Source organism: Camelus dromedarius, chromosome 10 (genome assembly GCF_036321535.1).
Source record: "Camelus dromedarius isolate mCamDro1 chromosome 10, mCamDro1.pat, whole genome shotgun sequence".
Lineage (NCBI taxonomy): Eukaryota > Metazoa > Chordata > Mammalia > Artiodactyla > Camelidae > Camelus > Camelus dromedarius.
This window is the reverse complement of record NC_087445.1, coordinates 48,032,702-48,093,649: the sequence shown is the minus strand read 5'-3', so window position 1 is coordinate 48,093,649 and position 60,948 is coordinate 48,032,702. Positions and strand designations below refer to the sequence as shown.

Genomic DNA, 60,948 nt, shown 5'->3' with positions numbered 1-60,948 from the left:
CATTTGATTAATTATACATCTATTTACTAAAAGCTTTGATTTATCTTTCTGACAGCTCAAACAGATTAGGAATTGTGCTGGTGTACTGACATTTTATTGAAATATAGGTAGATTACTGTCTTAGTATCTAAGATTATTTTATCTGTAGATAATTTTCCATGTGATATTCTGACTTATTTGAATGGTACGTTTAAGGTTCCAGTATTTCCCTAAACCACATTTTAATCTTGAAGACAGGATGCCATAAGTAAGCATTATGTGGAGCTTAATTGGCAGCTTTTTTCCCACTAATGTTAAATGAAATGTTGCATTTTATAATCACTGGCATCTTAAGATTTGATGAAACTTGGTACAGTTAAAAGAATTTTGTACCCAATCAATTCATTGTTAATTGTAACCAGTTAATTTTCCAAATCTGCCTTTGTACTCTGGAGAAAGAATCCTATTGGAAGTAATACTTTTTCTCATATATACATGGAAATTAATGTATTGTTTTGTTTCTTTGACAAATTTTAAAGGATGATTGTATATTGGATCTGCTCTGTGGAAACTATACTTGGTGTTATTTTGTGTACTTGATAGCAAGCTTACATATGCTTTATTTCCAACTTCTTAAGTTTCAAGTGGTTAGGGTGAATTGCTCCCCCTTTTCTTGTGTGCTTGATAACAAGCTTACACATGCTTTATTTTCAACTTCTTAAGTTTCAAACGATTAGGGTGAATTGCTCCCCCTTTTCTTCTGTATATGATATTGTTAACTTGCTGTAATTGATTTTTCAATACATCTTAATCAATGAATTATAATTTAAAATTTGCTTAGCTGTCTTCTAAAAATGCAAGACCTTCAATTTTGTAGTCCTTCTGTTTTAAGAGTCTACTGCAGAGAGGATTTGAGGAAGGACAGGAAGAAGAAAACCCACTGTTTTGGGGTTCAGTTTTGAGAGGAATCCACAGATGGTACAAAAATCTAAGCACACTTAGTAATGTACGTCATATTTTATTTTGAGTAGAACGTCAATAGCAACTTAGCAGGTGAGGTATCAGTCACTTGCTGAACACTATTGATTTGATAAGTGATTCAGAAGTGAAGAAATTATACTGCTTTGAAAGTAAACTAGTTATAATAAATGAATTAAATCCATTTTTCATCTTCTCTCCTGGAAAGTCACTATCAGTAATAGTGTCTGCAGTGCTCTGGCATGGCTTTCTTCTTGATAAAAGTTTAGTTTTTTCCTTAAGAAATACCTATCTTGATCTGTCAGGGGTAAAAGGCAATAAAAGCTATTTAAAAAAATTGCTGAAAAGGTTGTGTGTGGTGGGGGCAATTGGGATGAGTGTCAGGCAACATTTTTTAAATAACAGGAAGGAAAATTTATTTAGACTTACTAAATAGATGTTAAGATAGATTTAGTCTGAAATTTATAAGCAGTTAAAAGATGCCATTGATAGATGGTTTCTATAGTTTTTTGCATACCTTTGTGAAGTTTGTGTGATCTTTAAAGCGTTTACTGGCTACAGATGTTTTTTTATCTAGATAATCAGCTAGCTGGCTATTTATTTTAAGTTTCAGAAAAATATAGTACCCAAGAAAGGGAAATTTCTAGGACAGTTAAAGTGCAGGTGTAAAATTCTAAGCAGGATAAAGCAGTGAAGTTTGTCGTAAATTGTTTTGACGTTGAAGTGCAGTGCTGTCAGAGTGTCTTGTAACTGACTGTCTTGGGCGTGCCTGTCTCTCAGACAGCATTCTGCTGCTGGGCCTCCACCCTGACTGACGCAGTCTTGGGCAGCCTGACCTACCTGACAGGCTTGGGCAGACCAGGATCTTCCCTCATAACAGGTGACCCTGCCAGCAGGAATGCGTTCTGTCTCCCAGCCCCTCTTCTACCCAAAGCTCTGCTGTCTAATTCTTGTTTGGCACCAGCCTCATGGAAGGCAGGGTTGGGAGGAGCCAGTGGCAAGGACCAGCAGGAGGAAAAGGCAAAGATTATCTCGCATCCTCCTGACCTTCCAAACTGGGGTCTGTTGGCAGTGGTGAAGGCTTGGCAGTGTGGTCTATGGCGGTGGTGTGTGGCATCAGTGACAAGGAAGGATTTGAGGAAGAGAAGAGAAGGCCTTCCTGCCAGCTCTTTGAAAACCCTTGCTCTAATTGCATTCCCTTAGCTGTCATTTTACACACTTGTCTTTTCACTCACTTTCAACCCTTGACCTGACCCTGCTTTTCAGCTTCATCCCTTTACTCCCTCCAGTCTCCTACTCCTTATTCCTCACCTGTGCTCACACTAGTATCTGCATACTGTCTCTCCTCTGAACATCCTGTTATCCGCCACTGGGCTCATGTCTCCCTGGGGGCTGCTCCCATACTGCAAAGTGAAGTTTTGTGGTTGGACCTAGGTTCACGTCTCTTCTCCTTCACTTACTGTACTAGTTGGGTGATGTTGGCCCCAGACACGGGGATGACAGTCACTGCTTGAGCATCATCTATAAGAAATACTACATGTCAAGTACCTACAGGACCTGGCTCTTAGGAGGCATTCAACCCTTTCATCAACTAACAGAAGTATAGTGGTGAGTGTGGTACAGTGCTACTGACAGTTTGCTACTGTAGTGACAAGTTAAAGGCATACTTTGTGAGTGATTTTGGAAGGTACTATTACTGAGAAAATGCTGAGGGATTTCATTTCTTTCACAAACTTGAGTAGCACAATATATGTATAAATCAAAGGCCGCCTTTACACTAAAGTCTCATTGATCCAGTATCTTTGAAGAATGAGATCCCACGTACATGCATTTTCCATATATGTGAAATTTACCTACTTCAGAGGTTTTCAGACTTTTTGACCTCAGAATTCCTGTACACATTTAACAATTATTGATGACTCCAAAGGGCTTTTGTGAGTTAGCACAATCAGTATCTAACATATTAGAAAATAAAATGGAGGGAGAAATTTAAGTATTTATTAAAAGTAATAACCCATTACATGTTAGCATAAATAACATATTTTTATGAAAATTAAGTATTTTCCAAAACAAATATTTAGTGAAAATCGTGGCATTTAAAAAAAATAAACTTTACTTTTTAAGAGTTCTCATATGCCCACACCCAGGTTTCCCTATTATTAACATCTTGTGTTAGTACGATACATTTGTTATAATTAATTAATGATTATTGATACTTCATTATTAACTATAGTCAATTCTTTATTCAGGTTTCCTCAGTTTTTTACCTCTTGCCATTTTTTTGTTCCAAGATCTCATCCAGGATACTACATTACATTTAGTCATTTTGTCCGCTTAGGCTCCTCTTGACTATGACAGTTTCTCATACTTTTCTGGTTTTCAGTGACTTTGATAGTTTTGAGGAGTACTTGTCAGGTATTTTGTAGAATGTCCCTCAATTAGGATTTGTCTGATTTCTTTTTCATTAGACTAAGGTTACGGTTTTTTTAGGGGAAGATACAGAAGTAAAGTACTATTCTCGTCATATCATCGTGTGATGCAGACCAAGGTGCATGCTGTCAGCATGACTTACTCCCGGCCATGTTGCCTTGGTCACCTGTCTGAGATAGTGTTGTCAGATTTTTCCATGGTGAAGTTACTCCTCTCCCCTCCTTTTCATCCTGTGCTCCGGAAGGAAGTCACTATGCACAGCTCACCCTAAGGAGTGGAGAGTTACACTCCTCCTTAAGGGCAGAGTATCTACATAAATTATGTGGAATCTGTCTGCACAGGAGGTTTGTCTCTTCTCTCCCATTTATTTATTTTTCTAATCATTTATATCAGTATGGACTTATGGATATTTATTGTATATTTTAGGTTATAATCCAGTACTATTTGTCTTTGCTCAATTGTCCCGCTTTGGCCTTTGGGAGCTCTGGCTCCTATTGGGTCCTGTGCCCCTTTCACATACTGCCATTATGATGTCTGTTTGTTGTTTTAAGCACTTTCTTACTGTCTGGCTCTATAAGATGCTGCAGGCTGATCTTGTGTATTTCCTGCCCCAGTTCTAGACTGGGTTCCTTTTTTAGAGAATAGTATTTGAAATCAGGATCTGGGCACCAAGAATGCTCACAGTGGCATTGTTCTTAGTATTTTTTGCAAATCTCTTTACTGTCTGGTTTAATAGAAGGTAGGTGGAGTCTCATACCTGCTTCTATATTCAATGTGTTGTGATATACTTTGTTTGTTCTCTGGGTTTTGTTTGTTTGTTTTCTTTCTTTCCAGCTTTATTGAAGTATGATTGATAGAAATAAAATTTATATATTTAAGGTGTCCAGCATGAGGTTTTGATGTCTACATATATTGTGACATGATTACTGCAATCAAGCTAATTAACATATCTGTCACCTCACATAGTTATCTTTTTTGTTTGCTTACTTTTTTAAACAGCTTTTTAATAATTTTTAAATTTAATTTTTTGTATTTTGGGGGGAGGATTAGGTTTATTTATTTATTTACTTACTTACATGTTTGAATGGAGGTACTGGGGATTTAACCCAGGACCTTGTACATGCTAAGCATGTGCTCTACCACTGAGCTATTACCTTCCCTGTTTAAAGCTCAAATTTTATCATAGACAAGTACTGTAAATTGTCTTCATTGAAATGACAAGCTCTTTTCATTCATTTTCAAGAAAATATCTGGCAAATAGTCAAGACTGAATAACCATAGTTTGTCATTTGTTCCAAATAAAAATGGTGCTTGATTAAAACAATTAGTTCAGTTTACAACTGAAAAGTTACACAAGTATTTTCCCTCGAGACAGCGTTGTATTTCGTACACAGCACAGTTAACTTCAGGTGTATTTCACATTTCATCTCACATTAAATTAAAAAAGATTTTCAAGAATCAAAACTAAATAACAGTTGTGAAGGGAAGGGGGAGACTAGATCCCCTGTAGAGTCAGCGTTCTTGCCTTAGTGGCTGTGTCCAGCACGGACAGAGACAGCTTTCTGGCCGGATTATTCCTGTTGCCCAGTTCAAGCTTAGGTGCCCAATCTTCCCATCAGTTCTGGGAGCAAACCAGTGACCTTTCAGCAACTTATTTTTATCCTTAAGTTAGTTAGAATCAGTTTCTGTTGCTGCAACCCGAGACCATATTGTGACTGGTACTTTAAAAAATACAATTAAAATATATTTTACAAAAGTTATGTGAAAAGTGATGGTAGTCTTTAGTTCAGAAATATGTGCCTCATGGGTAACTTCTGCTGACTTGCGGTAATCATTAACATCAGTTATGAGCATTCACTGTCCAGTACCTCCTACTTCCAGCCGGAATGGATACATTGCTTTCCCCACCTCAAACCTTCCCTGCCTTTACCTCTGTCTAGAATGTACCGTACATCTCAGTTTATCCAAATCCAAACCGGTATGTAGCTCTGTTGTCAGTGCCACCATGAAGCTCGAAATACCCTTTGCCTTCTCTGAGCCACTGGGTACTGTCATCTCCTATGTGGCACTTAACGCTTTCTACTTGGTAATACGGTTATCTGTGGATGACCTGTTTCCACTAAGCCCCTGTGACGGTTAGAACTGACTGTGCAATAGAAATCTCTTTTCCACAGCACTTAATCTTGAACAAAGTAAGTGCTTCAAAACGTTGGATGGATGAATTTGTATACCAGATACACGAACACCTTCCTGGGCATCTGAGATCTCAAGGGCTGATCGCCCCCCAGTACGTGCTGCTGGGCCCCTTTTCTCCCTTGGTGGGTCAGCTGTCTCTTTTTGCAGCTGTCAACATGCAGCCTCCTCTTGCCCTCCTTCTAGAATTGCTGTTGCTCATCTTCAGCCATTTAGGAAACTAAAAAAACTTAGATTTTGTTCGTTTAAAACAAAAGATTGTGTGAGGCTCGAGGGACTTTCCTATGAGGAAATCTTGCATACCTAGACTTTGATCTTTACTGTGGGTGTTCTAAGATTTTCTTTCTGGCTTTTGGCTGATTTCAGAGACAGTTGGGACTCTCAGAAAAATTAGTGTTGGGTAATATGGTGTCATATTTCATCTACATACAAAGTTCATTCAACAAATAATTTATTAAATTGTATATCAGGCACCTGGGGAGAGAGAGAGAAAACATAGTCCCTGGCCTCAGCAAGCAGTTTTTAGCAGGAACATTTTTACTTGACACTAGAATGTAAGTAGGGCATTAATAACTTTTCTTATTCAAACTGAATTATGAAGTTCTGGGTTAGCTAATCCCTAGGAATTCTGAACTGGAAAACAAGGTGAGAGTGGGGAAAGTTGGAGGGTAGGGTGAGATCATAAGGGCTTCTGGCATTAATAGCGTGACACTCCCAGTCATGCTCACCTTTAGTCATTGATGGATTCCCTTTCTAATAGGCTTAATCTGTCCAGTTTCTGAGCCAGCCCTGACACAGCAGAACCAGAGAGACTATGAAGTTGGTCACGCTGACAGATCTGGTACCTGGAGTTAATCTTGGGTACCTGTGTGCCCACTTAGTCCCACTTAGTTGGTCAGATCAGAAGATGGATGAATGTTCTAGGACTCCAGCACTTGGAACACTGTCCAAAAATCCTAGCCTGCTTGACTGAGACCTTGCCTAGTTTTGTTCTCTTACATTTATTTTCACTTATATCATCTCTACAAGTGGGCAAAAAAGCTCTGTTTATTTTTCTGCTAGGGTTTTATCTAGATTAGGGATGCTGAATATTAAAATTCCTTAGAATGTTAAGATTCTTCTTACAGTGCAACTTTGAGGTCCTGTGTTGGCAGTCAGGCAACAAATCATTTGATATGGTGATAGATGATGAGTATGGGTATACTTTTCTTTATGAACTAATATGTCATTGAGAAACATGTGGGTCTGTCAGTTTATAAATCAGATAGTTTAAAACGTGCTATTAACTAACTGGCTTATTCTCCTAGGAAACAAATGAACCTTTTTTTTTATTAGTCTAAGTAAAGCATTATTAGAAAGGTAAATCTATTGAGAAAACAGTCAGCTCTTGATTATTCATATAAACGTAATGAGCAGTGGTATAAATGTATTTTCTTAACTATATTTAGTTTGGAAATTACTAAAACTCTGTTCCTGCAGATAATAAATATCTAGTGTACACTTGCTTTGAGTCAGACACAGTTACAAATTGGTAGATTGCTTGCTGTATCTCCTCCAGCCATATAGACTCATAGTCACATTTTGAAAGCCTTTAAAGAGATCTGAAGCTTTTTTCCTCAGTTAAGGAAGAAGGCTTCAGACAGGCAGCTTTTGGCAAAACACTCATCTTCTCAGCATGAGCTCTTGTAGAGCTTTTAGACTGGATCTCTTGAGTTTGCTAGAGATGCTTGTGAGTTTTGTGATTCCTGATTCCTTTCCTTCCATCACAGCAGAAAGTAATAAATTTCATATATTCCAAACTAACTGATTTTTAAAAAATACCCTTTTAGATCCAAAAGCGTTGGATAGCCATGTTACTTAGTTTTTTTTGTTTTTTTTGTTTTTGTTTTTGTTTTTTAAGATTTTGAGTTCAACTTTACACTGTGTTTATCCAGCATAAATCAGGTTAGGGTAAGAGCGATTCTTTGGCTCATGGAATAGAAAGTCCTAGGGTCATGCTAACTACGTCATGGCTGGATCCCAGGGTCTTGATGAGATCAGAACACTGTTTTTAGATGGCTTGCTTATATGCCAGCTTCATTCTCAGGTAGGCAAAAATTGCCACCATCAGTACTAGACTTGCATCTCCCTCACAGGTCGCAGTCTGGGTGAAGAGGGTATCTCTGTCTTGATAGTACTAGCAAAAACCTCCAGGGCAGACTCTAACTGGATGGCTTGGGTCACATACCCATCTCTGAAACAATGATTGAATGAAGGGGAGTGGTTACCTAAGTAGCCGGGCCTCCCTGGGTCATCTGGAGGAGCTGAAGATCATCTGGAACTCAGAGGTTTGGGGGCGGTCTGGTCTGTACCATGTGGATGGACTAAGAATGGGTGAACAGTGATTTCCCCTGAAGACATTAGTAGACAGACCCCCCAAAAAATGTCCTTTGGAGACAGTATTTGAATATTGATTTGTGGGGAGATGTTAACAAGTTTCAAATTATTCTAGTTATTACTGTGTAACAAAACACTTGAAAGCTTAATGGCTTAAAACAAAACAAAACATTTTATTATTATCTCTAATAGTTCCAAAGGTTGACTGGGCTCAGATGATTCTCTCTTGGGGTCTGTGATGTGGTTGTAGTCAGATCATGACCTGGGCCGAAGTCACCTCGAAGTCATGGAGGCAGCTGTTGACTGTCAACTAGATTTCAGCTGGGCTTCCTTACAGAGTGGTGGCTGGGTTCTAAGAGCAAGCCAAAAAGACCAGGTGAAAGCTGTGTCACCTTTTATGACTTAGCTCACAAGTCACATAGTGTAACGTTTGCCATAGTCATAGACTTGCCTGGCTTCAAGGGGAGTGAGCAGAGACCCCCGCCTCTTGATGAGAGTGTTAGTGTCATATTGTAAGAAAGCATGTGAGTTGGGAGATCTTAGTGTGGCCTGCCATCTTGGAAAATACAATCTGCTATACACACTACTTTATTTCAAGTGACTAGTTTTTATAAAGAACAGGAAGTATAAATTAGGCTATGCCAGTTCTTGGTTGTCCTTATATTGACCAGATCACTTTGTTGCCTAATGTATCACATAGTATCACTATAAAGCTCTCCAGCATTCTTTCTCCCTTCCTATAACGCTGATTTCCTAGTTGTGAATTATCTCTGTCCCTTTCATGTGTAATCTTTGTTGATAAATTGGCAGCTAGCCTTTTGCTACAGAAGTCAAAATAGAAAGATCCTTCCTCTTTGCTTCTCCAGCACAGTCATGAGAGGTGAGTGGGTCCCTAAGCTCCCCACATAGAAGCCCTCCCTGGAACTTCGAATCTTGAGCATATGGTGTCCATACTGAGGGAGCTGTTGGAGGCCATTTATTGCAGGAGCAGTAGTCCAAGGAGCTCTCAGATAGCTTTCACTCAGGTAAACCTGATTTGGGTTCTGTTGGTTTTAAGTACAAAGCCTTAAGTGACAGACCATCATGACTACAGCTAGCTGTATTTTAATACCCAAATAAATAAGGTTTCTTTAATTATGCCAGAAAGCTCAACTGAGAAAGTATATTTACTCAAGAAAGTTGTTAAAACAGTGATTACTAACTTTTATTACAGTGGGGTCTCTTAATGCTAAGTGGCATCTTAGAATCGAAGAGAAGAATTGGGATTTCTAATTGACTTGATCATAGTTTTGGGACAGCAGTGGGAGATTGGGAATAAAACATATATTAAGTATACTTACAAAAATATCCTTTACTAACAGACAGTATCATCTGTTTTATCCATGTGGTTACACATCACTTTCTTCTTCAGTGTCACCAAGTGTATGTAGCAGATACTGTCTGTGCTCTGACCAGGTCCCCTTGATTGCTTTTACTAGTTCTGTGCACTAGTTATGCAGCTTTGAGTGAAGCTTTTCCTCTGATGGCTGGTGTCCGTGACTCTTGAGAATTGTCCTTGAGTGACTGGCATCACATTATGCCTGGACCCGGAGAGCCTAAGTGCCTGGCAGTTTCCGTCTCCCTGGAGAGGCTCTTAGCTGTTGACTGACAAATGCAGGGCTATGAAAGACCGGTTCCCTTGCCTTGAGGTGGCTCATACTCAGTTATTTATACTCCAGAGTTCCCCTAGTAGACCAGGCTAAAGCTGGGGTTTTGCCCCAGATTGCGCCCTGAGCTTGGCTGCTGCTGCTCCTTCTCTCTACTGCTTCCCATTCCTAGTTGTTTTATTGTTACTGCCACCACCACCTCTGCTACTGTCAGCACTGCAGGCACTGCAACGTTGGTTCCCGTCTCCACGGCAGGAGAAAGAGGCAAGCTCACTGTCTAGTGCACTTGTTTTAACCTAAGGGGGCCCCAGTTGACTTGGTCTCTTAGTTCTCAGAGTGACTCTGAGGTCGGTACAACTTCCTGAGACAACTCCCTGTTTAATTTCGTTTGCTTCTTGAACCAGAATGTTTCTTCCCTGTGACTGCTATAAAATAATCGCCTCCTTGGAACTTGACACTTACTAGGATATGCGGGTTTTTTTCCAATTACTGTGAGCAGTAGTTGCATTTTGTTTAATCTCCCCAAAGCCTTGAGCTCTGCGGTCCCTGATTGAGGCAGGTCGGGGTCAGGGGCGCATGTGCTGTGCTTGCCATGGGTGACCCTTTACTCCTAGTGGGGAAGGTTGAGAAAGCAAGGTGACAGTGGGAAAGTATGTGTTTCAGTGATATATCTTGTTGTTGGAAACTCTTCAAAAGCAGAATAAAAATAGGAGGTAAAAGAATATGGCTAATGTGGCACTGCTTTGAGGCATTTTACTCTGTTACTTTGCAGGTACAGCAAAGACCTATGAGTTGGCACCGTAGACCCTTGGTTTTTAATGGGTTTAGAGTTTGCTCTTTTAGTTATTTCCCAGGGATCCTGAAGGTATGTGTTCTGTGGTCATTTGTCATTTCACTGAATCATAACTTGGTGGGGCCCCGAGAGCAAGTGGGTGAGCCTGGTGTGCTGCGTGGCATCCACGTTGCCCTCTGCTTGCAGGAATCCTTGTGAAGTGCCACAGTGGTGTTCATGAATTTGGAGATGTGCAAAGATCTCAGAGTGTATGCCTTTAGAATGTCAAGGATCTACCATGTTTTTTAAAATTTCATTTTATAAAAGTTAATGTGTATATATATTTATGTTTTAAGAGCCACATAGTTCCATAAGGCTTGCTTAGAGATAAAAAAATAGCGGTTCTCTCTTCCATCCTTTTCCCCTCCAATTTCCCCCTCCTCAGAGGCAACCACTTCCACTCGTTTCAGTTGTTTCTTCCACTGCTGACTTCTGTACTTCCAAGTAACATGCTTATATGACTGTTTCTTGAGGTAGTATTTCAGACAGTATTTCTTGACTACTAGGGAAGGTGAGAATTTAACTTTCTTAACACCACTTCTCCTCCAGTTCCCCCCAACTCCACCCCACACCACCCCTGCCCATGCAAACTGGCCTTCCCCTACCCTTCCAATATCTCAAATTTGTGTTCACATTATTGTGATTCTGTAAACATTGTCTACAAACAAACCACATAGTACACTGCGACTAAACAACCATTTATTTTTCCTGGAGTTAATTTAAAATTTTTCTTGTTTTATGACCTATCTTCACATTTTTATAGAACTGTTAACTTCTTAGAACTCTCAGCCATTCCATGTGATCTATCCATTCTATTTTTTTCCTTTGAGGAGCTCCTTCTTGGAGTCCCCCAGTCCTGCTTCAGTCTGACCTGGCTGCTCCCCAGCCCTGCTGTCTAGCCGTCATCTTGAGCTTCATCACCATCTTTAAAATTCTCTTTGCCTGTTTTCTAGGCTAAGTCTCTACGTCCTATAATCTTTGTCTTCCTTTTGTTGGTTTATTCCCAGCTTCATTAAGCACAACCTTTAGTAGCTGCCTGAGAAAGGGTATGTGGGAGGTAAACATTTGGGTTCTTGTTTGTCTGAAAATGCCTTGGTCTCCCCTCACAATTGATTACTAGTTTGGCTGGATATGATCTAAGTTGGAAATAATTTTCTTGGAGAACTTTAAAGGAATGTCACTTTTTACTTTTCGATATTGCTTTTGAAAAGTCTAATGCCAGTTCTATCCCCGATTCATTGTCTGCCTGCCCCCGGCCCCCAACACACTTTCAGGAGTTTATCCAGGTGTTTCAAAATGTCACTGTAATGAGCCAGGTGTGGGGGTTTGTTCATTCATATTGCTGAGCACTTGGCGGGCCTTTTTAGTCTGAATAAGTAACTTCTTCAGTTCTTGGAATTTTTCTTATGTTGTTTATCACTTTCCCCATTTTCTTTTCTTTTTCTGTAATCAGATCCTGGATTTCATTAATTAATCTTTTTTTTCTTATTCATTCACATTTATTTCTCCTTTGCCTTGTGTGTGAAAATTTCCTCAACCATATTATCTTCCAACCCTTCTAGTAACTTAAAAAAATTTTGCAATTTTAAATTTTTAATAATTTCCTTATTTCCTGAATATTCCATTTTTTAAAAATGTTAAAAACATACTCTCTTCTTGTTCTGTGGATATGGTATCCTATTTCTCTGAGGATGTTACATTATAGGTATTTTTCCCCCTTAGTTCCCCCCTGCCCCTTGCCCCACTGTTTCTGTTTCTTCCAGATGCCTGTTTGTTTAGGGCCTTGTCTTTATGATGATGGAGGTGTTTCCCCCTCCAGTTTGTGGTGCTCCTGACTGCTCAGACTTAGGAGTGAAGCAGTGCGTGATTGGAAACTGAGTGAATGGGCCCTGAGGACTATGGGCTTCACTACAGGCAAATTTGATGGGGACCCAGGTGTTCCATTGGAGGGGCTCCCCAGACCTAGAGCCTGGCTGCCAGCCTTCTGCTGGTGGGCGGGGTGAGGGGAAGCAGCTCACCTTCTGGTGCAGACTTTTAACTTCATGCTCCAGCTGTTGCTGTAGCAGCTCATCCCAGCCTCAGGCGCTCACGTGGTGTCCCGAGTACAGTTTCGCCTTTTCAGCCACCCAAACCCAGCCAGAGACCTCTGCCCGCAGAAGGCCTTCCACACTCCCTCTCCCACCCCTGGCAGAGGCAGGTGCCCCTTCCTTGTCCCCTGTAGCATCTTATACTTCCTATCACAGCATTATAATACCTTCTTGTATTTGAATGTTCATTAGTCTGTTCCCCCTGAGGGCAGGCACTGGATCATTTTATCTCTAGTGCCAGGCACACTAGATCTTCCATCTGCATGCATTTGTATTCTGGGGTTTAACAATTAGATTCTGCCTCACCCCCTCCCAGAACACCAGAGGTTCCTCCTCTGGAGAGGGTGGAACACGGTTTTAAACTCTGTGGCTCTTTCAGCTTCTGCAGAGTTGGTGGGTGGAGGGCACAGAGGAGCGCCTCTTTGGGGCTACCGACCCTGTTTTCCAACCACATAATGAGAATCTGTCATGAGCACAAGTGAAGGATACAGAGACTTTGAGTCAGCAGTCACGTAGTTCTTAGGAAGTGTAGCAGTTTTTTTGGAGAGAGTAAGCAATTCTTGTTTCTGACTAGTCCAGAGGATGAAAATGTGCAGATGATTAATGGTTACAAACTCCACTTTGGAAAGTGATCCACCCATAGGCCATGTGGACTCTTCTTTTTTCCCCTTTTTAAATTTTAACATTTATGAAAAATTTCAAATGTATAAAAAATAAACTTTTGAAGCAAATGTCAGACCTCATGTCATTTCATCTGTAAGCATTTCAGTATGTTCTCTCTTTAAAAAAATACTCTTTTGAAAAAAAAGAAAATCAGAATGCCATTATCACACCTAAGGGGAAAAACACCCAGTGACTCCTTACTGTCATCAGAGAGATGTGCGCTATCCCCAGCAGTCAGTCTCGTTGGCTTCACAGAAGTCCTGCCGTTCAGAATGGACTCTGAGGAGGTGGTTCTGAAATTTGTTCATCTTGTTTCTCTTTCTCTATTATTTTTTTTTGAAGTTTAAATTATTGAGTTTTGTTGAGGTATAATGTACATACTATAAAATACCTTGTTTTAAGTGTACAATTCAAATATTTTCAGAAAATTTGATGTATAATCATCATAATCTAATTTTAGAACATTCCCATCATGCCCCCTAAAGTCCCTCTTCCCATTTGCAGTCCCTCCCTGGGCTCACCGTCAGCCCCAGGTCTTTCTCTCTAAATTTAATCTTTTCTGTGCCACCGGTGTGGAACTTCCATTAGATTATTTTTTTTACTGACTGTACTTCCAGCCAGTCCTCTTGTCTTGGCATCATCTTCACTCCACTTCCCCTGGCACCTTGGCAAGGAGTTCCTGAGCCTTTGAGGGGGTGTTGTATATAAGTCAGTGTTTTATTCACTGCCAGTTTAGGATTCTGCTTTCTGGCTGTGCTGAGTCAGTCAGCACTCATTTGTTCACCTGCTCACCAGCTTCCAAAATGCTGTGGATATTTCTTTCCCATTCTTTTTTTTCCTTGTGAGTTTTTACCTTTAAAACGACAAAACCCCCCCCAAAATTTTTTACTGTCTTGTTAATGGGGTTTCAGGAGTGAGCAGGAGCAGGGTCTGGGGTAAATGTCGTGTGTGCAGTCTGCTACCACCTCTAACTGGAAATTGTCCCCACTAATATTGATTTGCCCTTTTCATTTATTTATTTTAGGTTTCTAAAAGACTCTGGAATTTCCTGGAGTTTCTTTGTTGTCCTGAGGGAATGCAGGACTCTGACTTCTCTGGGGTAGATACTGTTTCACCCCACTTTGGTCTTCTAACACGGGCCCTGGGTGATAAGAGTGGGTCTCTAAGGGAACAGCCAGTAGCTGATCCGCTTGTGTGCGTGCTTCCGGGGCTGTCAGCTGAACCAGCATTTGCTTCTCATTTGACAGGTTTGTAGCCTGTGTGCCCACCATCAGAAACATCACAAGCTTTAAAAGGTTCAGTCCTGGCCACTCACGCCTTTCTTTTCATCACACTTTCTGTGCTCTGACTCTGACTTAAGCTTTTCTAAGTCTTGACACTTTGTTTTGCTCCTAGGATCATGGATTTTCCTGGCCACTTTGAACAGATCTTCCAGCAGCTGAACTACCAGAGGCTTCACAGCCAGCTCTGTGACTGTGTCATTGTAGTGGGGAACAGACATTTCAAAGCCCACCGCTCCGTCCTGGCAGCGTGCAGCACGCACTTCCGAGCCCTGTTCTCAGTGGCAGAGGGAGATCAGACCATGAACATGATCCAGCTGGACAGCGAGGTAGTGACAGCGGAGGCCTTTGCCGCACTGATTGACATGATGTATACCTCCACCCTCATGCTGGGGGAGAGCAACGTTATGGATGTCTTATTGGCAGCCTCTCACCTGCACCTGAACTCTGTTGTTAAGGCATGTAAACATTACTTAACGACAAGGACGCTGCCCATGTCTCCCCCTAGCGAGCGCATTCAGGAGCAGAGCGCCCGCATGCAGCGCTCCTTTATGCTGCAGCAGCTGGGACTGAGCATCGTCAGCTCGGCCCTCAGCTCCAGCCAGGGTGGCGAGGAGCAGCCAGCCCCCATCAGCTCCTCGATGCGCAGTAACCTGGACCCGCGGACACCCTTCCCCATGAGACGCCTGCATAAGCGCAAGCAGTCTGCAGAGGAGCGGGCCAGACAGCGCCTCCGGCCCGCCCTGGATGAGTCGGCCATCTCCGACGTGGCGCCAGAGAATGGGCCGCCAGGGGTTCATTCTCGGGAGGAGTTCTTTTCACCAGATTCTCTGAAAATTGTGGATAACCCTAAGGCTGACGGGATGACCAACAACCAGGAAGATGGCGCCATCATGTTCGACCAGTCCTTCGGTGCTCAAGAAGATGCCCAGGTGCCCAGCCAGTCCGACAACAGCGCTGGCAACATGGCCCAGCTGTCCATGGCCTCCCGCGCCACCCAGGTTGAGACTACTTTTGAGCAGGAAGCCGCAGCTGAGAAAAGTAGTTTTCAGTGTGAAAACCCTGAGGTTGGCCTTGGTGAGAAGGAGCACATGAGAGTGGTGGTTAAATCCGAGCCCCTGAGCTCTCCTGAGCCTCAGGATGAAGTGAGCGACGTGACCTCCCAAGCGGAAGGCAGCGAGTCGGTGGAAGTGGAGGGAGTGGTGGTCAGTGCCGAGAAGATAGACCTCAGCCCCGAGAGCAGCGACCGGAGTTTCTCAGATCCCCAGTCTAGCACTGACCGGGTAGGGGACATCCATATTTTGGAAGTTACAAACAACCTAGAACATAAATCTACTTTTAGCATTTCAAATTTTCTTAACAAGAGCAGAGGAAGTAACTTTAGTGCAAATCAGAGTAATGATGATAATATCCCAAACACCACTAGTGACTGCAGGCTGGAGGGGGAGGCCCCTTATTTGTTGAGTCCAGAGGCTGGGCCTGCGGGCGGGCCCCCCTCGGCCCCTGGCTCTCACGTGGAGAACCCGTTCAGCGAGCCCGCGGACTCGCACTTTGTCAGGCCCATGCAGGAAGTGATGGGCCTGCCGTGTGTGCAGACCTCGGGTTACCAAGGAGGAGAACAGTTTGGGATGGATTTTTCCAGGTCTGGTTTGGGGCTGCATTCCTCCTTCTCCAGGGTAATGATGGGCTCCCCAAGGGGAGGAGCCAGTAACTTTCCATACTATCGCCGCATAGCTCCCAAAATGCCAGTGGTCACCTCTGTCAGGAGCTCCCAGATCCCAGAGAACTCTGCCAGCTCCCAGCTAATGATGAACACGGCCACGTCCTCCTTTGAAAGTGGCCATCCTTCGCAGCCCGGCCCCCCGCAGCTGACGAGGGCATCTGCAGACGTCCTGTCAAAGTGCAAGAAGGCCTTATCAGAGCACAACGTCTTGGTTGTAGAGGGAGCTCGCAAGTACGCCTGTAAAATCTGCTGCAAGACTTTCCTGACCTTGACAGACTGCAAGAAGCACATCCGTGTTCACACAGGTGAAAAGCCCTACGCCTGCCTGAAGTGTGGCAAGAGGTTCAGTCAGTCCAGCCACCTGTACAAACACTCGAAGACCACCTGCCTGCGCTGGCAGAGCAGCAACCTTCCCAGCACTCTGCTCTGACCCGACCCCCGCGAGAACGCCGATGCCAGCTGTGGGACCGAAACTAGTCTCTTTTGGTTCGTGGTCAACACCATTGGGTTTGAGGCTTCACACCGGGAATGGCTCTTGCAAATTCCGATGACGAAGAATGGAGAATTAGTAGGTGTTGTGCTTGTGCGGGGGCGTTTCCGAGTGAAATGTGCGGTTTCAGAGAAGGGATACAATCCCTAAAGCTTAAGTTCTTCCTTAGGGCTGAGTAATGCAGTCAGAAAGTAGTTTGTAATTGATGTTAAAAGTGGCACATTTAAAAATTAAAACTGAAGTGCAAAAAAATTTTTTAGCAATTTTTGTAAAACTGAAGCTTTTAAACTTCCTATATACCTTCTGATGGGAATATTATATACCTGTTCAGTGATGCAAAATGCACTTATGTGTAACCAGTGGCAACTCTGTGCCTGTCTTAAAGGAAGGCGCTTGAGGACACGCCTGTCTGCCACAGATGCTTTAAAATGTATCACGAGCTAGTCCCTAGGCCTCAGAAAGTACTGTATTTTTAAATTTTTGCCTAATTTGCAGTCACAGACACTGCACTTTGATGGTGCTGACACTGGGTTCAGAATGAGCATTCTCTGGACTACTAGGTGTATATAATTTTGAAAACATCACTGTTGCATAGATGTTTTAACAATTTTTCCTGGTTTTAAAAACAAGGTTGGTAAAAGGAGTATGTACTTATAGGGAGTGACGAGTAAGGTATTGTTTCCGTATGTGCTGTTTAGCAGTGTTTTAACCAACTTGTATTTGCGTGACAGTTCCATGTTTGGAAGTCAGGAAGAAGCTGGTGTCTGTCTGTTCTGATGAAGTGAGTCCTGTTTTGTGGGATCTTTCATGGCACGTTTACCCCTTGCTCCATCCCGACTTCAGGGCCGGTCCATCCGGATACGTCTCACCCGGTGACAAGCCCCTGCTCTGCTTTGCTTCTTCATGCTCTCATTCCGCATATGGCATCCTTCCCGGGCCTGGATCACTGTCTTCAGTTCAAAACTAACTAAAAATAAAGTCAGTCCTCCTCCTAGCATTGGGACAATCTGAGGAGACATCAGGGCCACTGCCCTGGGCCTCTTGGGGCCCCATCCTATGGTCTTCTGACCCTGTGCCATCAGGGCTTTTGGCAGCACCCGTCAGGCTGAGCCCTGGCTGCCCTGATTCCAGGGGAACAGCACAGGTTAACGTGTCTCTGCAGAGCTCACGAAGTCAGTTTAATTCACGCAAGAACATGAGTTCATCTTTTTTTGTATAGCTTTTTTAGAGACACCAAACAACTGTCCTTCAGTTCTTGTGCTTAGAAAGCTAATCAGCATGTGTTTTCTCTTAATCTAGTGTGTGCAGTTACACATCTGTCTGTGAATAAACTCATGATGTTCATTGTCGGGTTCAGCATCTCCTATGAACCGATTCCTGGGGAGGAAAGCCAGAAGGGAAACCTCTGATTCCTCTCCTTTCAACAGATGTGGGACAGAGAAGGTTGGAGGCTGGGGAATCACCTGTGAAGTTGTGTGTGGGTGATTGTTAGCAGTTGAGTTCTGACTTGATGTGAGGAGGCTCTCCATCCACCCCTCCGTGGGGACCAGTGTCTGGTGAGATTAAGCTGGGAGGCAGGTGGGTCAGCCTGGAAAACGAGAGAGGCCCTGCCTGGCCTGAGAAGAGGAACCGGTGGCACCAGGAGGGGCAGCGGCAGCCCTCCTTCCCTTCCACCAGGAAGCTGTCCCCTCACCGGAGCTCCGGCGTAAGTGGCCTTTGCTTCGGGGCCCATCTCTGCTACAGCAGCTGGAACCCTGCCTCTCCACTGCTAGGTGGAATCTGGAATTGCTCATCTACCTCTTAGTCAATCAATCAGTTTCTGTGTGTGAGAAGCAAGCTTGTGGGCCAGTGTCCTTGTACACACTGTAGCACTTACAAAATAATTCAGAGGTTCCCTGGAAAACCCAGTCCCAGGGTTCCTATGACCGGTAGTTTCTATCTGAATTATAACTAGTATTGGGTACCTGGATTTTGATTGGTTAGCCTTAATTATAGCTTGGCATAATTGTTTCTGGTGACCAAATCATAAAGTTCTGTCAGGGCACCCATTATCAGTGGTGCTATGCTGGTCAAAGTTTGAGACTTTGAAATAAAAAATTTGTCATATTCATGCCTCTAACTAATTGTGTTCTTTTCTTTGCCTTAGGTTATTAAAGTTGAAACAAAAAAGTGAAGTGGTATTGCTTTCTCTGCTAACCCTGCTTCGACTAGTTATTTTTTAAACCAAGCTTCCTAGAAAATACTGTCATGCTGTCAGTAACAATTATCGGTCGTTCCCCTCCGTTCATCCCTTCTGCTGTCCCTGCGCTGTCTGTCTCTGAGCTGCAGACGAGTGTGAGGTGGTGCTCCCAGTCCACCCGGTTTTACTCCCCGAGGGCCTGTTGAATTCGTGTGTTTTCTGGTGCTCCCTTACCTGCCTCCCAGGTTGAAAACTCCACTCTCCAGTTCGGTCTGGCCATGGGGAAGAGCTGGACCCTGAGTCCTTCGGCAGAGCTGGTGGCCTGGCCTTGGGAGAAGTGAGGTGATTAGAAAAGGGTGTCCACCTGGGGGGTGGGGGTGGAGGAGGGGAGGGACATGGGGAGCCAAGTGTAAAGGTTCTGAAACTAATTTTAAAACAAAAATTAAGAGAGATGCACCTACCTTGATTATGCTTGACCAAAATATGAGTACCGTGACCTTACCTAGTTCACTTCGCCATGTGTATTTAATTTGCCCAACAGTTTAGGAAGCAGATCCAACTGCTCTGGGCTACGGTTGTTCCATCTTCAGTGAGGGACACTTGAAGGCATTTTAGCAGAGGACAAGGGTCAGGTGGTTCGGATAGGTTCTAATAATTAAAACGCTGGGGGTGAGGACGGGTGGGAAGCAGAACCCGCAGGTCACCAGAGGCCCTGATCTGGAAAGGGAAGCGGATGCTGGTTGTTAGCGTCTCACAGTCACACGCCCAGACGGTCTCAGAGAATTCTTTAATAGAATTACACACTTTGGGCTCAGATGTTTCCAACCACAAAAGTGGCAAGCACATCTATCAGCACCAGTCTCCCCTCCGTGGAATCTGTACAGATCAGACTTTTCTTTGGCTCCCATCTTGTAGGTCCAAATCAAGCCTGGCTGCGTCTGACACAATCCCGGGCCATTGGCCTCCTGGCCCTTGGTGTCTCCCGTGTGGCTACAGCTTGAGTTCACTGGGCATCGGCTCCCCTCTCAGGCCAGCCAGCAGGTTGTTAGCTGCCAACAAGGACATGGTGTTTCGGGTTCTGTGGGTGGCACTGCCAATGTGGGGCAGGATCACTGGAAGGGAGAGGGAGGGAGGGAGAGAAGGGTGGTTCAAGAGCGTTAACGCAGGCCCTGTTTTCATGGTGAGGGTTTGCCAATGAGAAGAATAAAAAGGACCTGCCTCACTAGTCCTTGGTTTGCCCTCCCTCCTGTCACTAACCACTCCACTCCCCTGGGGCTGAGGGTCAGAGAGACACCCAGACACAAGGGTGACAAGAAGTATGTATCCTGAACTCAAGAATATTGGGGCTAGAGGGGTGTTGGAGCTGATGTAGACTCAGTCCTTCAGATAAACTAGGTATCAGTTTAACTGCTCACCCACACCGTGTGCCCTGGAAAGTAACACGCCAGGGCTTCTAATCTACAGAATAACAAGAGGAAAGGCTAGACAGCACAGCTCCTTCTGGCCCCAATGCAGAGCAAATCAGGTCACTCTTGTCCCCAAAGAGCACCTTCCTAAAGCCGTACCCAGGGCGCAGAGCTGGACTCCCAGGCCTGGGGGGATGGGATGGCCTTCCCAGCTGCGGGCAGCGGCCAGGCCATCACAGCCGATGTTCCTTTCAGACTGGCATGGGGGTAGGGATGCCAGAGTTTCCAGGGCTGCAATAATGGAAGCATTCACTGTGGGGAAGGCAGCTGAGGACCCACTCTGTGGGTTTCCATTCCAGAATGTAAAGGCAGGGGCCGGGCCCACACAACCTAAGGCTGAATTACACTGAACCACTGAATTACAGATCAGTCTGGAGACAGAAACCACACCAGCTACCAGAACAGAGAAGGTAACAGAAAGAATTGTTAAGTAGGCACAAAGTCGTTAATGGTAACCGAGGAGGTTAAAGAGGAATGCTAAGCAGGCAGCCTGGGCCCATCGGGAGCTCATTCTCAGGCCCCACCCTAGAGCCGAGGCAGAAGCCCATGGGGGCCTGGCACCCCGTGTTTGATCAGTCCCTGCAGGTGACCAGTGAACATAAAAGTTTGAGAACCGCTGCAGTAACATCACAGAGGTAAAGACACCAGAAGCATCTACCCCACCCGCCATGGGCTTAGGGGCAAGAGGATGGATTGTTAAAACTTTGAAGGCTGAGGAGGGCCCCTTTGGTCTGCGGGCTGTGGCTTGGGTCTCTGAGGGGCACAACGCTTAACCAGAGTGTCAGGAGAACTGCGATCCGCCTTCACCAGCCGCTGCAGGAAGTGTTGCTGGCAAAGTGCCGTTCTTACCACAGTTCTTCAGGGTCAGGAGAGGGTGGTTTGTAGGCAGTGGTTCTGGGGTCGTCACATCCAGTCCAGCAGCTGCAACCTGACCGCTGGCCAGGGCCTGGTACAGGTCGTCCTGGTTCACCACTTCTCCCCTGGGAAGACAGCGTGACCCAGGCTGCCTTTAGGGCAGAACCACCCACAGAATGAACTGTCCATTGCCCTGGCACTTGGCACTGACTTTCAAAGCAGTCTCACGGTATACTTATTTATAGTTTGTGCAGATCAAAGAACCCCAGCCCTGTCACGTTCAAGCTGTGCAACCTTGGGCAAGTGCTCCTCTGTAAGATAGGGAGACTACCGCCTAACTCCCAGGAGTGCCTCCTTACACACTACTGCACGAACAGGGCCCACAGCTGCATTTGTTTTGGGCCCTAGACCACCCACTGACAAGCACCGCAGCAGGCCCGCAGGCACCTGTCTAACTAGGGCAGAGACCCAAAGATACACCCCACTATGTCCCTCTGAGCGAGCCGCCATTCTTCCCGTGACTGAACCACTGGAGTAGAGAACTGATTTGCTTGAGACTTCATATTGTGCACTAAACAATGCCTGTGCAATAATCAGTAATGCAGGGCCCTGCAGTAGGGGGTATGTGATGGAAGCAACAACACTGTTGGCCTCAGTGTGAGCCAACACTGTTCTTGTACATCTCCCTCTGCGCTAAGGGCACTCACTGCCTTTGCAGCTAAACGTTAGTAATTATAGGCACCCCTGGGGTGGACAAGCCCTTGGGGTGACCTCATCCCTTCCCATTGCGCATCTTTGCCCCCAAACTGATTAAAGCAGGTTCCAAGGGCACCAGCTAGGAAGCGGTTGGAGCGGCAGAGAAGGAAGGTCCCCTCCCTAGCCTAAAGGAACTCTAGGAACATTTTGAGGAACCAAGACAACCAGGGTTTTGGGTCTATCTTCCCAGGAACAAGAGGGTTCAAGCTGTCACTGCCTCACAGACAGACCCAGGCTCAGCGCCATGAAGGTCGGCCTCCAAAGGGCTGTACCCTTTGTGGTTAGAGGAACATGGGCCTCCCCAAGGTTACCTGGTAACTCGCTGCCATCTTGTCTTCACTCCCTAAGCAAGACCAGGGGTCCGGCTGGGAACCAGCCTGGCCGGGCCCTGCTCTAAGCACATGGGACGTGCTCTGGGATTTTTACTGTATTTCTGAGTTGGCTGGTTCATTGGTTTATGGAGAGCAGTAAGCTCAGCCTGAGTCTCACCAACAACCCACAGGGAGAAAAAACCTCAGATCACAACAGCAGGGAGAGCCCCTCTCCAGTCTCACCCAGTGACCCAGGGGTGCCAGGTGGCCCCAGGATACCTGCTGACATTGACAAACACGGCCGTTTTCTTCATCCGCTGGAAGAAGTCCTTGTTGCAGAGCCCCTTGGTTGCAGGTGTTAAGGAGCAGGTCACGATAATGAAATCAGATTCGGCAGCCAGCTGGAGGGTGGACACTGGGGTGGGGGCAGGTCTCCATCAGATACTGAGTTTCAGGTTAGGGGAAGCAAGAGGTGGGAAACCTGACCGCTCCTCCCTCCTCTCATAACAGAAACTCCCGAGATGCTTCCTAAGGCCTCGTCTCTACCTGGACAACTCTGGTAACGGTACAAAGTAGACAGCCACTTGTGGGACCCTGGTGTATTATTACATCATTCAGCCAGCCCCCTGGTCTAAAGGTGGGGAAACTGAGACCAGAGAGGGGCAGGAGCTTGTTCAAGGTCACACAACAGGATCTAGGCCACTCTGGCTTTCACCACCTCCAAGGCCCAACATGCCGAGGGGGTGAGGAGTGACTGAAATCCAGCCTGCCCTCTGCTCCCCAAGCTGTGCACCTGCCAGGCGGCTGGATCCACCCGGACACAAGGCTGGCGGTGGCACTCACTAGTTCCCTGAGGAACCTGTGAAAGTTTCCTTACATGTGTCACCATCCCTGCTGCTCTACCCACACATAGGCACTGGTGATAAGGGACTCTGAAAGACAGGAGACCTGGATGAGTCCCCGCGCTCCCTGCATGTGCCTCTGTGTGCAGGGGCAGGAAGGTCAGGGAACCCCGCGGGCCATACGGAGCTGCCACATTCTGCCTGAAAGCACCGCTCTTACAGACAACACAGAGCCCTCCAGCTGAGCACCGGTGCAGCTCCTGCAAAGCTAGAGGTTTTACTTACCAAACTCTGCCTGGAATTCCTCTGCTTCCTGAGGCCTGGGCTGGCGCCCTGCATATAGAAATCTCTGGACGCCGAATGGTTTCAGACGCCGAGCAACAGCCTTGCCTGGAGGCAAGGAGTCAGAGTCAGTGTTTGTTCCCAACCCCTCAGAACACAGGGGCAGCTCCCAGCAGCTTCAGGGAAGGGGAGCCCTGGGAAGAGGTGAGGGAGGTGGCGGCAAGGTCCTTCCATCCGCACAGTTCTGACATTAAGTGGTCCTGCTGCAGTGTACTCAGCCCGGCCAGCCCAGACTGCCCTTAGGCGCCCATGTGACAGCCCTTCAGGGATCTGGAGGCAATGCCACCGCTTCTCTGTGGCTATGACTGGCTTATGCTGTCCTTGCTTACATGGTTCTGGCCATCTTAAAGGCTGTTTGCTAACCTTCCCTGAGCACTGGACCTCACATGCCAGGAGAGGTCTGACTACACGGTCCAATTCCTCCTTCTGGACCCTCTGCTTCTGTTAATGCCCTCGACTGGTGACACTGCCAACCTGCCACCTCGCCCTGACTCTAAGACCTTTCCACATGTGCTGCTGCTGAGACAGGCTTGGACAGCTGGATTTTCAGACCACATGCCCCAAAGCTGGTGGGTTCCTCCAAGCACCTCTCTAATGTGAGGGGCAGGGCTGCTAGCAAGCCAAATTATCCGTACTTTCCCCTCTCACCCCCACCTCTGCACCAGGCAAGATGCCCGAGGACCGACAACCAGCAGCTGCCTGGTGGAGTTCAAGCCTTTATGTCAGACTTCTCCAAACAGGAGCCACTGGAAGAAAACTAGCTCTGCCCTATCTCAGGATCACAGGCAAGCTCGGCCCACTGGACCCTCTGGTTCCTGAATTAAGGCTTTATGAGTCAAGGCCTAGGGGGCACAGGCTCTCCCACAGTAAACCTCTCCTAAAGATCCCCACCCAGCAGCCACCATGGAGCTGTGATCATGAAGAACACTGGCTCTTACAACTTGCTTCTACCACCTAGTGAGTTCTTAAGGAACTCCTTGTTTTATTTCATTATATTTTATTTTTTGGCCTGTGTTTTATGAAGCCATGTCTTCTCACTAGAGATACCCCTACTGTACCCTTTTCCGAAAAAGGACTGTCAGCATCCAGACACAAGGTGCTGGAGACTCAAACCAAGCCATGAGAGCCTGGGCACTGAAGAGCCTCACCTATGCGCCCCAGCCCGATGATGCCGACGGTGCTTTGCGTGAGGCCACAGCCACACATCCACAGGGGCTTCCAGGTGGTCCAGCCGCCACTGCGGGGAGGGAGAGGGGCGGGTAAGAGGCCCAGGCCTCAGGCAGAGCTGAGGGACCCCTGCACAGACCCCGTACCCAACAGACACAGAGGAGCTGGAGTCCAAGGGACAGGCCCCGCCCTTCAGTCAAGGATTAAGAGGAGTGTCAGTTATCCCTATTGCCACACAGCACTGCAGAAAAGCAGCAGGAATGACTCTTCCTTCAAAGCCATTAGGGACACAGAACCCAAGGGCTGGGAGGGGCCTTAGAGGTTCCCCTCCCACTTTGCAGATGGGGAAACAGACAGTGACCTGTCTGAGCTCACACAGCCAGGGCAGAGTTGGGAGTAGCAGGTCGCAAACCCAGGGTGTGGGATTCCAAAACTAGTATTCTCAGGGCTCCAGGGAAGCCACAGGCCCAGCCCTGTTGCTCTTGGTGGACAGGGGAATGGAGCTTGTCTTGAGTCACCTCCAATGAAGGTGCCAACTCCCTAGACAGGAGGGTAAGAGGCACAACCAGCCCCATGCAGCCTCCCTGCTACATTCCCCACCTCCAAACCCCTGCTCCAGGCCCACGTTCTCTGAGGGCCTGCATTTATACGCCATCTTGCCTTTGCTCAAGCCAGTCCCTGCACCTAGAATGCCTTCCTTGACTCTGGATATACAGACCCAAATCTCTGCTCTGAAACCCTCAGACCAGATTTTCAAAGTTTTCAGATTTAGTAAGGTGGTAAGGTGCATATGCTATGTTCTATGTAACACCCTCAGCAGCATCTGGGTGGCACCTGCATCAAGCACATCAGTCTATCTCCAGCAAAATGAAACCACCTTCAGTTTTCAGAGCCTTTGGGTTTCCACATGGTGAGTGAGGGATAGTGGATCATCCCCCTAAGCGCTAGGGAGGATGCCACCGGCTACTTCTTCCTCGAAGCCTTCCCTGATCCACTCTCCTCCCCCACCTCCTCGCCACCCCTGTCCTCTTCTCCCATGATTTCCCTTCATGCCCAGTTCATTCCAGCTTTGCTGTGTACTTTAGTATCTTGGCTGAGTCCGTCTCCCCCACTGACTGGGCACACCCAGGGACAGGATCACGTCTGGGCCAGGAAGGCAATGGGTGCTCAGCTACCAGCTGCTGAGCAGAGATGACTTCCTGGCCAGGCGTTAACTCACTTCTTCACCTCCTCAATGGCCTCCGGCAAGCGGCGACAAGTGGTGAGCAGTAGGGAGACAGCGAGTTCAGCCGTGGTGTCTGTCAGGACATCTGGGGTGTAGCCCACACGGATCCCACTATGAATCAAAGATCTGGTGGTAACATTAGCCTCAAGCACCATCACCGATCTCTACTGCTGGGACATTCCCATGATGCGGCCTTCCTCCCTCTTTGTGCTGCCTGCCAGGAAGCTCAGAGCTGTAAGTGAGCAGTCAGGAATGGTCAGCCCTCTTCCCATTTCAATTATCTTCCGTTTTGGGAAGGATATAAGATGCAAGATCGGGGGAGGTATTTACAGCTCAGCAGTAGAGTGCGCACCTAGCATGCATGAGGTCCTGGGTTCAATTCCCAGTACCTCCATTAAAATAAACAAACATACAAACAAACAAACCTATTACCTCCCCCAACCAAAAAAAAATTATAAAAAGATGGAAGATCAGTGTCTAAAGTCTGGGGCCAGAACTACTTAACCTGTCTGAATTTCCTCATCTAAAAAAAGGAAATAATACTTGCCTTTTCTACTTGAAAGAGTTGTTGTGGGGGTCAAAAAAGTGAATGAATGTGAAAGGCTGCTACCTGGACAGATGTTACCCAGAGTTTCTAACTGCTTGCACTTATCTTAACTGACCTGTGCACACGTGGGCAGGTTTCATCATCAGCCACATTTTCACTGGTCAAGGGGTATGAAGTAAAAACAAATACTCAGTTCCACCTCTTCCCTCTCTGATAGTCACCTCTCACTCCAGGACCCCTTCCAGAGCCCAAGCTGCATTTACCGCTTCTTGATTTCATCCAAAGCCAAGTGGTCGACACCCGCAGACAGTGTGCTAATGACTTTGAGATTGGGTCCTGTTGTGCAGAAAAAGCATTATTTGTATCTTTCCTCATTGGATTCAAAGCCCTCCCACATTGCTACAAATGGTCTAGAAAAGGCAGGGCCCTGCTAAAGGTCATAAAACAAGGCTGTGCAGAGCTAGATGAGGGCCCAGGGCCCTGGCTCCCCTGCAGGCCATGGACTTTGCCCTCCTGAGGCCTCCCTCTGGGGACTCAAAGCCGAGAGAGCAGCAATGTGTGTGCCAGACGGAGCTGCACACAATGTTCCCCTTTGGCCCAGGACCACAGTGAATGCCCTCAGAGCTCAGAGAGGTGACTGAAGACCTGCTCAGGCACCAGCAGCAGGCTGATGTGCCCAACAGGGCCAAGACACCCTTGGAATCCTCCCCAGGCCTGCTGAGCACACATACCTGCGGCATCCAGAAGCTTCTTGTCTATGCGGTCGGAGAGGAGGCAGAGCAGGCCATGGGCCCCGGCCACGCCCCGTTCCAGGTCCTTGCTGGGGATGGGCTCATCGGAATCCCACTGCTCCACCTCACAGCTGAAGGAAAAGGAAAGACCACTCAGAAGTGGGGGAGCCCCACAAATGCCCCCAGGCCCCATCAGAAGACCCTTCTCAGAGTGGGGAACATTGTCTTCTGCTTGCTCTGGCCTCAGGCTCTGGCACTGGTTTCTGAGGCTGGGTTCCACCTTCTCCCTGCCTGACACAGGCAGGGCAAACCTGCATTATGTCCTGCTCAGACTGCAGCTGGACAGAGCTGAATTCAAATCCCAGCTCTGCCACATACAGAGCTGTGTGACTTTGGAGGAGGTACTTAACTTCTCCCAGTTTTCTCACCTGTAAAGTGGGAATTATAGTACGGACTTCACAGTGTGGAAGGATTAAGAGTTTACATAATACGATGCACCTAGCGAGACTGGCATGCAGGGTCCAATTTAACAAGTGTTACCAGAGGACCCGGCCAACCGTGCAAAGGGACCAGGCCAGTGACTGTCAAATCTCTGACCCGGACGAGTTACCTCCAAGGGTAAAGAATTAACAGCCTGGACCTTGCGTCATGGGCCGTCTCCCCTCTCCCCAGGCCCATGACTGAGGAGGGCTCCAGCTCTTTCCCAGACCTCCACTGCAAGTACCAGGGGAGTTGCGGGTCCCAGCGTCACTGCAACGGGTCTGGAGAAAGCTAGGCCCCAGAGAACTTTCTATAAGCTTCCCCAAAATCTAAGACCGTTCCGGCCGGGCACAGGTTGGAAAGTACGGCCAAGGCCCAAGCGCAGGATCCCGGATCTCTCTGACCCGAAGGATTGCCCCGTCCACACCACCAAAAATAACTGGGACTCGAGAGGCTGCCCCCAGCCCTCCCTGAGACGCTGAGTCACGCCGCGTGCGGGGCGCCCAAGGCCCTGGAGCCGTGCCCGCGGCTCCGCAGCCGCTTCCCGCGACATCACCCGCAGCCCGCGCTCCCGGCGGGAGGGGACTCGGCGCGCGGAGCGGTGCAGGGGCCCCGGGCTCTTACTCTGAGGCCTGGGCGAGCGCGACGCTACCCTCGGCGGGGATTCTGCGCGTGACGAACACCTTCATGAGTCTCACCAGCCTCATCCACCATCCAGCCGCCGGATACTAGGCCGGGACCCCGCGGGCCGGAAGCAGCACGGGAGGGGGCGGGGCCGCGGGCGGGGCGGGGCCGGGACTGGAGTGGGCGGGGCGGGAGGCCGAGCGGGGGCTGTGGGATTGCAGCTGTGCGGTGGCTACTCGGGGGTGGCAGTGACAGTGTGTTGGGGGGGCGTGACCCCAAATGTGTGCCTTGTGCATCTGTGTGTGTGTGATCAAGCCTTAATCAAACTGAGACTGGTTCTGAGACTGATGCCAGACTCTTTGGTGCTCTTGGCCCCCAGGGCCTCCCTCTGAGTACCCACTGCCCCAGAGGCTCCAGACTGGCAGGCATGTCATGGGGTTGGGGTAGATAAAGGGGCATCCAGGGGGGACTCCTGTGTGAATGTGTGTGGATACTCGTAAGGGTGCCTACAACTGTCAGAGTATGCCTGTGTTGGGCGAGGAGAATGCAGTCAGGGACAATCCCCATTCCCAGGGCCTGAGTGCCCTAACCATCCTCTCTAGGTCTGTTCCATGATGATCACACTGTTCCAGGCAGGGGTCTTTGGTCGCACAGACTGGGCTCTGAGCCTAGCCTACTGTGCATACACAGGAGCCTGGACCAGGTACGTCTGAATGCAGCTACGGCCTCTTTAATACTTGGTTCATTTCCCCATAGGAAGCTCACAGTTGTGAGAGGGACTTTAATTGGTTGTGGGTGACCCAGTCTGCTGGACACCTGCTGATTGGCTGGAGGCAGGTCAAGCATAGGACGAGGGCCAAGGTGCTGGAGCCACGTGGGGTCATGCACAGACCAGAGTTTGCAGGCAGATGGACTGGGTCTGAATCCCAGCTCTGTCACTTACAAACTGTGTGGTCTAGGTCAGTTCACATTCTCTTCCTAAACCTCAGTTTCTTCAGCCACAAAATGGGGTTATCAGCACTTACCTTTGAGGGTTATTGTGATTATTAAGCAAGCAATGTTTGCATGGGCCCTAGGCCCATTCATCAAGCACCCAGGCCATGAAGGAGAGAGGTGAGGAGTTCAGGCTCTGGAGCCAGACTGCTTGGGTTTAAATCCCAGCTCTTCCACCCACCAAGGACAAGTCGTTAAATTTCTGCATGTCTCAGTTTCCTCATCTGTAAAATGGGAATAATAGTAGACCCCCCCCCCCATGGCTTGTTGGCTTGTTGAGAGGATGACTACATATAGTGCTTACAACAGCAGGTAACATATGTCATGGGTGCTTGATAAATAGCAACACATCCAAGGAAACCTGTACCCCAGGGACAGCAGTTGGTCTGAGACGTAGATGCTGAAGCCAGACGCAGGACAAGTGGGAGGGGCCCAGACCCGTCCCTCAACTCTGCTGGCTTCATCTCTGCCAATAACTGTTCAGGTACTTTCTCCCAGCCTTGGGAGCACCCAGAAGGCACTCAAAGGCCCTACTAGTGGTCTCTTCTCTGCTGACTTTATCAGAATCCATTCTGCCCCCTCAGGGCTCAGGTAGGAAACAGAGACAGGCACAGAGAAATGACATCTGCAGCCTGGGGTCACACAGCAAGTCGCTGGAGGGGCTGGAGCTGTCCCCTTTGGCCACCTGGATCCCTGACCGCTGCTCTGCCCTGCCATCTCCCTCCTGTAAATAATACATTAATACATGTCTTATCCACAGACTGTTTATCTGCTAGGCCACCTCAGGAACAATTTCTGAAATACCTCGAATATTGACACAAGGTATTTTTCTGTCCCTGAGGTCAGGGCTTCTGGGGACAGCAAAGCCCTGTGGCTCCATCCTCTGCTAATCAGTGGTGATACCTGAGCCCACTCCTCCCCCACATCAGGAAGGGCCAGGACACTAGGCAAGCCTATCCACTGGGGGCAGGAGGGGACATGACATGTCGATAAGCCCCTCCCCCAAGGCAAAGCATCCAGCTGGTGCTCATTAAGTGCTACCAGGTGCTAGCCTTGGAGCTGGGGCATGGAGCCAGCCGAGCGCCCCTGAGGAGGATCAGGGGAAGTGGTACGGAGAGGGAGGGTCTGAATTAGAGAGGGGTCGGAGGCCTGACCTGGGCTTCACTGGGTCAAATTACCTATTAAGCAGCTCAGATGTAGGGAGCTCTTAGTCAATTCCAGGCAACGGCAGCCTGGGAGACACCGGGGCAACAGACTGAGGGTCAGGGCCACAGCTCCAGCCGGGGAATGGAAGTTTGGAACATGCAAAACTTCAAAATGACAGTAAGAAAAGAAGTTTTTGTAGAGCTTTTATAAATTCATGTTTGCATTTAAATCTTGAATCTATTTGGAACATTGTGTGTGTGTGGTTTGAAGTGGGGTTCTCCTTAATATTTTCCAAATGGCTAACCAGTTATTTGAGTACTATTTTTAAATGAGCGTTTTTCTGTAGTTTTGGAATAGGTAATAAATGCACAAGATACACATTCCCAAAGGTACACAGGGTATAATGTGAAAATTGCTCCTCCTACCCTGCCACCCCCCACTCTCCTATCCTTTCCCCAGAGGTAGTCACATCTGTCCAGAAATGTTTAATACATATAATAATATGCATAGAGTTTTCACATAAATGGTAGCATATACACTCTGCATCACCTCGTTTTTTACACTGAACAGTGTATCCTGGAGATCATTACACATCCGTACACATAGAGGTGACTCATTCTTTTTATGGATGCAGAGTATTTCACCGTAGGCATGAACCTCAAGTAACGAACAGTCCCCTACTAATGGACACTTAGAATGTTTCCCATCTTGACTACTACAATGCTGCGACAAGAGCCTTTCACAAATGTCATTTTGCTCGTGGGTAAATGCGTCGTCTGTAAGATAAATTCCTAGAAGCAGAGTTACTGGGTCCAAAAAATGTGTGCTGTAAATTTTGATAGATATTGATAAAATGCTTTCCAGAGAAGTTGTTCAATTTATACGATTAGTAATGTATGAAAGCACCTATTTCTCCAGTGTATTATTTTTCAATGGTGTCTTATTGTAATTTTAATTTACAGTTCTCTTTTGAGCCAAGTTGAGCACTTTCCGTACATTAAGAGCCATTTCCTTTTCTATAAACCATCTGTGGATAGCCTTTGCCTATTCAGACGAACTGGGCATCTTCGTCTTAGTGATTTGTAGGCATTATTTGTACAATAAGGAAATTAGCCCTTTGTAACATGAGTCGCAAATATGGTCTTTCCCCGTTTTTTGTTGTAGGATTTTGTTAATTATTTTTAATGCAGAAATTTTGTATTCACATGGCTTCTAGGTTTTGTCACAGAGGGTGTAGCATAGTGTATATATTACTGCATAATGAATATTATAATGAAGCCAAAACATAGTGGCTTAAAGCAACAACAATCATTCCACTACTATCTCTGATGTTTCTAGAAGTTGTCTGGCTTGGCTCAGTGAAACCTCTCATTGAAGCTCTTTCTTGGCTGTGTAACCGAGCAGGACCCTATGGGACCTTCCCAGAACAGACCTCTCCCTGCCCACATCATGTCTTCTGCCTACCTCTTGTCTGCAGGAAAACTTTAGTCTCAAAGGCTTCCCCGAGTTCCAAAGAGCTCATTTAATCAGAGAAGTGAGAAAATGCAGAAAGAAAGGAAAACAGTCAAGCAAGACAAAACAATAACAGTTTAGCCATTAAACAAAGTCAAGAACCTTTAGTTCCCCCTCCAGGGCTATAGATAATATTCTGAGCCATGTCCTTTGAGCTCTTTGGTAGATACTGAACCCCCCACCAGGTGGAAGAAGGTAACTGTGTGCTGCCCACACGCACGTAGCCCCAAGACGAGCTGGAACCAGAAGGTTGACGATACTGACTCCTTATCACCTCACCACTAACCAATCAGAAGAATGTCCAAGAGCTGGTCACACACTCCACAACTCCCCTCCTTCACCATGTCTTTAAAAACTTTTCCCCCAAAGCCACTGGGGACTTCTGGTCTTTTAAGCACTAACTGCCTGGAAGATACACTGCACTTCCCTTTACCACAACGTGGTGTCAGTAGATTAGCTTTACTGCATGCAGGCAAGCAGACCCAAGTTTGGTTTGGTAACAGTTGGGCTGGAGTCAGCTGAAGGCTTCCTCACCCATGTGTCTGGTTGTGGAGGCTGGCTGTCAGCAGGGCCCTCTGCTGGGCTGCTGGCCTGAACATCTACCCAGGACCTCTGCATGTGGCCTGGACTTCCTCACAGCCGGCAGCCTGGGCCATTCCAAGAGACAGACAGGGAAGCTGCCAGACTCTCAAGGCCTGAGCCTGGAAACGGTGCTGCCCGACTTCACCATATTCCATTGGTCACGCAGTCACCGAGCCCAGATTCTAGGAGGGGACAGAGACCCTACCTCTTCATGAGAAGAGTATGGAAGAATTTGGGGGCCATGTTTTAAAATTGCTTTTTTACATAAAAAACCTTTTTCACATTGGTTTAGTTTTTTAAGACATATATCTCATGCTTTCTAAGCCTGGTACATTTATGGTTTAGTTTTTTTACTGAAATTTTGATCAGTTTCCTTTTTTTTCATATAGCTAGGAAGTTATTCAACACTTTTTTGAAAGAATTCATCTTTTCCTCACTATTACACTAAATGTGGGTCTTTTAGGGTTTATTTCTAAACTCGATACCCTGCTCTGTGCTGTTGAGCTTTCTTTCTAGTTGTATGTGACTGGTCATTTGTGAGACAGTAAGGGGGTGTTGTTGGAAGCCACAAGGTTTGTGGTCATTTGTTATGCGCCCAGTACACGAGTAGAGGTGAGGACATGCCTGGGGGCCCCTTTAGAAGCAGAAAGTTAGGTACTTGTGCCTGTGTCATTTCCAAGGCTCTGTGAGAACAAGGCTCGCTCAGGTCTGCCTCTGCCGCAAACTCGCCGGGGGCATCAGGCAAAGCACTTCTGTCTGATCCTTGGTTTCCAAACCACACAATGAGGACAATCATTTGATGTCGTGGGGGCCGGTGAGCAGTGAGCCCAGGGCTGGGGCCTCGGGGGTGCACCGGAAATGTTGGCAGAAGGAGATCGGCTTTCACGCTCGCCTTTTGGCCAGCGGGAGAAAATGGGCCCCCAGCCATGTCCATGTCCATGCAGCTGCCTGCCTCCCTGTCCCTGACTGGCTTCACTCCCCAAAGCTGTGGCATTTGCCCCCTGAAGCCCCCTCCCCTGCTCCAGGCCTAGGACCCCTCCTGCCCTTTGGTCAGGGGTGCAAAGAGCTCAAGGGTCTTGGATTAGGTCAGCCTGGGTGAGGGGTCTGCTCAGCCCTTGGGCATCTGTTATGGTCATCTGGCTTCTGCCTGAACTCTGAGACTTGTCCCCATCTTGACTTTTGGAATCTGGAAACTTACGGGCCTGAGCCAACCCAACAACCCCTCTGAGCCTTGACCAGCCAACCTGGGCACCCTGCCTTACTCTTTTCTCCACTGTTGCCCTTGGCCCTGGTCAGAGACCAGCCTTGGTCCTCTGGGCTGGGGTCCCACTGCAGCACCCTGGGACTGACCTTGTAACCTAGACCCCTCCCCACACCCACTCAGGCATAGAGTGATCAGCCCGGCATGCACCCCAGAGACACCTGAAGGTCAGACAGCTCGGGGGCAGTTGCAGGCTGGGAGGCAGGGAGAGCACAGCTGCCTCCTGGGACCGAGGGAGGGGCTGGAAAAGGCAGCATGTAGAAAAGTGCCCACCAGTACCGGGCACAGTGTGACTGTCCAGAAATGCTGCTCAAGTCTCCAATTCAGAATTATGTGCCACTCAGCTCTCTATTCAGCACATGACTGGTAATAAGATTATTCTGACATGCTATGAGAGCTAACATTTACTGAGCGCCAGCTGTGTGTCCGTGGCTGTCCTTTACATGTGTTATCTCATTTAATTTTCACAGCAACCCTTTGTGGTGGGTGCTATTATTATTCCCATTTTGCAGATGAGAAACTGAGGCTCAGAAAGTTTAAGAAACTTGCCGAAGGTCTCCCAGCTAAGTGGCTGAGGTGATATTTAAATCTAAATATGAATGAGTGTGAGCTGTGCTCTTATCTCCTCTGTTCCCCAACCAGCCAGTGAGAAAAGAAGGGGAAATGGTGTTCTTGATCTTGAGAAAGGTTCAAGGTGCTGCAAGGAAGCGGAGTAACTACCTGTTGGATGCCAGAAAAGGCTTTTTTTAGGAGCAGACTTTGAGCTGGGCCCTGAATCTTGGGGAGGTTTTGGAGAGGCAGTCAGGAGACAGACCAAGGGCACTGCAGTCATTGGCTGGCTATAGCAGGAGCAAAGGTCCTGAGGTGGAAAGCACAGGACCAGATGGGGAGCTGGCATGTGTGGGGAGCTGGCATGTGTAGGGAGCGGCTGAGGCAGGCTAAGCTTTACCCTCAAGCATGAGGATGTGGGAATTATGGATTAGGCTGAACAGGGGAGAGCTGCTCTGAGCCGCATCCCCAGCCAGAGTCCCTGCCTTGACCACTGTCCTCTCTGCTGCCCCCTCCTGTTCCCCATATCCCTGCCAGTACCAAGACCCCTAAACTCCTGGAGACATGGCAGGGAAATACTTGGCAACTTGAGATAGGTCTTAACTGCTGGCCTAGCCCAAAGCCTCAGAGCACCCCACAGGGTCAGGACCCCTCACTCTGTGGATGGGCTGGGGCAGGAAAGACTCCTTCCTGTGCACCCCGCACTGACCCCCCTGAAACCCTCTCCTTTCTTCAGGAGCCCAAGGTCACCTCCCTTGTCAGGAAAATGCTTAATATCAGTCATGCACACTCTTGTAAAAGGAGCTCGGTTTCTGTGGATACCCTTATCTCATTCTGGGCTCCAAACTAGCTTTATATGAAATGGGAATTTCACTGAAATGTCTTGATCACATCAGAAATCTTAGGCATGAACCTTTTTCAATGAGACTATCACTCCAAACACAGAAAAGGCAAAGGCAATTCAACTGCCCAAACCAGTCTGTGCAAACAGGACCTTGAGTGCAATATGGAAATACCAGCAGGGTTCCTACGAGGCCTTGACAAGATACCTCCCTTCTCTGGGCCCTGATTCCTCATTTAAGGAAGACAAACTAGAGCAGGGATTGGCAAACTTTTCCTGAGAAGGGCCTAGTAGTAAATACTTTCGGTTTTGTGGGCCATATGGTCTGTTACTCAGCTCTGCCATCCTAGCCTGAGAGCAGCCACATTCATAAGTGAATGGGTGCGGCTGTGTTCCAATACAACTTTATGTATAGACATTGGAGTTTGAAGTACATGGAATTTTCATGTGTCATGAAATATTATTCTATAGATTTCTTTTTTTGAGCAAGACCCATTCTTGCATGGGCATCAGACAAAAATAGGTGGCTCGATTTGGCCTATGGCTGTGGGTAACCCCCATACCTCTGGCTGGAGCAGAGCTTCTCACTTTAATGTGCACATGAATTACCTGGGCCTCTTGTTAAAGTGCAGATTCTGATTCAGTAGAGTCGGGGTAGACCTGAGAATCTGCATTTCTGGTAAGCGCCCAAGTGCGGCTGCTGCTGCAGCCGGCCCACGGAGCGCACTGTGAGTAGCAAGGGGTTGGGGACTCTGCCAGCTCAGCCACTCTGGGACCCTAAGTTTCCGATTCCTCTATCCACTGGAGAAATGCTCACTCAGAGTTCTGGACGCAAGTGGGTCCCGGCATTTTCTGCACAGTCTTCACCTCTGCTTTTCTTGCTTTATTTCCTTACTTTTCATGTTTCTTCTCTCTCACCTCCTGCCAGTAGAACGTAAGCTCCTTGAAAGCAGGGACTTTGTTGCTTTCTTTGCCACTGTCGTCTTACAGTCTTGCACATAGCAGGTGCTCAGAAAATATTTGTTGAAGAAATGAATGAATGACACCTATGGTGCCTGGTCCTGCCTCCCTTACTAATATCCCCGCTGGGACTTTGTCATTCTATCACCACCTAGTGGCACTTTTGTGTACTGCAGGGCAGGGGAGAAAAACGCTCTACATGTTCAAGTCTGACCCACGCACAGGATAGAGGAAGACACTGTGGGCAGAAAACTACCAGTTCTGGTGCCCCTGTTATTTGTATTCTTGTCTGCTGGCACAGAGCTCCTTAGAGGAGAGCCTTCCTGGAGGCGGTGGCATTTGAGCTGAACAATGAAGCAGTAAGATTTGGAATGGTGGGAATGAGAGGGAGAAAAGGCATCCCTGGTAGAAAGAACAGCATGAGCAAAGGCCTGGAGGCTGGAAAGCATGGGCGTGTCCAAAAGGGAAGAGAAGCAGAAGCGGCTGAGATGGGTAGTGGAAGGTGAGGCAGGATAATGACATAGAAGGAGGCAAGGAGGCCCCAAGGAAAGGCAACTTCCACTTAGTGAGTGTTTGATCCGTGTCAGGCACTTCGCACACACGAGTTCATTAAATCCCTGCAAAGGTCAGTGAGGTAGATTTTAGGACCCCCATTTTACAGATGAGGAAACTGAGGCACAGATTGGTGAAGTGACTTGCCCAAGGTCACACAGCTGGTAAGGGGCAGAACTGGATTTGAATTGAGATGATCTGATTCTCTCCTCCCTGATGGGAGTTCCTTACCCCGATTTGTGCTTGGAGGGGGTGCATGTTGGTAGGGCACATGTAGGAAGGTAGGAGCTAGGGTCCAAGACACTCAGAGGCCAGAATGCTTAGTTCCTCTGTACTATCTCAGGGCCTGAAAGTGACCTGGGAGCCTCCCTCGGCTCACCCTCATGGTCCTAGAGCCCTGGCCTGGGCAGCAGGATGCCTAAGTTCCAATCTAGGCTCTCTTCACCTCTTACAGTGCCCATTATACAGATATGAAAACTGAGGCCCAGAGAGGGAAAAGAACTTCCTTGATGATGCACACCAAGCTAGGCTCAGTGTGGCTTTCATGCTGGCCCCTGCCTGGGCTCCCATCTGATGGCTGGAAGCTGATGCTGCCATTCAAAGGGCCTAAGCCCTGGACACAGAGGGTAGCAGAGGGCCCAGTTGGGCCCCTTGCCCAGCCCAGGCCCTTGGGAAATGTGTTTGAGTTTCAGTTCCCAGTGAAGTGTGTCCCCAGGGATGTGGTAAGTGTGTGGAGCTGCAGGCTGAGGGGGGACTCCCCAAGGAAGGAGGGGAGACTTAGCAGGACCCGCCCCACATGCTTCCCGGAGACTGGACTCACCAGGGCAGAGGGAGGGCTGGGGGCCACCCAGCTCTCCAGCAGACCTGGATTGCCCCTGGACTTTCAGCCCTGCTGCAGCTCTGCATCCAACAAACGGAAGCCTCCTGCCCCTTTCTCAGCCCCTTGGCTGGCTCTCCTGGGGAGCAGAGGGCCCCACCCTGGGGGACTTGGACATGGGGGAGCCACCTCCACCCAGACTGAACCCAGCTCTGTGTCAGGCTTCAAATTATGTGCTCTCCATCACACAGGCCTGACAGTGGGAACTGTTACAATTCCTCAAGAAAAAGGAGGCTCAGAGAGGCAGAAGGACTTGCCCAAGGTCACCAGACTGGAGCTGGGCCTCAAACGCAGGTCAGAGTGACAGCATAGCATTTGACCACAGTACCATGTCTTCTCTGACCCAAGCCACCAGCCAGCTCCAGTGGCTCCTTCCGGCCACACCCCTGGCTGTTGATGGCCTCAGGCATGTCTCAGCTGTGCTAACATGGGCCTGACCAACACACTCCATCTCTCCCTCTAACTCTCACCGTTCTCCTCACCTGCCCATCTTCGCCGCCAATCAGGAGCAGCAGCAGGACAGAGACAGGGTAGGATCCAAGCCTTTGTGAGGCCCCCAGGCCCAGCCAGCATGGACACTCAGCGAACATGTTCTCTGTGAGTGAGAGAACCCCTGCGATGGCAGACACCATCCCTGTTTTTCAAATGGGAGAACTGAGGGTTATTAGGGGACTGTGACCTGCTGGGTCACCAGCAGGCTCCAGGCAGAGCAGTGACCTGCCTGGGCTCTTGAGATTCAGTTTCCCCCCAGGGCACGATTTAGCCTCAAACCTCCCCCAGCAGCTGTGCGAAGTCCTCCATATGGCACCTGGGCCGCTTCCCTGCCTGCCAGGCAGAGGCCCATTGCCCCAATGCTGCGACCCCACTGATATGCAAACCCCTGAATGTGCTTGGGTGGAGACAGCAGGGGAAGATCACCAAGGGCTCCCTGCGGCAGGAGCACGTTACTTCTGCTGGGGATTTCTACCAGAACCGTTTCCATAATCCTTCTCAGAGTGTGGCTGGGGTTTAGTAATGAGCTGTAATAGCCTGAGTATCTCTTCTGTGAGCTGGGAACAATGGTGCATTCTTAAACGAGTCCTGCTCCTCTTTTCTCGGTGACTGAGTTCAGCTGTGGCAAAGTGGTGGGGTGGGGAGCAGGGATCCAGGACCCTTCCAGCAGCAGTGCTCACACAGGGCCAGAGCCCAGCTCCTCCATGATATAGATGGAGCCGTGGAGGCCCACGGTGGCTGGGAGGTTGGGGGCAGCACGACTCCTTAGGCAGACTTGACTGTGGGTGCAGCAGTGTGGAGCAAGGGGTTCCCCAGAAGCAGGCTCTTAGCCAAGGATTCACATGCAAGTGGTTTATCCAGGAAATGCTTCCAGAATGAGCCCAGAAAGGAGTGGGACCCAGGAGCTGGGAGCGCGGGGAAGGGAGAAAAACGGTGCTGTTTCTGGCCTCATCCTGCAGAGGGTGGTTTCAGCCTGAACCCAGGGGGAGGCTCTGGAGTGTAAGTTACATCTCAGGGTTGTTGAAACCCCCAGGAAAGGGAGCTGGGCTTTCATACTCCCTGCACGCCATCAGTCAGCGCCATCTGTGGAAATCTGGGCTGAATACAGCTTCCTGGAAAAGGAGGCATGGCCTTGCCGTGTGATGTGGGAGCAGGACATGCAGGTTGTGCTGAGGAAAAAGGTTTGAGCAGGACCCGAGGGAGGAGCTCAGGCACACTGCTGGAAGGCAAGGTGGCATGTCGACCTGAGGGAGACCAAGGCCCAGCTCTGACTTAGGACAGGCCGAGGAGGTACATGGACCTTGGAGGGGTGGTTCAATTCCCTGCAGACTGCAGGGGAAGTGCACTCAACCATTTCAGCAAAAGTCCCATAAACCACCTCCGGAAATCCCTCTCTTATTTGCCGCTGTTTGGGGCCAAAACCCTGAACTGTGACGAGGAGGGACAGATAGCGTAGGTGAGACGTAGAACTGTCTTATTCAGTCAAAACCGTTCAGAAATGAGTCACTGGCCTGACCTGGGTCCCAAGAGGCTGCACCAACAAGAGCCTAGGGCCCCAGGCGAGGTGGGCATCAGGCCTGGGCCCAAAAGACGGAGCCACAGTTGACGAGGGGCGGCTCAGGGAGGTGGATCTGTATTAGTGGGGACTCTTGTCCCTTTGCTTGACTCCACTTCCCTTCTCTCCTTCCCTCCTGAGAGGTCCCACCTGGACCTCCTGGCTTCCAGTCTCATCTCCAATCCAGTCTCCTGGAGTTGCCAGAAGGTCCCCCCTAAAAAAGCAAATCTTTCCTGCCCCTTCTCTGCCTACCACCCTCCATGGCTCTCCATTGCCCTCAGGAGAAGGACCAAAGCCCCAGCGTTCTCCCACATCCTCTCCCCGTGATGAAGATGCTTAGCCCGAAGGGCTGAGGGCAGCAAACCTCAGGCAGAAACCAGGAGTCGCAGCGGCTTCCCTGAGCCCCAGACCAGGCAGTGCGGGCAGCAGCCCAGCTGTCCAGAAGGAGGGAAGAGCAGCCCCAGACCCGCCCCCAGGCCTCCCTCTCTGCCTTTGCCTCTGTCATTAATTTATGGAAAGCGTCTAAATTGAGAGTGAACACAGTCCCGCAAATCTTATCTAATCCCTGCCTCCACTGGAGAGAGCAGCGCTCCAGGGGTGGAGTTTTTCTTATAGTGATTACATTTGGTTTTATTTCTGGAAAAAAAACTGAAAATGAAGCATTTAAGGTCTAATTTCCCCAATCACCTGTGGAATGAGGAGGCTTCCAGGTGGTGCTTGGTGAGGCTATAGGGAGCCTTGCAGTCCTGCAGCCCAAGGAGGGCCTTGGGGGCCAGAGTCTAGCTCTTTAAAAATTCCTCTTAGCTCTACCTTTAAGCACAGCTAAAATCCAGCCTCTTCTCTCCCCCTGCTGCCTCCGCCCAGGTCTAAGCAATGGTCACCTCTGCAGTGGCCCCATGGCCATCTCCCTGTTTCTGCTTTTCGCTGCTCCAGTCTCTGCTCACAGTCAGCCAGAGCCAAGCCTGTTGCTCTTCGGAGAAGCTCTCCAAGGGTCCCCCCTCCCTGGGGGTAACTCTGGAGTCCTATCAGGCCCATCAGAGCCACAAGATGCCCTCTGGTCTCACTCCCCACTTTCTCCTGCCTCCCTGGGATCCTGCACTTGCTGTTCCCCTGCCTGGATCATTTTCCCCGATATCCACAGTCTGTACCCTCACTTCCTGCAGATCTCACTCAGAAGTCCGCCCACTGCAGCCTTCTCTGATTGCACCCATGCCCCATTCATCCTCTGCTCTCCTCACCCTGCTTTATTTATCCCCTTACCACTCACCACCAACCCAAAATATCGTTCTTTTTTGGCATATCATCTAGTTTCCCTGTATTCTCCACTGGAAGGTCAGCGCTAAGAGCAAGGGACTTGTTTGTTCACTGACATATCTCCAGTACTGGGAGAAGTGCCTGATACACAGCAGATGCTCAATAAATATTTATCAAGTGAATGAATGAAGTGCACTGGTCATTTGACAGAGGGGGGTGGGCAGAGCTCCCCAAGATGTTCTGGGGGTGTCCTCTCTGGGTGGGTGGAGTCAGCCTGATGGTACTCCCTGCAGGCAGTCTTCTGTCCAGGTTCTAAATGGAAGTTCTGGCTGCAGGTGGCAGCTCTGGTCTCTCAAGAAGACTGATTTTCCTTTGGTGCAAACACCACCTCTTCCAGGTAGCCCTCCCAGAACACTTCCCAACCCTCAGGGAAAGTTTGCCCTAGCCTCTCCTGGCCTGACACTTTCTCTTTTGTGGTCTGTTTTGGGTGTCGGTGTCAGGCCAAGCTCCTGGGGGGCCCCTGAGTCAGATCTGGAGAACACCTGGATGGCCCTCTCCAGCTCACGCCATGCGGGGCCTCTCAGTCATGCCTTCTCCTCACTCAAGCCTCACAACAACCCTCTGAGGTAGTCATTATTATCCCCATTTTACAGATGAGGAAACTGCGGTCAGAGGCCGCAGAAGTGACTTACCCATGTCCCACAGCTGGTGTCACAAGGTGGAGTGTAGCTGGGCTCCTGTGCTCCAAAGGCAGCCCCACTGCGTTCAGTGCAGTGCTCAAAAAGCGTTTGGGGAAGGAAGGGAAGGGCAAGCCTGAGTCCTGGGGCTCCTAAGTGAGCAACGAAGATGCTGCCAACACAGCATGTGCCAATCTGCTGCTGGGCTGGCTCATGGGGCCCATCCTTGCTCGGCCAAGACCTGAGCTGGAGACTCTCCTGGAGTTCTGTGCAGGGAAAGAAAAGGCAGTAACTCTCTCTTCCAGAAGGTTGGGGAGCCCCACCAGGGAGATGTAAAGAACACACATTGTGTAACCATGCCCATCCCTGGCCCTCAGTCTCTCACTGGGTCAAAGACAAGGCCCAAAAGGGTTGACTGATGAGCCAGAAATTAGGGACGGATCCGGGACTGCTGACTCGACATCACTGCTATCTTTGTTCTCTGATTCGACCTGCTATGCCTGTGGTGCCTGTATACCTGGGACTTTCAAAAGTTGTACCTGTCTAACAGGATCAAAGAGCAAAGGAGATAACACAGGACAGTGCCTGGCAGAAAATAAATTCTGAATAATTGGACCATATAATTATTAGCTGGTTCCAAGAGAGGCACCTATATTGCACTGCCTCCTTCTTCCCTGTCTTGCAAATGGCTGTCACAGGCCTGGAGCTGCAAACTTGGTAGTTAAAAGAAGACCTCTCTGTTTAGGGGGAAAAAAACAGTTAAAATAAGAGTGCCCCATGGTCATGGTGGAGATGGTGTGGCAAAACTAACATGGTGTGGCAGCATTTTTATGAGCATTTTAAATACGCAAGGTAAATATTTTATGAATGTTGAATATTAATAAAGTCTCATTTTGTCTGAATTTCCCCACCTTTTAAAATGTATGTCAAGAAACAAATAACATAAGAGCTGTCCAGTTAAGTGAGCTGTCAACTGGGTTTACAATATTGCCAAGTAGGGCATTTTTTAAACTGGTAAGCAAGTATAAGTGTCTCCTCTTTTCTTTTGGTCAGGATTAGTCTCGAATTCATAGAATTTTGAATTACATCCTGTCAGGGCTAGCCCCTTCCTGGAACAGGACGTGGTGGTCCTACGCATACCCATGTGCCACCAGGGCCAACCATCTGGAAATGGCCCTTAGACAGAACCTATTGAGAACTGTAAGAACCATGTATATACTTTGGTTATATGCTCTGGCATTTATCCTAATGAAATAATTCCAAAAAAGCAAAGCAAAAATGTAAGCATATAAAGATGTTAATTACATTGTTGTTTATAGTTGAGGGAAATGGTAAACACACTCAGTCTACAACAAGAGGGGAATAACTTAATGAATTATGCTTAGGCCCTTGATGGTGCTCTGACCAATAAAAGTGGTCATTTTGAAGACTATGTAACGACATGGATGATGTTCATGTTCAAAGGTTTCATATCAAAGGAGAAAATGCAAAACTGCATGGAGACTCTGGTCTCTACTGTTGGGGTAATTTTCTTTCCTTGTTGTCTGGTCCTCACAACAGCCCTCTGTGGTAGATAAAACAAGGTTGTTAGCTATTCTCCATTCTCCAGGGGAGGAAAGAGAGATCACAGGGACTCAGATTCTGAACTGGGACAGCTCCTAATGCAGAACCCAGCGCTGCCTTGGAAGAGCGTTTCCCTGCGGCTCCCAGGTGAGGACAGTGCCAGACAAAGCTCAGTTCCCACACCCCCTCCCCGTCTCATCCAGGAGGGGCACCCCCTGGGCTGCCTGTTCTTCCTCCTCACGCTGGGATTTCCCATCTCGGGCAGTTTGGAAGAACCCCAGTCCCCAGCCCCACTGTACTCTGAGCTGGGCTGATAGGAAGCCCCTTCTGCACAGTTGACCCATGAGATCATGTGGGAAAACCCTTAGAAACTCTGATACGCGCTGCAGGTGCTGCTGTTCCTATTATTTAAAAAAAAAAGTTGTGATGTGAAATCTTCCCATCATGCAAAGTTTGTTGGTAATCATATAACAAACACTCCCCTCTCCGTTGCCACCTTAGGAAATAAAACCTTACAGGGACACTTGCAGTCTCCTCCGTGTCCCTTCCTGAGCCTCCACCTCTGTCACAAAGGTAACCCAAACCAGACAGGGGTGTTTATCTATAAATCTTAAGTAGTATTGTTTTGCATTCTTTTAAACTTTCAATATGTGCTTTCATATTGTCTTGAATTCATTCAACAAATTCACTTGGCAAATATTTGTTGAGAACCTACTGTATATGAGACACCCTTTTAAATCCTGGGAACATCAGTGAACAAAACAGACACAATCACTACTCTTGTGGTGCGTATATTCCCATGGGGTGAGCCAAACAATAAGCAAAATTTATGAATTATAGATAGGTTATATAACATGTTAGAATGTGATAGGTGCTAAGGGGAAAAATAAAGTCAGAGAGGCGAGGGTGGAATGTTACAATTTTAAGGAATATCATATCCTTCTATAACTTGCTTGTTTACACAATAGTATCTTTTCTTTTTTATGAATGTACCATCTTTATTCATTTTCTTGTCAATGAACATTTAAGATTTTTGCTTTTAGTCACTATAAACAATATTGCCATAAACGTCCTTGTAAACGTGTCTTTGTGCACACCTGGAAGAGATTTTCTGGAGAATGTACTCTAGTATTGCTGGGTCTGGGGCATCTTTGACTTAACTTAGTTAGATGGTACCAATGGCTCCCAAGGAGGTTGTACCAATGGTTCCCACAGCAGCATATGAAGCTTCTAGTTACTCTACCTCTTCTCTAACACTTGGTAGTGTCAGATTTTTAAAAATACCTGCTGATCTGATAAGAATAAAATATTACATCTTTGTTTAAATCTGAATTTCCCAGATAACCAAACGGTTGAGTACATTTTCGTAACTTTATTCATCATCTGTGTTTCTTTTTTAATGACTGGGAATTTCATTGATTTTTGCCTGTTAATTTTATACCAAGTAATCTTGCTAACTAATAATTGGTCTGTAGATTCCTCTAGGTTTTCTAAATAGGCAATTATATCATCTGTAAATGACAGTTTATCTCTTTCTTTTGAAATGTATGACATTGATTTATTTTATTTTGTAATTAATTTATTAAAAAATTTCTGCTGCTAAATGTATTAATTTATTTTAGCAAAAAATTCAGAAGTGCAATGTTGAGCAAAAAATGCTATAGTCGGCATCCTTATCTTTTCCTGATTTTAAAGGAAAGGTTTCTATTGTTTACACAAGTAATATTTCCTTTTGATGTTTTTATAGATATCTTTTATCAGTTTAAGGAAACTCCCTTTTATTTCTAATCTGCTTAGAGGTTTATCATCAATCAGTATATACTTTTATCAAATACCTTTTCTGCGTCTACTTTTGTGATCATATGTTTTTTTACTTCTTTAAACTATTGATGTGGTAAATTACCTTTACAGTTTTTCTAATACTAAGCCATCTTTGTATTCTTGGGGTAAACTCAACTTGATTATGGTACATTATCTTTTTTATATACAGTTGAACTTTTTAATAATATATTACTTAGGATTATTACATCTAAATTTATGAATGAAATGGGCCTGTAATTTTCCTTTCTCATGCTATAATCTTTAACTTTTTAAAATTGAAGGTTAGTTGGTTTACAATATTGTGTTAGTTTCTGAGTACTATACTTGTTTTGGTATAATTTTGGTATTAAAATTACATTGGCCTCAAAGAATGAATTTGGGAATATTCCTTATTTTTCTATTCCCTGGAAAAACTCATATAATATTGAGATTGTCTATTATTGAAATGTTGGTAGAATTCACCTATAAAACCATCTGGGCCTTGAGTTTTCTTTGTGGGAATGGTTTTCAATTATTGCTTCAATTTCTTAAACAGTTATAGGACTATTCAGAATATCTATTTTTCTTTCAGTTTTGGTAGGAATGTATCTATTTCTACTACAACTTCAAATTTGTTGGCATAAAGTTGTTGATAGCATTCTCTTATTATATTTTTTCTCAGTAATCTTTTATTTGCACACACAGCCACATAAAAAGATAAAATCTCCAGATATTTGGCTGTCTTTATCTTACTATCTTTTAAGCCTCTGTTTTAACTATAGTTATGTTACTCTATCATGTATGATGTCATTTATTTGTGTATTTTCTTTTTTTCCCCTTGATCAATCTTCCCAGAGATTTGTCTGTCTTTTTAAAGAATTAACTCTTAGTTTTTATTGGTCTTCATCATTGCATTTTTGTTTTCTATTTCATTGATCTTCATTTTGTTTTTACCATCTCTTTCCTTATATTGTTTTGGGATTTACTGTATTTTTTTTTAAACTTCTTAGATTGGACACTAAGGTCATTAATTTGCCCTGAGGTTGTGTGCCCCTAATTGAACTAAGCTAAACAACAGTTGTTTTGTGAGAACTGTGGAACAAGGGGGACAGATATGGAGGCCCAGGACCCAATGGAGGGAGGAGTAATCTAATCGAGACCCTCCACAGTGAAGCAGGGCTCCAAACCTAATCTTGATGCAATGTTGCTTTCTCTCCAAACTATAGTAAACTGATTAAAAAATAAAAAACCCGCAAGAGGGAGAATAATAGCAGAGTTGTCAGCGACAGCATTTTGGTAGTTGGAAAGTAGATAGACTGCAGAACCATGAAGAGGTCTTGACCCAGGCACACTGCGTATCTCAGGACTGGGGTTAATATGGAGTGGCGTGGACAGAGAAAAGACCCTACAAATTTGCAGAAAAAAAGTAGGCTTATACAAAGGATTATGACTCAGAAAGGCATTGGATTTTTAAAATAGCACCAGCGGAAGCCAGAATGCAATGGAGGAACATGTTCAAAATTCTGAAAGAGAGTTTATGGTTAAATTGATGATAAAAATGAGCAAAATAAGCCAACGATTAAAATAAGTCAATTATTCACTCCAGGGAAAACAAAGTTTTGTGCAGGAAAAGAAAATGATAGTAGCCTACACAGCTCATTTGACAATAGATTTAGAGCCAAAATAAGGCAAATAATGAATATGAATCTAATCAGAATGACAACTATATTGAGAGGCTGATGATGAGGGACATGTGTGGGTGTGGGTGTGTGGGGTAGAATATGTGTGTGTGTTTTGAAGGGGTTGTGTTTAAGGGGAGGGGGTTGGCAAGAGAGTTAAATCTTCTCTTTGCATGATGAGAAACCATCCTGAAAAATTCAAGAAGTAGCAATATAAGCATGTTATTTGGAGAAAATAATAGCAGATATCAGAAAGACTGAAGGTTGTATTTCTGAGACTGAGAAAGAGGAGTAGTGTGGTGATGGAGGGCGGTGATGGGGAGGGGCTTCAGGGAATTGCTGATTTTCATAAGAAACCATGTAGAGTTTTTCAACTTTTAAGATTATGTGCATGTTTAACTTTGATAAAAATTTTAAAAATTCCCGAAGTGGGATCGCTGGGTCAATGGGCATGCATGTTTTAAAAATCTTTACCACAGCACTAAACAGTGCACCCATTTCACCTTCTTCCAGAAGTGAAATAGTGTCTAATTTCTAGTCCTTGCAAACACCATTATCAATTTTCACATCTCTGCCAGTTTGATAATTTTTTAAAAAACGTATCCTATTGTGGTTTTAATTTGCATTTCTTTGATTACTAAGTAGTTTTACATAGTTAACATATTTAACCATTTTTAGTTCTTTTTTTATTCATTTCCTGTGGCAGTTCTTGGTCCATTTTTATCTTGGAGTCTTCATCTTTTTTCACTGTTGATTTGTAAGGGCTTTTAAAATAGTAAGCCTACTAATTCTTGATCTATCACATGTTACAAATATTTCCAGCCCACCTTGGGTCCTGCTTTTAATTTTCTTTTTTGATGTGAAGGATTTTTCATTTTTATGTGGCTAATTCTATCTTTTACTCTTTTTGCCTTGGGATCATGCCTGGAAAGCCCTTGCTCATACATGGGCTTTTACACATAAAGCATTTCTTATTTTGTCTAGCATTCACATGCAGTGTCTCACTGAGTCTAAGTGTTTCATATTCTAAATCTCTGAAACTGGGATGTGTTTATAATCACTGGTGCTCAAGTGGCATCATTGCCTGCTTGCCTGCCGCACATCAAAATGTGCAGAAAGTGAGATATTAGTGGAGCGCTCTTTAAGGGGCATGATCACGTCCTTTCCCTCCAGGCACAGAGCTGGACTGCTCTCCCCAACCCCCTTGCAGTTCTGTGTGGCCCTGTGACAGAGTTCTAGCCTTTGGATGGCGGGTAGAAATGATATAAGTGACCTTCCTGCTTGGCCCATAAAACCTCCAGTACCACCATCTCCTCTTTGTCTCTGTCTGCTGTCAGAGGATCTCAGAGGTTCTAGGTGATGGCAGAACCAGAAGGCAGAGGAGTTTAGATCCATGAAAGGCCAAATGGGAGGTGCTTGCTGACCAGGGATCCTCATTGTTCTTTGTGTGAATAAGGAATAGACTCATCATGTTAAGTTATTGAGATTTGGGATTTTGTTTATTATAGCAGCTAGCATTGCTGCTACCTAACTGTCACTCTTGTCTTAATTCTGACTCACATCTGAATCCCTCTAGACTAGAGTTGAATGTTTTATCATTAAGTATGATGTTGGTACCTGACTTTAGATACATGTACTTTCTCTGGTGCTTTAAAAAAAATGAAGTCTTGGCATTGGAGTTATTCTAAGTATGTAAAATTAATTGGAAATTTTTAACCTTTTTTTTAAGCTCTGGAAAAGGTTAACTAGCATAGGAATTAATTGTTATGTGAAACTTTGACAAGATTCATCCTGAAAACTGCCTGTATCCTTTTGCAAGAATAGTGCTTAAACAAGCTTTAGTTTCTTTTTCTTTTTCAAATTAACTTTTTAAAGTCTTAATTTTTTTTAGAGCAGTTTTAGGTTCACAGCAAAACTGAGAGGAAGGTACAGAGATTTCCCATATACCCTCTGTCCCAACACATGCATAGCCTCCCCCATCTTCACCATCCCCACCAGTTTTGGGGTGCATTTTTAACCAAAGATGAACCTACAGTGACATATCATTATCACTCAAAGTCCATAGATAACCTTAGGGTTCTTCTTGGTGTTATATATTCTATGGGTTTGGACAAATGTACAATGACACTTATCTGTCTTTATAATATTATACAAAGTATTTTCACTGCTCTAAAAATCTTCTGTGCTCCACTTATCTTTCTACCACCTCTGACCCCTGTCAACCACTGATCTTTTTATTGTCTCCATAGTTTTGCCTTTTCCAGAATATCTTATAGTTGGAATCAAACAGTATGTAACATTTTTAGATTGGCTTCTTTCCTTTAGTAATGTGCATTTAAGATTCCTTCATGTATTCTCATGGCTTGACAGCTCTTTTTTTCTTTTTTAAGTGCTGAATGATATTCCATTGTCTGGATGTCTCATAATTTATTTATTCATTCATCTATTGAAGGACATCTTTGTTGCTTCCAAGTTTTGCAATTATGAACAATGCTGTTATAACCATCTGTGTGCAGGTTTTTTTATGGACTAAGTTTTCAAGTCTTTTGGGTAAATACTAAGGTGCACAATTACTAGATCCTATTGTAAGAATATGTGTAGTTTTCTAAGAAACCTCCAAACTGGTGAAACATCCAATGTGTCAGTACAATCTTGCATTCCTGCCAGCAACGTATGAGAGTCCTATTGTTTCACATCCTCCCAGCACTCAGTGTTGTCAGTGTTCTGGATTTTGGCCATTCTAGTACGTGTGTAGTGGTATATCACTGTTGCTTTAATTTGCATTTTTCCTGATGACATATGATGTGGAGCATCTTTTCATATGTTTATTTGCCATCTGTTTATCTTCTTTGGTGAAGTGTCTTTTAAGATCTTTAGCCCATTTTTAAACCAGGGAGTTTGTTTCCTTACTGTTGAGTTTTAAGGGTTCTTTGTATATTTTGGATACAGGTCCTTTATCAGGTATTGTCTCCCAGTCGGTGACTTGTCTTCTGATTCTTTGACTTTTTTTTTTTTGCAGAGCGGAAGTTTTAAATTTTTATGAAGTCCAGCTTATCAATTATTTCTTGCCTGGATTGTGTCTTTGGTGTTGCATCTGAAAAGCCATCACCATACCAGAGACCATCTAAGTTTCTCTTCAAATTAATTTTTTTCCTTAGTAGTAAAATATAAATAATAGAAAAAGAAAGTCACTCATAATTCTACTTTCCAGAGATAAACATTGATAGAACTTTCATGTATATCCTTTCAAATATACACTCACATTACACATCATTTACTTACATAAATAGGGTCATTTTCTACACATTCCAATTTGCAATTTTTACACTTGACAATATATCATATATTTTTTCCACAATAATATATCTACTTAATTTTTATATGTCTGTTTTTCAGATCCCCAAAGCAGCATATGTTCATTTATAGTTCAAATATTACAGAAATATGTAATGCAGAAAGTGAAAATTTCCCCATTTCTTATATGGCCTCTTATTGGGTTGACCTTGTAAATGTTTATTTTCATATAACATTATCCATTTTGTAAACCTTTCAAATCTATTAATCTAGAGCTATAGTCTGAAAAAAAAATCTCTACTTCATTTAAGATCTATCATCTTTCTTTGTCTCCATCCAGACAGAACCTTTCAAGGAGTTTTTCACACAGTTCCCTCCATCTTCTCCACTTTCCAACATCTACTTGTTCTTCAAGGAAACTTCCAGCTTCCTAGGACAGAATCAGTCCTCCCCTCATCCCTGCCTCTACACAATTCTTCCTGCAGCACAGTCTGTATCTCTCCACACTGCCCTTCAACACCACTAAGGCAGCTTGAGGTAGTGGAAAGATCGTGGACAGCTGGGCTTGAGTCTGAGCCTTACCACTTTCTAGCTGGGACCTTTGGCCCCTCAATTAACCTCTCTGCTCATTAGTACTCTCATCTGTCAAATGGAACAACGATCGTCCCTACCTCACAGGTCGCTGGCGCTTAATATTCTATTTGATGTGTGAGTGCGTCCCCTGCCGGCTCCCAAGGGCAGGGTCCAGACCCAGGGTCTTGGAAATCCCAGGAAACACTGACTTGAAATCCCCAGAGGAAGCCCTGAGAGACCAAGCACAGAACATGGCAGGTGGGTGCAAGTCACCCATGGTTGGTTGTCCCTTCCACTGGAGAAGCCCAAAGGAGCCCAGCGGGCCCAGAAACCTCTGGGGAGGGCTGTTTTCTCACACTCTCATGTGCTGCCTGGCTAGTCTCCAGCCTGGGTGTAGGATGGAAGAAGGCCAGAGTGATGGTAAGTAAAAGCTGTTTCTGCTCAAAAAATTAAAAATAGGATTACCATCTGATCCAGCATTCCCATTTCTTGAGTATGTACCCAAAAGAGTTGAAAGCAGGGACTTGAAGAGATATTTCTGTCCATAGCAGCATTATTCACAATAGCCAAAATATGGAAGCAAAACAAGTATCTTTCATTAGATGAATGGATAAACAAAATGTGGTATACACCTACAGTAGATTATTATTCAACCTTAAAAAGGAAAGAAATCCTGTCACATGCTATAACACAGATTAACTTTGAGGACATTATGCCAAGTGAAATAAGCCAGTCACAAAAAGGCAAATTCTGTATGATTTCACTTACACAAATTACCTAGAGTAGTCAGAGTCCTAGAGACAGAAAGTAGAATGGTGGTTGCCAGGGTCTGGGGAGAGCGGGGAATAGGGAGTTACTGTTAACTGTGTATGGAGTTTCAGTTTTGCAAGACGAAGAGTTCTGGAGACTGGATGGTGGTGATGGTTGCATAACAATGTGAATGTGTTTAATGCCACTGAACTGCACAGTTAAAAATGGTCAAGATGGTAAATTTTCTGTTACGTGTCTTTTACCACAATTTAAAAAATGCTTCAGGGGCTTTGTAGTTGCCCAGGCTGGGGATTTCCAAGCCACTACCCAGAGAACGTGCCCGTGGGCACCGAGGGCACTGAGCCTCGACCTCTGAATCCTGAGCAGACTTTGCCCACTGCCTTGTCCACGTAGCAGATGTCAAGCAGGAGATGGGAGCACATGCTGTCCCTCCCAGCCCTGATGAGCTAAGATGAGAATTAGAGAGAATGGAAATGTGTGCTTTTAAAAAGTAGATAGAGAATTAAAAATACAATTGAAAATCACGCTCACTATTCCAAGATTAAAAGCATTCTTTAGAAACTGGGTTTTATTAGAGGACATGCTTCCTGCCTCATGTAGGAGGGAGGGTGCCGGGTCACCGGTGCTCTCTGTAGGGGGCAAGCAGGTGAAATGATTATGAAATATGTCAAATAAATGGTCCTTTTTTCTCCCCAGGAGATAAGGAAAGGTAATTTGGTCTGTCAGTCGCGCACACAGAAGACGTCATGGTCAACTGCATTAATACTGAATACTTTGTCCAGAGTCACAGAGCTAAAAGAAATTACAGAATCTTTCTCCTGTGAATTCTGGCATGACTCTCAGCAGACCTTTCCTCACCTGAATTCACAAGAGAGATGAATAATAAAAGGCAGGGTCTATAGTGGGACCCAGAGCCTGCAGGGCTGTCCCAGGCATGGTGGTGAGAGCCAGCCTTTTCCTCGCATACCTGTTATGCCCTGTCCCAGCCCTTCCTGGGTCCTGTTTCAGCCAGACAGGATCCTAGCTGTTTCCTGTGCATCCTCGTGCCTCCCTGCCTGGAGCCGTCGCTCCTGCTCCTCTCTCATCTGCACTGTCAGAGCCACCCATCCCAACAGGTCCCAGGTCGCCTTCCCCTCCTCCGACTGCATCCTCACCCCACCCAGCCCGCACCCTCACTTCCTTCGGCAGTTGTTATGGGAATTTTGCATCCATATCTTCTTTCCCTAATACCCCAGCCTTCCTGGAAGACAGACAACCAGGCAGTCTCCCCTTCTGTGTCCACTCTGGGGACAGGCATTTATCAGTGGAAGGGATAAGTTCATGAGGTCTCTGCAAGTTTTTTCTTTTACAATCTAATAAAAGCATACAAATAGTAGATTTTTTTCTTTTCTTTCTTTCATTTTTGGAATTGGTAGTGGTGAAGGGGTGTTGTCAGGGCTGGGGTGGGCATTGGGATTCTCGCTAAAACCGCTGTCAAATTGTTCAGTTGCAAGAGACATTCTTTACCTCTACCTCCTCCAGCAGTGGGGTCAGGCAACCCTGCACTCAGAGCCCTCACCCAGGGGCTGGACAAAGCCTCTTCCCTTCTCTGCTTTTGGGGACTGTTTTGGTCTCTGGAATAACTAATACTCTCTCAGTGCAGCTATATTCCCTCATGTAGTAAGTGCTGCATTATTTTTAGGCTGTTTTACCCAATTAATTTTATTAGCAGTTAATTATGTATTAACAGTTTAAGAAAATGAATATTTGCTCAGTTCCTTAAACTAAATCATTAAATATGTATTTATTCCTTTTTTTAAATGCACGACTGTTGTCTCCTACAGATGGAAAAGACATGTTTGAAGCCATCTGGGCCTCTGAAATAGACCTTTATACAAAGGTGCCTTCTTGGCTGTATGGGCCGGGCTCACAGGGGGCTGGGAGGGACCTGGCACGTGAAGCCCACAGCATGTTGCAGAGACCTGGGCCTCACAGGTGAGGGGGAGGCCCACTGTCAGACTGTCACAGCTTGGCAGTATTTGGGGTGAGGGGAGGTGGGTGCAGTGGGGAGGTGGGTGCAGCTGAGAGTCAGGTGCACGAGGGAGTGTGAAGGTGAAACCAGCACCTGGAGGATTGTGGCTGAAGGAATAAACCTCCTCTTGCCACCTCTAGGTGGTTTGGTGAAAGCCTCCCGGATGACAGAACACCTAGTCCCCTGGGACCCAGCTTCACCCAGGTGTGTGGCCTTGGGCCAGTCAACAGACTAAAGCAGCGTCGACTCCCTGCGTCTATAATAAGTACAGCTGTGCTGAGCCCTTCTCACTCTGACATGCTGTGAGCCTGTGGATCACTCAAGGTTGCCCCAAATCTCTGATGCACATAGTGAGGGCAGGCAAAGGCCAAGGCTGCTGTAACAGGTGGCTGCCGTTCGAGCTTCCAGACCCACAGTTAAGGGAGAGATGCAACTTTCTCCCAGCATTCCCTGTGGGTGGAGGCGCCCAGTGACTGTCTACACCAGGAGCCAGCACACTGAGGCCTGAGGGCCAGACCCTGCCAGGTGCCTATTTTCGTATGACTTGAGAGCTAAGAATGATTTGTACATTTTGAAACGGCTGGAAAAAATCAAAAGAAGAAGAATATTTTGTGACACATAGACAGTCCATGAAATTACAGTGTCTATAAATAAAGTTTTATTGGAACGCAGCCAGGTTCATTTGTTGACACATCGTGGTCCTTTTGTGCTACAATGGCAGAAATGAAAGTCATGACAGGTGATGTGGCCTGATAAGCCTAAAATATTTGCTATCTGGCTCTTTTACAGAAAAAAGTGTTGAGTCTTGATCTATGGTACTTTTCTGTGGCAATTACAAGGAGGATTTTCTTTACAACAAACTAGATGGGATATTCCAGTTGCTTGTTGTAATGAGATATGATGATAACTCACTTAATAAACACCTAAGCACATTCTTGGTTGGGTTACTGAGGAAACAGAGATAAATCAGATCTAGTCCCTATCAGGGACCTCTCAGTCTGATGGTGTATACATGTAAATTTCAATATAGAGGGATTAGCTCTACAGTGTATATTTTTTACAAGATACGTGGCAGCATAGAGGAGGGAGTGACTATCTGGGGAAATCAAGGAGGACTTCAGAGGTAATGACTCAGCATCATACCACATTCAGCTGAGTAGACTGTGTATTATATGTCTAGGATGTCCCCTATGGTTACATAGTGCATACCTGTACAAGTGTACATTGCAGCCCTGTTGAGTGGGTCTTGAAGGACTCTTGGTCATAAGTGAGAGATATCTAACTCACTCGAACCTAAACAACAAGGAACTCATCGGCTCCTGAAAGGAAGAAATCTGAGTGCAACCAGGCATGGCTTATGTGTGGGCTCAGGCAGTGTTGTCAGGGCCTCTTCTCTCTCTCCTAGTTTCTTGGCTCTGCTTAGCTTTCTTCTTTCCATGAGTTAGGCAAGACAGTGGGAGGAAGCCCAGACATACAACCTCCTGGCAAAAAGGATTTCCAGAGGAAACCTTCTTTTCTCCCAGAACTATACAACAATCCCAGAAAAGGATTCTGATTGGCTGCTTGAGTCACATGCTCACTCCTGAACCAATCACTGTGCTGAGGGACAGGGCAGTGTGGTCCTTGAGATCATCTACCTCAGAGGTAGGACTGGAGGGTGGAGCTACCATAATTGACAGCCTCATGGAGTTGGGGAGGAGTGGTTCTCTCAAGGAGACTGGCAAACAAGCCATACATCCACTGCAAAGAGTCAGAAAGACCTCTTCCAGCAGACCAGGCAGGAAAAGCCTATAATCAGGACACTGCAGTTCCATCCCCAGGGTCTCTGCAATGCATGAGGCCATCATGAGCAAAGGCTCTTGAGAAGTACCACTGGGCAGCCTTGCCCATTTCAGTTTGTGAGAACAGTCAACTTCTGAACCCAGCTGGAAAAGAGAAAGCAGGTATCCCTTCCCCACTTCTTCTCTAGGATGTTAGAGCTCAAAGTGTACTCAGAATTTACCTATTTGATTCATGGAGCTCTTTAAAGTGTCAACAAGACCAGCCACTGACTGGGAGAAACTATCTGTGAAAGACATATCTGATAAAGGACTGCTATTTAAAATATACAAAGAACTCCTAAAACTCAATGACAAAAATAAATAAATAAACTTGGTTAAAAAAATGGGCCAAAAATCTTAACAGACACCTCACCAAAGAGGACAAACAGATGAGAAATAGACATATGAAATAATGTTCCACATCATTTGCCATCAGGGAAATGCATATTCAACAACAATGAGATACCATTACACACCTATTAGAATGGCTGAAATCCAAAACACTGACAACAGCAAATGCACTAGAATGACTGAAATCCGGAACACTGACAACAGCAAATGCTGAAAAATGCTGGGAGCAACAGGAACTCTCATTTGGTGCTGGTGGGAATGCAAAATACCACTTTGGAAGACAGTTTGGCAGTTTCTCACAAAACTAAACATGCTCCTACTACAGGATCCAGCTATTGTGCTCTTTGGTATTGAACCAAAGGAGCTGAAAACTTATGTCCATGTGAAAACCTGCATAGGGATGTTTATAGCAGTTTTATTCATAATTGCCAAAACTTGGAAGCAACCAAAATGTAAATGAATAAATAAACTGTGGTACTTCCAGACAATGAAGTATTAGTCAGAACTAAAAAGTATTGAGCTAAAAAGCCATGAAAAGACATGGAGGAATCTTAAATGTGATAGAACACAGTCTGAAAAGGCTACATGATGCATGATTCCAACTATATGACATTCTGGAAAAGGCAAAACTATGGAGACAGTAAAAGACAAGTGGTTGCAGGAGGTGGGGGTGGGCATACGGGAATGCATAGGCAGAGCACAGAGGATTTTTCAGGCAGTGAAGATACTCAATATGACACCATGGTGATGGTTACATGTCATTATACATTTGTCCAAACACGTAGAATGTATACCACGAAGACTGAACCCTAAGGATAACTATGGACCTTAGGTGATTATAACATGTCAGTGTAGGAGCATCTTTGGTTAAAAACATACCACTCTGGTGCAGGATGTTGCTAATAAGGGAGGCTCCATGTGTGTGAGGCGGGGTATGTGAGGAATCTCTGTACCTTTCTCTTAGGTTTGCTGTGAATCTAAAACTAATCTAAAAAGATAAAGTAAATGGTAACAAAAGCTCATGAGTTAGAATGCACACATCTTTCTTTTAAAAGCTCCTTTGCTTAGCCACAAACCAAGGGAATTAAATTTTGTAGTGCATTTAACAGACAATGAACATCAAGCAAGGTCACAAATACGTGTTGAAATTACAAGACAAGACACAGGACAGAAACCAGCAATCATTGGCAGCCTTGTGATGGCTGCCTGGCCTGGATACACACATCTAACATCATCCTCGCACGTGCCAGGCGGGCACCTCTCTCACTGCTTCTTCTGCTTTATATGTGGCACCATGTCTTAAAGGTGGGTCACTGCAGGGCAGGAAGAATGATGCCAGTGTGCCTTGTGCATTTCTCATGTATTTAAAAATACGTGTAAGAAGATTGTCACTGGCATCTGTTTGACTTTTAGACCTGAGTGACATCATTTGAGAAACACTGTTGTAGTCCAATCCCCTCAACCATTTAGTCCAAACCTGTAGTTTTATAGATAGGGAAACTGAAGCCCAAAGATCCACAAGGACTCTTGAAAGTGATTTCAACAGCCAGAACTGGGTCTGAGAGTCTTGGTCTGGCCTGTTTGAATTTGGTCAGATAAGGAACTTAGGAAGGTGTGCAGGTGGTGCTGCTTGTAAGGGGCCTTGGGAACACTTTGGTTCGATCTTCTCACTTAACTTTGGGTTTTTGATTAAGGGTGGGAAACACTGTTTTTCTTGACCTCAAAAATTAAGGCTCTACAGAGTTATTCACTTAAGTGTTATTAGAGAAAAGTTGTAGACAAATTAAATATGGTGTTCCCATTTAATGGTACATCTATGAAAAGTGGTACATCTATGAGAAACTCTACTGCCATCAAAAATTAAAATTAGGAGTATGGTAGACTGACGGCGATAATTGCTGCTCTGATTACTGGCCTCCGTGTATTCACACCCTTAACCCTGAGCCCGGGCTGGTTTTGTGAGTTGCTGTGACCTGTGGAATGCGATGGAGGGTGAGACACGTGGCCTAGTCACCCCTGTGGCCCAGGCAATAGCTGACCAGTCATAAGACATGAGAATGAGGCCATCTTAGACCCACTGGTTGACCCACCAGCTGACCACAGATGCATAAACAACCCCAATCCACACTAGCTGAGCCTGAGGAGATCAGTACAATTGCCCACTTGACCCACAGATTCATGAGCCACAGTAAATCTTGTTTTAAGCCATGAATTTTGAGTTGGATTGTTATTTAGCAGCAACTGATGGAAAAAGAGGTATTACTGGGGGGGAAGGAGGCATGTGGATCCACACTATGCGATATGGATATAAGATTCACAGCAGTAGCCCACACCCACTCACACTTACAGAAAATACTAGACAGACACACACCCAGTATCTCAGGGGTGATTGAAGGGAAGGATGGGAGTAATTTTATTTTTCTCTTTACTCTTTTACAAATTTCCTGTGATGGTGTTATGTAACTTTTACAAAAATGCCTCTTTATAAAATAAAGGACAGGCTGGTCCCCACTCAGGACTCTCATGCTGGAGGTGGCAATGGGCCCAAGACCTGCTTCTTTGGAGGATGCTACCCGGTCACCCATGCCAGCACCAGAATAAGCCCCTTATTGTGCCCGAAGACCAGCTACTGTTATGAGTTAGAAAGAATCCTTTATTCACAGTTTGAACCCACAATGTGCAACCCCCCAAACCCTTTCTTTCCTGCTTCACAGCACTGGGACACCAAGGAACTCACTTTGTTTTCTCACTTGGACTTCCTCCTGGACCACTTTGCTGGCCTGGCCATCTCCCACCCGTCCTCCTCTGTGATGACTCCCCCTCATCCATCCCAGCATATGCACTTCCCCCAAATGCAGCAGGCTCAGCTCTAGTCCTCTCCTCTGGGAAGCAGCTCTGGTCTCCCTGCTGGAAACTCTCCATTTTGAGCTTCCAGAACACGTCCCTGGGCCTCACTCAAGTCTCCTTCCAGCCATGTGGTGTTCATGCCCATATTTCATCTCTTTGTCCAAACTTCGAGCTCACTGAGGAAGGGGTCCCCACATGACCCTGTTCATCTTGGTCTCCCCCACCCCCACCTCAGGGCTACAACAAGGCCAGGAATAAAGGAGAAATCATGCAGAGAATGAAATTTGGAAGTGATCCAACCCTCTTGGTTTATAAATCAGGAGAGTCGAGGTATGCCTGGTCCACATTTGGTGGGAGAGATAGAAGTCAGATTTGTATCCCTTGAGCTGCATCTGGTATTCCTCCTACCAGCGCCCAGCCTCCAGCAAGGCTGTGGGCCAGGCTGGGCCAGGGTGAGGCAAGCCCACGTGAACGGGGCAGTGGAAGGAGGCACCCGCTCCCCGGGCCAAGCCTGCCCTCCCGCAGCCAGGAGAGCAGAGTGAGGGCCTCCACTTCCTCACTTGCCCTCCTGGGCCCAGCCTGCTGTGGGCTGAGTCCCTGCATGAGTGTCCTGTGATGGTTGCACTGGCTTGGATCTGGGCTGGCTTCACTGCTCTGCAGTAGAAGCATCATCGCGGCACCCTTCTCTTGGATGCTGAAAGCGCACTGAGCGCGAGCACACGTGGGTTCGATGTTTGGGGCAGCTGCCTTGAGAGGGGCAACTGGAGGAGCGGTGGTCCCACCCATTCCCCACTGAAGGGCGATTTGGTTTTATTGTTGTTGATAACGATGACATAACTCCTCTCACCACACACACACTATACCCCTGGGTGGACTTAAAGGTGAAAATGTCTCAGGACAGGGAAATCAGGAGTCTTTGGAAATGGAGGGAGAAGAGACTGTCTTAGCCCTTTCAGAAGCTGAGGTTAGATATTTTAAAGATTTTTGAATATCAAAGGAACTTTCAGTCTTATCTAGGAAACTGACAGAGCAGAGTAAAATTTAAAATTTAAATCTATGTTACCTCTTTAAATGTGTAAAATGCCTCCAGAATTTCCCAGGAGGATTTGCTTATACTTCTGTTTAAAGGTTTTTTTTTGTTTTTTGTTTTTTTTTGTTAGCAGGGATAATGAATTGAGGAGACTCAGAAAAGCAGGGAGAAGCATTAGGGATGATTGGGTCCATTTATCGCAGGTTACAGCTGAGGAGAGTGAGAATCCCAGGTCCTGACTCCCAGGCAGGAGGAGAGAGTGGGGGAGATACCAGCTCTTGGCACTCATACCTTCATTCTACAGCTGCACTGAGTGTCTTCTCTGTGCCAGGCACCTTCTGGGCACAGGGACAGAGCCGGGACGAGCAGAGGTCCAGCCTCATGGACTTACCTGCCAGAGGACAGTTGTGAGTGAGATGAAGGAAGTCAGGCAGGTGAGTTGGTAGAAAGGATGCAGGTGGGGTCTTCATTCCGGGCGGTCAGTGAAGGTCTCCTTGAAGAGGTGACTTTCGATCTGAGACCTGAGTGGTGAGAATGAGGAGGGCTGTGAGCTGGGAAGAGAGCAGATGGAAGGCTGGTGCGGCTGGGGGATTGAGGGAGAGGAGCAGGTTTGGGGGAGAGAATCAGCTGGAAGGTGGGTGGGGTGGTCTAAGGTAAGGGATTGGGTTTCATCAATTTGCCACGGCCAGCTCATTCCCAATGCTGAGGCCCCTTCTCCCTGCAACAGGGCGGCCTGGATGCTCCCAGCCTTGGGTAATTTCTCAAGGGAAAACGTGCTCTGTGCAGGAAGCAGTAGGGGCAGAGCCCCCAGAGAAGTGTGCGCCCAGTGGAGCCAACTGTGAGAGGCATGGGACATGGGGGAGACCTGCCCACAGCAGAGAGAGCCCAGTGGGGCTGCGGGCTGTCATCAAGACTCAGCAGGGCCAACCCAGGACATAGCGGGCAGATGAGGGATATGGCCTTGAGGGCAAACCCAGGGCCAGTGAGGAAGTCACAGGGATGCAGAGTCTAGTGTAACTTAAGACAGTTTTCTAGTCAGAGCCATTCAACAAAAATGGTGCAGGTGCTGTGGGAAAGAGTATGGTACATCCTCAAAAACTTAAACCTAGAATTACCGTATAGTCCAGCAATCCCACCTCAGGGTATATACTCCAAAGAATTGAAAGTAAGGACTTAAAGAGATATTTGCACACCTGTGATTACAGCAGCATTATGCACAATAGCCAAAAGGTACAAATGATCCAAGGGTCCATCAACAGATAAACGGATAAATTAAAAAATTCAGTATATACCTACAATGGAATATTAGTCAGCCATAAAAAAGAATGAAATGCAGGCACAGGCTACAACGTGATGAACCTTGAAGGCATGCTGAGTGAAATAAGCCAGGCATAAAAAGACAAATATTGCATGATTCCACTTATATAAGATTTACAGTAGTCAAATTAATTGAGACAGAAAGTAGAGTGGTGGCTGCCAGGGGATGGGGGAGGGGAGAATGAGGAGTTAGTGTTAATGGGTCTAGAGAGTCAGTTTGCAAAGGTAAAAAAGTTCTGGAGATGTATAATGGTGATAGTTGTACAAAAATGGGAATGTACTTAATGCCACTAAACTGTATGCTTAAAAATGGTTAAAATGGTATATTTTATGCTATATATATTTACCACAATTAACAACCACAAAGCTGTTCACAATAACTTGAGCTGACGTGGGGAGGGATCTGTCCGTCAGTGGAGGTTTGCAAGAGAGGCTGGAC

At 46.3% G+C, this 60,948-nt stretch overlaps 2 protein-coding genes and 1 long non-coding RNA gene across 19 annotated transcripts in view; 1 reads left to right on the top strand and 2 right to left on the bottom strand.

The window, feature by feature from the left end:
* Positions 1–8,105: 8,105 nt before the first annotated feature.
* Positions 8,106–28,333, bottom strand: GRHPR (glyoxylate and hydroxypyruvate reductase). 16 transcript variants are annotated; one of them, XR_010382732.1, is made up of 14 exons: positions 28,203–28,333; positions 27,099–27,229; positions 26,631–26,703; positions 25,815–25,931; positions 24,577–24,665; positions 23,372–23,476; positions 22,524–22,659; positions 21,172–21,302; positions 19,661–19,968; positions 19,091–19,573; positions 18,141–18,265; positions 10,065–16,356; positions 9,297–9,600; positions 8,106–8,308 (listed from the first exon to the last, which is right to left on the bottom strand). XR_010382732.1 is itself a non-coding variant. In XM_031450046.2 (9 exons), exons 1-9 carry the CDS (start codon positions 28,283–28,285, stop codon positions 19,847–19,849), a joined length of 987 nt encoding a protein of 328 aa, XP_031305906.1. In that variant the 5' UTR covers positions 28,286–28,333; the 3' UTR covers positions 19,625–19,846. The 16 variants fall into 16 exon arrangements, 1 of the variants encoding a protein (XP_031305906.1); XR_010382729.1 differs by having other exon boundaries at positions 10,065–18,265; positions 19,091–19,183; positions 19,359–19,573; XR_010382733.1 differs by lacking the exon at positions 18,141–18,265 and having other exon boundaries at positions 19,091–19,183; positions 19,359–19,573.
* ZBTB5 (zinc finger and BTB domain containing 5) lies at positions 14,584–18,785 on the top strand. Of its 2 annotated transcripts, XR_004136266.2 has the most exons (2): positions 14,584–16,755; positions 17,409–18,785. XR_004136266.2 is itself a non-coding variant. In XM_064490318.1 (1 exon), exon 1 carries the CDS (start codon positions 14,584–14,586, stop codon positions 16,615–16,617), a length of 2,034 nt encoding a protein of 677 aa, XP_064346388.1. In that variant the 3' UTR covers positions 16,618–16,979. The 2 variants fall into 2 exon arrangements, 1 of the variants encoding a protein (XP_064346388.1); XM_064490318.1 differs by lacking the exon at positions 17,409–18,785 and having other exon boundaries at positions 14,584–16,979.
* Positions 28,334–41,378: 13,045 nt separating the features above from the next.
* LOC116152684 (uncharacterized) overlaps positions 41,379–60,948 on the bottom strand; it is a 24,173-nt gene continuing 4,603 nt past the window's right edge. The window contains exons 2-3 of the long non-coding RNA XR_004136265.2: positions 59,584–59,713; positions 41,379–41,719 (exon numbers count right to left, since the gene is read on the bottom strand). This is a non-coding gene — a long non-coding RNA (uncharacterized LOC116152684). The remainder of the gene's footprint in view (positions 41,720–59,583; positions 59,714–60,948) is intronic.

Coding starts and splice junctions, on each gene's coding strand:
- GRHPR (XM_031450046.2), bottom strand. CDS start 28,285: ATGAGGCTGGTGAGACTCATGAAGGTGTTCGTCACGCGCAGAATCCCC. Junction 27,230..28,202: donor GCGCTCGCCCAGGCCTCAGA/GTAAGAGCCCGG, acceptor CTTTTCCTTCAG/CTGTGAGGTGGAGCAGTGGG. Junction 22,660..23,371: donor GGAATTCCAGGCAGAGTTTG/GTAAGTAAAACC, acceptor CCCCCACCCCAG/TGTCCACCCTCCAGCTGGCT.
- ZBTB5 (XM_064490318.1), top strand. CDS start 14,584: ATGGATTTTCCTGGCCACTTTGAACAGATCTTCCAGCAGCTGAACTAC.